Genomic DNA, 72089 nt, shown 5'->3' on the forward strand with positions numbered 1-72089 from the left:
TTAACAGTTTCTTAGTGTCCAAAGGCATTTCTCACAACTTCTCAGCACCCTACACACCGCAACAAAATGGTGTAGTAGAAAGAAGGAACCGCACACTAGTAGAAGCAGCCAGATCCATGCTTAACTTCGCCCAACTTCCTCTCTACTTCTGGGCTGAAGCAGTAGCAACCGCATGCTTTGTCCAAAACCGAAGTATCGTGTGCAAACGCCTCAATAAAACACCATATGAGGGCCTTAACAACCGCAAGCCCAATGTTCGCTTCTTTCATATTTTTGGGTGGAGATGCTTCGTGATCAACAACAGAGATCAGCTCAACAAGTTTGCACCGAAGTCCGACGAAGGCATATTCCTTGGTTACTCCACTAACAAGGTTGCTTATTGAGTGCTCATCAGGCGTACAAGGCTGATCATTGAAAGCTTCGATGTGAAATTTGATGATTCTCACATCCGCGACGCCCCTCCATCTACTGAAACCACCGCAATCATGGAAAGTGACATTACTGCCTCTTCAGGTCCCTTGAATCTAGTTGAAGTCAACTATGAGGATCTTTTCGATCCTATTGAAACGGTGAAACTATCCGAAGTTCTTGTGTCACCCGCAGCTCAACAACAACATGCTGATGTTTCTGGACCATCTCTATCTGAAGTAGCCTCTCTCAAGACTTCCACCTCTCCGGTTGAGGGGGAAAGATCTACTCCGAATCTAGCTGCAACCGTCGAGGTTCCAGTACTTGATGTTGTTCAAATTCCTGTCCGCAGAGAAGCATTACCATCAAACGTATCTTCGGATTCGGATGATGAACTCATAGAAAATATCGACACTAGAACTGATCCAAAGATTGTCACTCTCCCATCTGCAGTCCAGGGGGAACCTTCTCAGGTTCCAGAGGAACTCCTATCTGCAACCCAGGGGGAACCTCTCCCAACTGCTCAAGAGAATTCCGTTCCAATAGATCAAGATGACTCAGCAGGATGTTCTCAAGTCCAGGGGGAACTGTCATCTCCAACCGCAGATTTCTCTGACATTCAAGATATTCCCTCTACCGCAGCTGTTGATCATCTGCTGCCACGTCTTCATGTATGGACGAAAGACCACCCACCAGGTCAAATCATTGGGAACCCATCCGCAGGCATCCAGACTAGATCTTCCAAGGACCTATCTGATCACTGCCACTATGCAGCATTTATGTCCTCGGTAGAACCCAGAACGATCAAAGAAGCATTGCTTGAACCTGACTGGATAGCTGCAATGCAAGAAGAGCTTGAAGAATTTCAAAGAAATAAAGTTTGGCAGCTCGTTCCGAAGCCACGTGGTCACTCCATTGTTGGCACTAGATGGGTGTTCAAAAATAAGTTGGATGAATCTGGTGCGGTAGTCAGAAACAAGGCAAGGCTAGTTGCAAAGGGGTATAGTCAACTTGAACGCATTGACTACGATGAAACGTATGCTCCGGTAGCACGCATGGAAGCTATCCGGATCTTTCTAGCATACGCAGCCCACAAAAACGTCAAGGTACACCAAATGGACGTTAAGAGTGCCTTTCTCAATGGGGAACTAAAAGAAGAGGTTTATCTTTAGCAACCTCCAGGCTTTGAAAATGTTAAATTCCCAGACCACTGCTACAAGCTTGAAAAGGCAGTCTACGGTCTGAAGCAAGCCCCAAGAGCATAGTATGAGACTCTTTCTGAATTCCTTGTCTCATCCGGGTACAAGAGAGGAGTGATTGATCCCACACTATTCAGAAAAGCAAATGGCGACCACCTCATGATGGTACAGATATATGTGGATGATATCATCTTCGGTTCGACTGATCAAGACATGGTGGATGAATTTGCTAAGCTCATGACCAACAAGTTCAAAATGAGCATGAATAGAGAGATTAATTTCTTTCTAGGTCTTCAAGTGAAACAAGTACCGCAAGGCATATTCATTCATCAAGAAAAATACACCACTGAACTATTGAAGAAATATTTTATGGACAACTGTTCATCTGCTAAGGTCCCCATGGCCTTCGGTTATAAGATCTCTGCTGATCCCTCAGGCGAATCTGTGGATCACAAGACTTATAGAGGCATCATCGGCTCTTTGATGTACCTCACTGCAAGCAGGCCAGACATTGTCTTTGCAACTGGTGTATGTGCAAGGTATCAGGCTGACCCAAAAGTCTCACATATGACCGCAGCCAAACAGATACTACGGTACCTGAAAGGAAGCAAATCTCTTGGTCTATGGTACCCCGCAGGCAATGACTTCAGCCTGCAAGCTTTCACAGATGCGGATCATGCCGGATGCAAGCTCGATCGAAAAAGCACTTCAGGAGGATGTCAATTCTTGGGTGAAAGACTAGTCAGCTGGTCCTCAAGAAAACAAAGTTGTGTCTCTCTTTCAACTGCAGAAGCCGAGTATGTGGCCGCAGCCAGCTGTTGCTCTCAAGTCCTTTGGATGAAAACTCAACTAATGGACTACGGGTATAGAATGCTGTGGATACCGATCTATTGTGACTCTGAAAGTGCTATTGCTATTTCTCACAATCCAATTCAGCACTCCAAGACTAAGCACATTAAACTACGGTATCATTTCATCAAAGACCACATCTTAAAAGGTAATATTGAACTCATCTTTGTCCCTTCTCATGAAGAGATTGCTGATGTGTTCACAAAAGCGCTCGATTCAACAAAGCTTAACATCTTCCTGCAAATGTTAGGAATGATGAACCCAGACCCGCAATTCTTTTTGAATTGTTAGCTACCGCAGACCATCCTTGGCCTCCGTTGCGGTTCTAACTGAGAATTACATGTGATAGATGGTTTTGGTACCGCTGTCTAGGTACCGCAACCATATATCATATGTATCTCTCATGGGTCTTTATGGTCTGTTATTACTAATCTTTGTACAAGTGTTTTCCTCAGTTTCTCACTAGTCTTTCCGTGTTCATCCGCAATGACGTTTCTCAACTGCAATGAAAGTTTCATCCGCAATGACGTTTCTCAACTGCAATGAAAGTTTCATCCGCAATGACGCTTCTCAACCGCAATGAAAGTTCCATCCGCGATGACGTTTCCATTTGTAATGAAAGTTCCATCCGCGATGACGTTTCCAACTGCAATGAATTTTCTATCCATGATCATCATGATAATTTCTCAACTGTTTTATCAACTCTTGAATCTTTGTGTGCTATTTAATGATCCCTCATTAAGTTAAACATTAAAGACAAAAAAAAACATTCTCTTTAGAAACTGTCACATTCTCTTTCTGAATAATCCTTGTATCAGACCTATTTTAGGGATGATGACAAAAAGAACGTTTTTCAATAAACTCATCCATAATTTGTCCTTTCCTCTCCCCAATATGTCCCATCCGTTACAACTTCCTCTCCCATCACCCCCTCGATCACCTGACGTATTGACATGCGTCTGACTTTACATTAAATGCAAAACCCCTTTTGGAAATCTCCCAAAATCTCTTCAAACCCGTTTTAATTATGTGTGGTTGAGATTTAATCCAAAATTCATAGATTCCCCCCAAAACCCCAATCGACATTTTACCCTATCCTTACCATTTACCTAGGGTTAAACACTTTTTTACCCCCCTTTATAAACCCATCTTCTTCCCCAACAATACTTTACGTTTTCTGAATATCGATTCTTTCTCCCAAATTCCTCAAAACCTTCAAAACTTTCAAGAACTCTGTTTTCTTCTCTCAAATCTTCAACAATGGTGAAATCAGGTGTATCAAAGAAGCAATCCAAGGCTTCAGGTTCTGTAAATCCAACAGGTTCCGACTCTCCAACAATCGCTTCAAGTAATTTCAGAGCAATATTTGAAGATCATCCTTCATATAATGCTCCCATCAAGCTTATGATCAAGTTTCTCAGGAACCACCCTCTGTTCGGTCCATTCGATGCATTTACAGACGTTGTTCCAGTTTCTACTCTATTCAAATGTGCATTCTCTGCATATCGCCCAATTGAAAACCCCCAAGAAGTTCACCTCAATCTCATGAACGATTCTTTGGTCATCTTGTCCAAAGAAAAGTTCTTAAATGCCATTAATCTTCTGGTTCGCCCCTCCATCAAGATTTTCTCACCTTCAATGGCAGATGTTACATCCGCACTCTACCAGATGGGGTATCAGAAACCAATTCGAGGGAGTGGTGAGTTCAAAAAGAATCAGCTGCCTGCGGTATGGCAGTTTGTGTGTCATTTTGTCATCCGCTGCCTATCCGGCAGAACCGGAGGCATCGACAACATGGGACTGAAGCTACTGGAATTGGTATGGAGCATCTACACAGGCCACGACGTAAACTATGGACAAATCCTTTGGGACGACTTCCTCTAATACATTCCCAAAGAGCACCCAAAGGAGAACCCAACCGAGCTCACATTTGCACGGTTTTGGTCACTTTGCATCTCAGACTTACATGCGGATGCTGGAATAGACATGGGTAGTGACATCAACTTTTTCGTCACTAAGGATCTTAAAAGGTACAACCCTTCTTCTGATCAAACGATATTTGGACCGATCCGCAGACTCCCTACTCATATCCTTTCTTCTCTTGGTCTTGAGACTGCTGATGTCTCAGACCACATTGAGGCTACGGAAGGTATTGCCCCATACCCTCCTACCCCGCCTCTTCCATCCGCAGCCATTATCCCTGAGGGTACCGCAGTCCCCTCTTCCACTACACTATCCAATCTTTCTCAAAGAAGAAAGCAGTTGGCAACCAAGAAACAAAGAACACCCAAGAAGGATGCTCCTAAACAAACCGCACCCACCAAGAAACGCAAAACAAAACCTGCCCCAATCATATCTAGCAGTGATTCAGATGAGGATAGGCATCCAATCTCTATCTTCAAGAAAAGGAAAACAACCGATACCACTATCCATATGCGTGACCGGACCGATGCTGAAGCCTCTCAACAGGCTCCAGTAGTCCTTGGGGTGCCCGCACACCCATTCGACACCACCATCATTTTCCAGTCAGACTCAGTAAGTGAGTCTGATTCTCAACTACGTGGAGACTCCCCCCCAGTGCACTCCCAAGAGGACGACACTGGTTCACACCCTAAGGTCTCCAGGGCTTCCCGACTGCATTTCTTTTCACCAGAGGAGTTGCGCTCCATCCTTCTTTCTGTCACCCAAACACTACAAACACCTTCCCACCCGCAGGGCACTTCTTTCGCCCATGCCAGAACTGAGCAGAGGCCACACTTGACCACGGGTCAAGGAGACCGAGGAAGCTCAGGAAATCCTACTCTGCTTTCATCTTTTACAGGTGGTTTAGGCACGGTGAGCACAAATGTGCAAGGATCCGTGGACCCGAAGGACACTTCGGTGCGCTTTGAAGGATTTGACCATGATGCATCCAATGACTCTTGGTTACAGTACAATCCGGTAACTGAGTCAGACAAGAAGAAGTATGTTGCGTTCCAAAGGGCTTTCCAAGCCCGCAAGGAACAACAAATCAAGCAACAACAACAGAAAGAACAGGAGATCCAGTCTGTGGCTAGATATTGGGCAAATGCCATCAGCAATGCCAGTACCGTAGCCACCATTCAAAAAATTCAGAACTGGATGGATCAGATGGCTGAAACAATTTCCAAAGCTCAAGCTTCAGGTGCAGCCGCAGGTACCTCCAAAGATCCTCCTACTCCAACTCCCATTCCATCTCCCACTCCTACAGTCAATCCATCACAAGACGAAGAACCTGCAATCGAACTCAGTTCAGCTCCCACCTTCGGTCTTGATGATGAAGACATCCAAGAAGTAAACAAGCCAAGCCCTTCTGATGATGACCTCATGATGTTTGAGGAAGAGGAGTCCAGCGGTTCTCAACATTCGACTTCCAAGCCTAAAGAGAAGAAAAAGAAGAAGAATGTTGTCACCCGGAAGGAGTTCATGAGCCTTCAAGCCAAAATCGATCAGATCCTGGCTGCGGTCCAGCCTACTCAACCGCAACCTGAAGACACTCCAGGACCGCAGTCACTGATTGAAAGAATAGAGCGTCTGGAAACAAGGGAACGCATGTCTGCTGAACGAATCTCTCTCAAAGTAGAGATGGAAATCCGGTCCCTTGACAATAACCGCAAGGCTGACCACAAGGACTTCATGGCTGCAGCGGAACGCCTCATTACTGAGGTGACCGCAATCAAAACGGATCTTCAAGCGGCCATCACGGATCAAGCTTCTCAGTCTCAGAAATTGATAGATGAGACTCATACTGCTTATGAGTCCACTATCTCTGTTCTTCAAGCAACCATCAACAGACTGCAGAAATCCCTTTCCTCCAACTTCCATGGCCCTGAGATCCTCCAGCTCACCAAAGAAATCCACAAGTTGCTCTTCAGCTCCTCCACTCCAAACAACCAACATTTGGCAGAAGCTCTCAAAGCTCAGTTCCAAGAAGTCTTCAACAAGGTGGATGGACTTAAGCAATGGCTTGAGGAAACACCGGGGTTACATCCCTCAAGAGGGGGAAGTGATGAAGAACAAGAAGTCCATCACTCTGATACTTCTATTCATCAGAGTCCCCCCATCATCACTGAAAAAATTCCCACACCACCGCAACCATCTCAACATACTCCATCTCCTCACACTTCACCTTCAAAAGATACTCCCAAAAAGCCAGAGACTCCTCTGCACTTCAAGAACTTGGCTGAAAACATGTCTTCTCCAAGCACCACAGACTCCCCTGCCACCGCTCAAAGGAAGCATGATTGGAAAGCAGCCAAGCTGGCAGAGTTAATTTGGAGAGAATGCGGGTTTGACACCATGATGGATGAGTCCTTGATCAATTCTTGGATCAATCCGCACCGCAGGCTCCTAGACGAAGATTACAGACCGCACCTCACTATGCTGAACCCCCTGCTGATGGATACTAGGATATACCAATTTCTCCAAATGCCAAGTACTTCACTGTATTTGAGCAGTTTGACCAAAGCCTTCCAGATCACAAGAGACTGCCAATGGAGTTTGAGAGACTTAGTCTGTTTCATGCTAAACATGCCTCCTCCATTGAAAACATATGGTCTAACGACAGACCATCCGCAGTCAAGAACTACAAAGTCAGGAAATTTATGAAGGCTGACTACATCCAGTATACCCTCACCAGAAGGGAGCATGACTACATCCGCACCCAGGCAGACTTTCCTTGTATGAATCCGGAAGAAATCTTCCTTATTGCCAGGGTGTTCCAAAACAAGTCAGAAAAGCACCCTAAAATGCAGATAGCGCTTGAAAAAGCCAACTCTTTTCTCAGGGATACGGTCTGTGACTTTGCCAAGATAGATGCGGATATCTACCCCACCATCCTCAAGAAGTTTGATCTCCCACCTTTTGAACCTGTGCCAATGCCTTCCGAAGGCTTCCAAGAAAGATCTCTAGGCGCAACAAACTACCCTCAACTTGGAGTCATATTCAAAAGGAAGACTGACAACGTCAAATATTTCATTCCTATGACTGCCATGCACCGCCTGACCAAGAAACAACTTGACATCTGCCGGACTGCAATTGAAAGATCTAAGCATACTACCGCAGAAGTCAAGTTCGAGATCACAAGAAGAATCACATGGTTGGAAAACGTCAGGAAGTTTTGGTGGATTTTGATCAAGTTCCTCAAACTTGATAGCTGAACCGGAGTTAAAGAGGTCACTTAGGGGGAAATTGTTGAATCATAAAATTGACCCTCTTGAACTCAGCTACCGCAACCATCTCAGCTACTGCACCCATCTCAGCTACCGCAACCATCTTTCTACCGCAACCGCTTCAGCACCCGGAGTCAATCTTGTTCATCAGCAACCGCATCAGCAACCTGAGTCAGCTACCGCATTCAACTTAGCTAGATTACGTTATTTGTCTTTTATGTAATACACTCTATTATCCAGTATGCCTTGCACGGCTGCTTATAGAGTTGTAATCTAGTGTAGTTTCAAAGTCTCTATAAATAGAGACTTACTCTCTTTGTATTCACAGAGATAACAAGAAAAGGAACCGATAACTTATGAATTCTATTTGAATACACATTCTGAAGTTATCTCTGTTATCTTTCTTCACTCATATCTTCTTACTTAAATCTTATCATAATCCTGCTGATCATAATCCCTCTTCGGAGCAAGTCTTTAAGACTTAATCACTAAGCTTGATCTTCCTTATTAACTTGGAGTGAATGCATTCCTTGTTATGAATCAGCTTAAGTGTCTTCTTGATATAACAATTGCTGTCATTTCCATTCCTTTACATTTCCGCAACTAACTCTCTAACTATTTAACTATATTATTGTTGAGCTTTTAGATCCTTTAAGATTAACTATTCCGCATTATACTTGTTCTAACTTTTGTTCAAGTGTGTCTCCAAGTTTTTCTCTCAACACTTTCGTTAGTAGGTATTGTTTGGGAAGTGATATGAAGTATAGTGCTAAAGGGCAATTTATGATGCGTGTAATGCACTAAAGTCGAATTGTCTAGACTCTGTGTTCAATGTGCTTGTAGGCACAAAGGATTTAAATGGACTAGACTGGGCATAGATGGACTGTGAAAAGACTTGACAAATATTGACTTAGATAGTTCTGTTTGGTCTGACAATGCGACACTCGGGTAGATTGAGCAGTGAGATAAACATGGGAACCTGCAGGATACACTAAAGTCATGTGTATCTAGAACAGTGGCTCAACATTTCCTTGATGTACGGACTTATGTCCTTAATTCCGGTACTAATAGGGCAACTGGGGGGTTCTGATAAAGTAGGTCTGTAGGAAATTATTTTCTTGCTTTCTATCTGTCAGTCATATGTTGTTTCCTCTGCGTGATTGGAACATGTTCGACCTGGAATGCAACATATGCAACTCTATCTCTATGCATATCCTAATCTATGAAATTCTTTTTATATGTTAGTCATATGTTGTCCCCTCTGCGTGATCGGAAGATCCAACCTGGGACACATCATATGCACCGTACTATCTCTCTAATCCTCTATCTATGTTAGACATATGTTGTTCCCTCTGCGTGATTGGAATGCATCCGACCTGGGATACAACATATGCATTTCTATATCTGTCTTCTTTCTTAATGATTGAATACTCACCTAAAGTAAAGAGTTCTTTGGAAGTTCTTGATTACCGGGGTATATCGGGAAGTAGGAAACACGTTCTAGTGCATCTAAAATTGAACAATTTAAAAGGTTGTTTGTAGATCTCGCTGCTGAATTTAAGTGGACAACAATATCATTGGTCGTCGTCAGCTAAATGTATATTTAAGTATATAGGTACAACTGTCTTGTCACTTATAATCTGTCAAATTTTCCCATATCCTTTGTGTTTAAGTGGACCACAATACCAGTGATTAACCAGATCTAAACATGCAGGTGTGTGCAGATAAACGATATTGAATTGTTTGACAACTTTGATCCCAAATTAGTTTTGGAATTTAGTTATTATTTTTGTTTTGGTTCAATTTGTTCATAGTTTTCCTCTATGCACAAATTTAGGGGGAGAATTAAAAATTTTAAAAATAAACAAAAATCAGAAAATTAAAAATCCAAAAATAGTGTTATTTCTGTTTTTATTTCTTTTTCAGAAAAATCAAAAAAATCCAAAAATATTTTTTTGTTTATGTTTTATTTTTTCAGAAAATATAAAAAATCCAAAAATATTGTGTGCTAAGTTTTCTTTTAGTTTTGTTTTTATCTCAAATTTTCCTTTGTCTTGAAAAGTGAATTCAGATATAGATGAGACTCATGGAGACTGTATCGAGATTTTCTGAGCCAAAGCTTCATCCGTGATTGTCGAAGACTTCTCAGTCGAAGGAACAAGAAATGAAGATTATTCTTTCAACATTCAATCTTTCAACCCCAGAAGCAAGGTGAAGTTGTATTTGAAGATTATGTGACAGATTGCATTGAAGCATCCTCAATCAATTTGCTGCTATCTATGAACCTGTTGAAGTGATCCAGAAGATTCATTCTCTTTGATATTCTGTCTGAAGATTCTCAAGCTGAAAGCGCCATTTTTCAAGAATCTCTACATGAAGCCTCCTCACCCAACGTTCGTTCAAAGTTAAATCTTGAAGAAAAGCCCATCCGCTCAAGATGAAGTCACTCACTTAGAAGATTCATATGTTCATCTTGAAGCTGTGAAGATATCGAAGATAAACGCTGAATCCGAGCTCAAAGTGAAGATTGACAAGAAAAGTCAGCTACATTTTTAGGGGGAGTTTGTTGGGTCATAGAAAAGAAAGCTATAAACCAAGGGGGAGATTGTTGGGTCAAAAATATGGTTTATACTTTACTTTTCTAGGCTTTAATAGTTTTTGGTATTGTAAGTATTGTGTGGGTGTTTGCGGCTGTATGGGTGTTCACGGCCGTGAACCTGTTTACGGCTGTGAACGTGTGTGCGGCCGTGAACGTGTTTGCGGTTTGTGTCCCCTATATATATAGTGTGTCAGACCTGTCAGAGAAGGAGGGAGATCAAGAGAGTTCACGGCCAGAGTGTGAGGTGGGAGAGTTCTAGAGAGAGAAAGTAGAGAGAAGAAGAGTGTATGTGTGAATCTTGTGTAAGGAACATCATTCTAATCATCAATACATCATAGATTCATCTTCTTCTTCTTCTCCTTCTTCCATATTTGATCTTGCATCATCCACTTGATTGGGATTCCGCACCATCAAGTGGATCTGATTGATACATCAAGCCAAATTTGGGATTTACAAACCTCCTAACTTAATTGCCATAAATACTTGCCGATGTGCAAGAACAAACCATACGTTAATAGCAATACATACAGAACAAAGGTCTTAGGACAAACATATTCCAGGAAAAGCACAACGTACAAATATACACAATAAAGAAATATAAAGTTGTACAAGGAAAATAATTGTCCTTACCTAGACTACGTAATAAACCGGGTAAACGCTCAAACCGATACACCTTTGAAAGCCTATAAAAGCCGAGCATCGCCAAAAGAAAGCGTTAGAACTCTTCTCTCAATAAGCAATTTTGCAAAATTCACAATTGACATCTAACTTATGCATCAGAGAGCAATACTAGAGTCCATCGTTCAGTATCACATTCTAACCTAGCATATGTCTACTTTTGCAGTGTGCCTTCCTGTTTGTGCATTAGAAGACCAGACGACCAGATTACTATCAGGAATCTAAGAGGCTACATAGCAACAATACCCAAATTTTTCATTGATGGAAATAAAAATATAATGTGGTTTTGAACAGTTTGATTATAAATAGAAGGGAAACTTAAGACTCAAATGCTTTAATTGACACGTGCATTATAATTTTGTTTTTAGGTGTTGAAGACAAGTGGGTCTGGCATCTTGTTGGTATCCGTCTTTGCTCGGTTTTTTCTCTTAGTATGAATATTAGAGACACTTGCCTCAATTCGGTAGGGAGAGCTTTCAAATGAAAAAGTGGCTCCTATAATTTAACATCCTTACATAGACTTCAATTCAGAACAATATTTCTCATTATGGTATTGATGTCTCTTTCTTGCCAATATCCATTATGAAACAACAACAACAATAAGCTTAATATTTTTCTGGATTGTTATTCTATTAACAAACAATAGTGTCGGGTTTCGAGGAGGTCGGGTTTTTTCTTACAGGATGATTAGCTCTATCGATGACATATTTTCTTTTTCTGATTCCACCAGGCGTTCCATCATGTAAAAGTCCCACCTTTTCGGTCATTATTTAAACTTTCAATTGAGTCTTATAGTTAGTTAAGAATAATTTGATTTTTTTCGAATGAAGCCATCTCGCAAAGGTTTTTTAAGGATGATGTGGAAACCTTGTCTTATTATGGGTTAATAGTCGTAGAAATATAGATTCTAAAAGGGAAATTGTCAGAAAAGTCTCAATATTTTCAGAAAAGTAACACTTTAGTCCCAACATTTTTTTTAACATAAAAGTTCCGATTATTTGTAAAACCACGATAATATGTCATTTCCTGTTAAAAGAAAAAAAAATATTGTAAATTTGAGCCAAAATGGAATAATTTGGACTTTTATGTTCAACAAAAAAATCTTGGGACTAAAGTGTAACTTTTTCGAAAATATTGGGACTTTTTCGACAATTTCCCAATTCTAAAACCACATATATAAATTTTTATTGTAACCTGAACTAGGGATACCTATCATGTTAGGTTCAGGTTGGTGGGTCGCGGGTTGGCGAGTCAAAATGCATCTACCCGTATAATTATTCGTGTCGCGGGTTGACGGGTTGGAAACATCATCCCAGCTCTCAAAGCTTAGGGACCTCGAAAATGACTAGGAGGCAGGAAACATGGATCAAGTACGTTGTAGTTGCTTTATGAACCTCGAAGCTTGGCACAACAGCCTCGCCGAACAACACTCTCAAAGGCTGTATGGCGAGGTCGCTTGATTAGCTACCTTGGCCTAGCATCTTATCGACACCATTGTCACATAGCATCCCAGCTCTAAATAACATTAGTAGCATCCTCGCTTTGCATAATATATAGCATCCTCGCTCTGCATAACATCATTAGCAGCCCTACATCACATTGCCAGCAACAGCTACGTTACATCACATCGATCGGATAATAATTTTGAAAAGAAATGAGTATCAATCCAGCCAGTGTTGCATAAGCCCATCGCGGAACACCACGTCTCTCGTAGTCGAGGTTCGATCATTCCTTTTATCTCTTTAATGCATTATTGCTTTGACTGTATGTAGTCCAGTGTCATTGACCGCTTACCAATCACATCGGACCGGGAGGGGGGCTTGTTAACGTATGGTCCATTAGCATGGTCCAGACGTCAAGACTTGGCGTGCCAGCCTTGCCTAGCTCTCTTGGCGCTCGCCTAGCGCTCGCCTGGCGACCCCACGAGGCCTTACCTAGCTCCTTGCTAGTTGGGCCTGAGTTGGGCCTGCCCAAGTCCTGACCTAACTCTCCCTAGATCTAATTGTCCCCCATAAATAGAACAGAATCTCCCCCATAGAGAGGGAGCTTCCCTTGGGCCTTTCCTGGGACCAAAACCCTAGAGCCTCCATGGCTAAACCCTCACCCAACACACCAAAATTGTTCTCTCCAGCTAGAGAGAACCATCTCATCTATGCCAACCGATATAACTTGATCGTCAAATCTTTCTCCTGAGGCACAGTCCCTGGGGCAACTCTAACGATCTGTTGTGATTCTTGCTAGATATCAACTTGGGAATACACAGACGGCATCACGTCCTTATCTCCGATCCGGATCCAAGATCCCAAGACCAGAAGACCTGGTGAGATGTCGCAACATGCCTAAATCCCTCAAACTAAGGCTTTAATACCAACTTGTAACATCCCAAATTTCTAACCAAAATTTCATTTAAAATATAAAGGCATTTGTTTCAATTACAATTTCCAATATCTATTAAAATCATTTGATTCCAAACATTTATCAGAGTATAAACAAAAGAGTTATTAAGTGCGGAAATTCTCCAATGGATGCGATACAATCAAGTCACGCTTTTCCTTCAATATAAGAAAACCTGAAACAATTTAAACATAAAACTGTAAGCACAAAGCTTAATTAGTTCCCTAAGATACCACATACCATACATATCAATAGGCCCAACCCTAGGGGTGTATTTCAACCCTATGTGAACGCTATGAACCAACCATAGTCTTACAATCACTTCCAGACTACATCCCATTCGTAACCTTTCTGTCATGATCCAACCATGGTCTTCCATGCAAGTCACAAAGATAAACAAGTGTTGTGATCCAACCATAATATTTCATACAAGCATTTTAATCCAACCACAATCTTTCATACAAGTGTTGTGATCGAACCACAGTATTTCATGCAAGAGTCACAGAGACAATCTAGCAACCTACATAGTATAGTGAGAAGATTCACCTCAATCTGAAGATAAGATAACCCACGCACTCGAGCTGATGATATTGGGTCTCCTCACACATAATAAACCTTAATTATCAATTAAGGTAATAACTAATTCTCAAAGAGTCTTGGTTCACAAATAATCCTCCATTAGCAAAAGACCATTTTACCCTTCCAAGACTAAATCCCAACACAGTTGACTAAAAGTCAAAATGGTCAAAAGTCAACGGTCCGACACTACTCTCAACGTAACACATACCTACACTCGACGTAGAGCTCTAGATGAGAAATAGGAGATTTTCATGCTACGCTAAGCATAGAGAAACTTACGCTTAGCGTAGCTCCGCTGATGTCCACACTTTTATTAAGCTCTCAAAACAAAAGGCCAACCTCCCAAACTCTCATATTTGAATCTAATGGATGTCTTAATGGATAAAGTCTCTGACTTTATCCCTTTGCATGGACAAGAAGAGCACAAAACCAAACCCTAAGTCCATATTATCACCATTTAATCAAGAACTCATGTATGGGTGGATGAGAGTGACAAAGCTCTCATTTTTTATGACTCAACAACCCTAAATACATCTGGAAATGGCACTCAAATGGTCTGGAGTAGCTCATACTCATAAGGACCAAGGTTATGGGGACAAATGGCACATAAACTCATGACCAAACTAGATCTAACGTGAATGAGCACGAAGATGAAAACTTTATACCTTCTGGGGGTTGGTGATGGGATGCAAATTCTTGATCTGCAAAGCTAGGAGCTTCTAAGTGGTTCCTCAATGCTAGTCTTCCTTTAAAAATGCACACAAACACTCAAAGAGCTTATAACTCACACAAGGTGGCTAGGGTTTCGAAGTGGCTGCTTAGGAGGGTGGAGGTTTGACATAAGGAGGATCCCAAAAAGTTAGAGCCTTTAAATAGGGCTTACAACCCCTAGGTTTAGGGTTTTGGTCTGTTGCGGCTACGTTTAGCGTAGCTTAACCTATGCTCAGTTTAGGTCATTAAATCCGCGTCCATTATTCTTCACATATGCTCAACGTAAGGGCTATCATACGCTCAACGTAGGGCAAAATTCCCAATTTTCATTTCAACTTCAAACTGTCATAACTTCTTCGTTTCAAAACCGTTTCCGGTGATCTTTATATCCACGCGATGGTATTGACAAGCCCCACAATTCTATATAGTTATTTTTGACTTAAAACATAGCAAATTAAATTCACTAATTCAAGAAAGAAGACCGAAATATCACTTTTACACATTTTACCCTTTGGATCCAAAACATAATTCAGCTTAAATCACTTAACCAAGATCATCAACATCTAATAGAGTCTAAAATCTATTCCTCTGAAGCCCAAGGCCTTTACATGATCGGATTACGGTCCAAAATCCCGAAATAAAAAACATCTCAAAATAGGATGTTACACTAATGTTCTACCAAATGAAGAAAAAACACTAATGCATAACATATTATATTTAGTCTTTCATGATATGTTGTCTTGAGGTATTGATATATCCACACAAATTGTAGATGTTGGTTAATATAGTTGTAGTCGTATATGAAGAAGAAAGAAATGACCGAAGGTTAATTGATATTTAGCTAATTAATTGTTGCTTTTTAATACAACATATAAACAGTTTTAGATTTATAACGGTTAATAATTAAATAACTAGTTATGAAAATATTTTTTAGTAAATATCTATCAATTTAAATATAAAATGTTAATTTATAAATATAAACTATAAAAATATATATATTAATTAAATAGTTTTTTCGGTTTAACCAAAATCGTGAAAATTTAACTAAAACTAAACCAAATAACGTATCCTTATTCGGTTAATCAAACCGAGTTAACCGAATAACCAAATAAACCAAACATCATTTCGTTCGGTTCGGTTATTCGGTTTAGGTCTTTTATCGCACCCCTATATATACCTTCCTTCCCCCACATGTCTCTTCATCGACACGATAACCTCCACTGGTGAAACCTCTACCTCTGTCATCCTCTTCTACATATCCCCTCACCATCGTTTTGTGACAACCCTGAGAAATTCCGTCACTAGTCACCATTAGGAAATAATAGGAAAATAAATGTAATAGAAAGCATTGTAATATTCAATTTTTAAGATAATAAGAAACATATATGTTGTTACATTTATTTGCAAAAAAGTTGTGACATTTTGCGATTTGGTTAACATACTTGGATAGTACTTGTTAACGTGATCACAAGTATATAAGATTCGTAAAAATCCGACTCCGAAGGAGTGAGTTATGGATTTTACAAAAATAGAAATCAACCGCGTAATTAAAATTAATTACGTCGAAACAGTACTTAGAGATTAGTTGAGTTTTGACTAAAAGTGCAAAAAGGAGTTTCGTAGTAATCCTCGAGATATAAACTTTAGGAAAACGTTTGTCGAAAATGGGATCCATATGAGTAAGTTATTATTTTTATAAAATCATTAATTCTTACCCCCGTTGGGCTCGAAAATGAAAGTCAAAACCGGCCAAAACAATCAAAAGGAAAGTTGTAAAACCCGTTCAGATCATCACATAGCTATAGAGAGGGTCTAGATTAGAGCACACGCAAGGAAGTAATGGTTTTTGAAAAATCTTTACTTGTGCGTCAAGTACGCGCCACCGCACACCGCACACCTGACACCGGAATCGAACAGATTGCGAGTGACGTGGCTGAGTAGGGTGGGGACATGTGGCAACTTCCTGTGGAGCCACGGTGTTCGAATGCACGTCACGCATAGGAAAGGCGCCACACGTACCCCCAAAACTCGACCAGATTTAGGATATGCATTATACTTAGTTGTTACGATGCCCAAATATCCTGTTAAAATAACCATAATTAGGGTATATATATGATGATTAATATATATCAGATAATTATGAGATCAAAAATATAATTATCAAATACATATCTATATATATATATATATATATATATATATATATATATATATATATACATAAATCATTTGATGATACATACCCGGGAGAGGTATGTACATATATATATATATATATATATATATATATATATATATATATATATATATATATATATATATATATGATAAAGATAAAAGATAAAAGCCTAGGGTTAATGCATTAATGAGTTGGTTATTCATCCAAAAGCCTTGACTAAATTCGGGCATATCCCAAATACCTATAATTGTTAATCTTGCGAGAGCTAGGAAGTTATGTATAGATTTATACGGGGCCATGACAACTTGACATGCGATTGCTAGCTACAATCCCGGTAGGATACCTTCCATATAAGTTAATATTCGACGTCCGATGAAGCGTTGTGATTAGGGGTATATTTACGGTTGTAGCGTCGATTATAGGGGATCATTTTAGTACATTAAAAACTGCCTTAGAGCTTAGATTACCATTAGGGACACCTGGAATGGTAATTAAAATAAGTTAGGATCGTTACATATCCTAAAAAGATAGTAAATTAGGATTAATAAAAGATATCCTAATTAAAATATGTTAGGATCGTTACATATCCTAAAAGGATAGTAAATTCAAATTAATAAAACATATCCTAATTGAAATACGTTAGGATCGTTAGATATCCTAAAAAGATAGTAAATTAGGATTAATAAAAGAAATCCTAATTAAAATACGCTAGGATCGTTAGATATCCGAAAGCTAGGTTAATAATTAAGAAAGGTTTTCTCAAAGAAAAGTATTCTTAAAAGGAATTTAAAAATAAAAAATTGTGCACTCACCAACATTATGTTGGCTTTCAAAATACATGTATTATCAAGTAGATGAGTGTGGAAGAGTGTTCCCCAAGTATGAAGGAAGTTTGGAAGGAAGTTGTTAAAGTTTAGTATAGTAATTTTTGGAGTTTGTGTATGTCCCTAAAATAATGTAATCCTTCAAAAATCAATAATATATAAATGTTTAAAATATACCTTTGTGTTTGATTGTACCTGTTTCCAAGATCCAATTATCCCTACATCGTACTGTCTGGTGTTTCTGCCAACGGCTGGGCAGGGTGTGACAGATTGGTATCAGAGCTCAGGTTATAGCGAACTAGTAATTCCTTAGGAAATACGACTATAGCCCGGGGCGTAAAAACTCTGAATTAGTAAAACCTAATAAAAGTATTAATAATAATAACTGTATGGATAAACTACTCTTTGTGAGGTGTCTAGACTGGAAAAACTTGTTGATAGGGTTGCTGGATTTCAGAACAGCTATATGTCAAAATGGTCCTGCCCTTCGACTTTTCCTAACTGGTAGATCCTTGTAGTTTAAAAGTACACAAAGATAAGATTAAATAAAATACTCAAATCAAACATTAATCAAATAAAAAGTTGTGTAAACTCTTATAAATACACCCTCGTATCCAAAAAGATCATTCAAATCACAACTTAAGATTTTAGGTCAAAAACGAATCCTAGGTTTAGTTAGTAATGCGGCCGACCCACAACTAGACCTAGAATGTGCAACTAATTTTTATTAAGGTCCGACCGACGCACGCTCAAACCCGGATGCCGTAGTTGACAATCTAAACGCTTAAGGATTTATGGATCGATAGTTAGTATGCCTAGTTAGGAAATTAGGATGAAGTCTACGACTAGAAGATGATCAGATCAGTAGCACTAATTGACTCCCCTGAAGACTAGAGTCGTATAGAGTGATACGTCGAGGGAAGTTAAGGATTTGCGTCATAGAGTTCTTAGGATCGAGTCCGACTTACTAATCGGAGAGTTCCGTTCATAGCTCAAGGATGATGATCTAGGCAGCGATTACTCGACAAACCCTTAAGAGAAAATCACATTACATCCGGTACTATCTACTATATACCTATAATTCTATAATTATACGTATTACGATTTACTCTTATCTCTCATAAACATCTAACCCTTTTGGATGTCTTATGCAGGGCGGTCAAAGTAGGTGTGATCATCAGGAGCTCATCCATGGAGGATATATAGGATTGGTTTTCTCATCTTTCCCCGGAGAGAGATCAGGTGGTGCCGCACTCCCCAGTGACGGAGGAGGCAGAATACGATCCGTGGATGCAGAGGCCACCTACCCCCACTGATATGGAGTTTATCGAGGATGAGGATCCCTATGAGGATTAGGAGCCACTGGAAGAGGATTCGCATGACGAGCAGGAAGGAGGAGATCCAGGTGATAGCTCGCCACATCCCGACTCGTCATCCCACAGTGATGGACATCCCAAGACTCAGGAGGAGGACACTCCTAAGTCAGAGCCATCATCGGAGTCTCCAACCTCAGACCAGCCTTCCAGTGTGTACGCCTCAGGACCCCGAGTGATCTATACCCTCATAAAATATATTCCTACTCCATCCCAAAAGAGAGCAGTCTCACCCTCATCATCCTCAAATCCATCCAAGAAACCCTGCCCTACCCATAAATGGACGCCCCAAGTAGACGAGTGGATCCAAGACGATAGCATTGGCCACTACGAGATCGGAGAGTCGTATCAGGCTCTGAGACGCAACCATATCCCTAAGGATCCCAAAGATTGAGCGATTTTAGTTTAGTTCCATGTGTGGCATGACACAAGGATCGTGACTCGTTGCAGAGGGAGGTTAGGATGTTAACTGACCTCGTCATTGGTTTAGAGGAGAGGAGGGATTTTGATGATATGAGGATCCTCCACGCTTATGATCACCTATATGAGACCCATTCTCTAGTACAACATCATTAGATCGAGATTGAGAGTCTTGATCAGGTTGTGAGAGAGGCGGAGTTGAGATTATTGGTGTCAGAGATAGGAGCAACCACTCTGGAGGCAATAATTGGGTGCCTCCAGCAGCAGTTAGCTCAGATAGTGATTTGGTTGGTAGTTTAATTTAGGATGTGGTAGATAGTTCCATCCTGGGGTAGCTAGGAACTATGATATTTTTGGGTTTGAGGGAGGGAATAGCAGTGTAGCCGATATAGGAATCTGCTACTTCTTTTGTGTAGAATAGATCATATTCCTGTTCAAACCACACTTGTATACACTCATTTGGTTATGATAAATTGACATAAAAAGTTTATGAAAATCCATAAAAGTATGTATGATCTAAATGTTTATGTGTTATTTGTTTGTTTTGATTGCTTTAAATAAGTTAACGCTTCTAACTTAGCAAGATAAAATAACAACTAACCCGTAACTTAAATTTAGAATCATGCCTCGCACTAGACGTAACCCAGGAACACCTGAAAGGAATCCCGAGCCAATGAGCTCAGCCACGATTGAGGAACTGGTCGCCCAACGTGTAGTTGATGCCATAGGAAGTCTAGAAAACCCTAGGAATATAGGATCCGGAAGCAATGGAGGCGAGAGTTCTTAAGGAGACAATCGAGTTCCCACTAGAGTCTGTTCATATAAGGATTTTATGAAATATAAGCCAAAACCCTTCTATGGAAATGAGGGAGTTGTTGGGCTGACTAGGTGGATAGAGAAGATGGAATCGGTTTTTGAGATAAGTTTCTACCCAGAGGACTATAAAGACAAATTGGCCGCTTGCACCCTAGCATATGCAACCTTAAGCTGGTGGAACAGTTACACCAAGACCATGGGCGTAAATGTAGCTAACTCCATGTCTTGGTATGAGTTGAAGCAACTCATGATTAGATAATACTGTCCACACGAGGAGATGCATAAACTGGAGCAGGAGCTGTGGAATCTGATGATGCAGGAAGCTGATATTGCCATCAATACAAGTCGCTTCAATGACCTAGCCACATTGTGTCCCGGTATGGTTACCCCAGAGGAAAAGAAGATAGAGAGGTATATTTGGGGTTTGCCTCAACCTATTCAAGTCTTAGTCATGGCCTCAAAACCTACTACCTTTGATAGCACCAAGAGATTAGCCTTTAGTCTAACCCATCAAGAGGTTCGTCGAGGAACGATGGTTCAGAAGGCTGACCTTCCCAAGGCAAAGGGTAGAAAAAGGAAATTTGGTAAGGAGGCCAAATGGAAGGCTAGGCAATCATCAGAGAAGAAGCGAGAAGTGATTCGAGCATTTGCAGTTGCAGCACCCTCGGTAGGGACCACTTCAGGAGGGAGCCCTAAGTACAACGAATGTGAGTATCATCACCAGGAGCATGTTGGGTCTGTACCAACTGCGGCAAGAGAGGTCATCTTGCAAACAAGTGTAGAACCCCATCCAATAGAGATAGTCGAGCGTGCTATGAGTGCAAGGAAACTGGACACCTCAGAAGGGATTGTCTAAAATTAAGAGGTCAGGGAGGTGCTGCTAAAGGTAGGGCATTTGTTATCGGAGCAAGGGAAGTCGTCAAAGATCCGACGGTAGTGACGGGTACATTCCTAATCAATAAATTGTATGCAAATATTCTTTTTGATATCGGCGTCGATAGAAGCTATATTACTCCCAAATTTAGGAAGTTATTAGATCACCCCTCTAGTAAACTTAGGAAAGCCTATAGGGTAGAAATGGCTAACGGCCAAGTCGGTGAGAAATACTTAGGAACTATACCTTAACTCTAAATTCTCATCCCTTTCTCATCGACCTTATGCCAATGATCATTGGAACTTTCGACGTCATTATCGGCATGGAGTGGTTATCTGCTAACCACGTCGAGGTGCTTTGCTTCGAGAAGTCCCTACATCTACCCTTACCCAACGGATAATCCGTGATCATCTTCAGCGACAAGCCTAGTAGAAACCTTCGGATCATCTCGTGCATGAAGGCTAGGAAATACTTGCAGAAAAAGTACTTCGCCTTCTTAGCTCATATTGTTGATAGGAAAGACAATAAGAAGAAAAAGATGGAGGAAGTACCTCATGTGTGCGAATTCCCTGATGTATTCCATGAAGATCTAGCCGGTCTACCGCCAGTTCGTCAAGTAGAGTTTAGGATTGATCTAGTCCCAAGAGCTGCCCCAGTAGCAAAGTATCCTTATATATTGGCACCCTCGGAGATGCAAGATCCCTCCAGCCAACTACGATAAATTCTTGACAAGGGTTTCATCAGACGAAGCTTTTCGCCTTGGGGAGCACCCGTTTTATTTGTCAAGAAGGACGGATCTTTCCAAATGTGCATAGACTACAGAGAGATAAATAAGTTGACCATTAAGAATAAATATCCTCTACCCTGAATAGACGATCTCTTCGATCAATTGCAAGGATCCAGTTACTTCTCTAAGATCGACTTGAGATCAGGATATCATCAACTTTGAGTCATGGAAGAGGACATTCCAAAGATTGTGTTCAGAACACGCTATAGTCATTACGAGTTCTTGGTCATGCCTTTCGGATTGACCAATGCTCAGGTGGTCTTTATGGATCTTATGAATCGAGTATGTAAACCCTACTTTGATAAATTCGTGATTGTATTCATCGACGATATTTCGGTATACTCACGAACCAAGGAAGAGCATGGGCAACACCTTCGAGTAATCCTAGAGTTGTTAAGGAAAGAAAAGTTGTACGCCAAATTTTCTAAGTGTGAATTTTGGCTAAGAGAAGTACACTTTCTTGGGCATGTGGTGAGCAGTAAAGGAATTCATGTCGACCCTTCCAAGATAGAAGCGGTGGGAAGCGGTCAAGAATTAGGAAGCGCCCAAGACGCCAACAGAAGTACGTCAATTTCTAGGAGTGGCCAGCTACTACCGGAGATTTATAGAGAATTTCTCTCGTATAGCCAAACCCCTTACAATGTTAACCCAAAAGGAAGTAAAATTCATTTGGGAAGACAGGCATGAAGCAGCTTTCCAAAAATTCTGAAGGACATGTTGTGTAGTGCACCAATACTATCTCTTCCAGAAGGAAATGATGACTTCGTAGTATACTGCAATGCGTCACACCAAGGAATGGGATGTATATTAATGCAAAGGGAGAAGGTCATAGCCTACGTTCAAGAAAACTTAAGGTGCATGAGAACAACTACACCACCCACGACCTAGAGTTGGGAGCGATAGTTTTTTCCCTAAAGATCTGGCGTCATTACCTCTACGGAACAAAGTGTGTGGTATAAACGGATCACAAGAGTCTGCAACACATCTTCAATAAGAAGGAACTCAATATGAGGCAAAAAAGATGGTTAGAGTTGCTGAACGACTATGATTGTGAGATTCGCTACAACCCAGGAAAGGCTAATGTCGTAGTTGACACTTTGAGCCGTAAGGAACGAGTGAAACCTCGTAGAGTGAAAGCCTTTACAATGACTGTTCAGTCAAATCTAATATCCCAGATTAGAAGTACTCAGCTTGAGGATTTAATGGAAGGAAACATTAAGGAAGAAAGCCTCAGAGGTATGGAAAGACAACTCTAAGTAAAGGATGATGGAACGAGATATTTCATGAACCGAGTATGGGTTCCGAAATACGGAGGATTCAAGGAAGTAGTCTTAGATGAAGCTCATAATACTAGGTATTCCATTCATCTAGGAGCGGACAAGATGTATCTAGACCTGAAACCATTATTGGTGGCCGAACATGAATGATGAAATTGCGACCTACGTTAGCAAGTGCCTAACATGTTCGAAGGTTAAGGTAGTACATCAACGGCCCCTCGGGATTATTACAGAAACCATATATTCCCAAGTGGAAGTGGGAGCATATTGCAATGGACTTTGTCACCAAGTTACCAAAGACTACTGCAAGTTATGACACTATATGGGTAGTTGTCGATAGATTAACCAAGTCTGCCAATTTCATACAGATAAAAGAGACGGACAAGATAGAGAAGCTGACCAAAAACATACCTTAAAGAGATTGTCAGATTACATGGGGTACCCTTGTCCATTATCTCTGACAGAGATAGTAGGTTTGCCTCTTGTTTCTAATGGAGCTTGCATAAATCCCTTGGTACGCGCCTAGATATAAGTACAGCTTATCATCTGCAAACCAATGGTCAAAGCGAAAGGACCATTCAAACGTTGGAATACATGCTCAGAGCATGTGTGATAGATTTTGGGAATTCATGGGATACTCACCTACCTTTGGTTGAGTTTTCATACAACAATAGCTATCACACGAACATCAAAGCAGCACCGTTCGAAGCACTATATGGTCGGAAATGTCATTCTCCTATTTGTTGGATGAAAGTTGGCGACACCCAACTAGCCAAGAAGTTAGCAAGGGATACCTTACGAACAAGCCCATAGATCATCCACGAGACGACAGAGAAGATAGTGCAGATAAGAGAACGCATGAAGGCAGCATGTGATCGACAAAAGAGCTACGCCGATGTGAGGCGTAAACCCATAGAATTCCAAGTGGGAGACAGAGTGATGCTCAAAGTATCTCCTTGGAAAGGAGTTATAAGGTTCGGAAGGCGATGTAAACTAAACCCAAGATACATAGGACCATTCGATATCCTTTAAAGGATAGGTCCAGTTGCGTATCGACTCAGATTACCTCTAGATCTTAATAAAGTGCACGACATCTTTCACGTGTCAAATCTCAAGAAATGCCTTTCTGAAGACGATACGCTAGTCATTCCACTTGATGAAATTCAAGTTAACCCTCTGAACTTCATCGAAGAACCTGTCGAAATAATGGATAGAGAGGTCAAACGACTCAAGCATAGTCGGATTCCCATATTTAAGGTACGATGGAACTCTAATTGAGGGCCAGAGTATACATGGGAAAGAGAAGACCAAATGAACAACAAGTACCCTCACTTGTTCTAAAAGAAATCCATCGAAAAGGTAAAATTTTGGGACGAAATTTCCTAAACAAGGGGAGACTGTGACAACCCTGAGAAATTCGTCACTAGTCACCGTTAGGAAATTATAGGAAAATAAATGTAATAGAAAGCATTGTAATATTCGGTTTTTAAGATAATAAGAATCAGATATGTTGTTACATTTATTTGCTAAAAATCATCCATTAGGCTCTAAAAATTAGCGATCACAAAGTTGTGACGTTTTCCGATTCGGTTAACATACTTGGAAAGTACTTGTTAACGTGATCACAAGTATATAATATTCGTAAAAATCCAACTCCGAAGGAGAGAGTTCTGGATTTTACAAAAATACAACTCAACCGCATAGTTAAAATTAATTACGTCGAAACGGTACTTAGAGATTGGTTGAGTCTTGACTAAAAGTGCAGAAAGGAGTTTCGTAGTACTCCTCGAGATATAAACTTTAGGAAAAAGTTTGTCGGAAACGGGATCCATATGAGTAAGTTATGATTTTTATAAAATCATTAATTCTTACCCCCATTGGGCTCGAAAATGAAAGTCATAACCGGCCAAAACCATCAAAAGGAAAGTTGTAGTAACCGTTGAGATCATCACATAGATAAAGAGAGGGTCTAGATTAGAGCACGCACGAGGAAGTAATGATTTTTGAAAAATCTTTACTTGCGTGTCAAGTGTGCGCCACCGCGTGCCGCGCACCTGACACCGGATTCGAACAGATTACAAGTGATATGGCTGAGTAGGGTGGGACACGTGGCAACTTCCTGTGGAGCCACAGTGTTCGAATGCACGCCGCGCACCCCCAAAACTCGACTATAAATAGAGGGTTGTGCCACTCAGTCCAACACACCTTCAAAACACTCCTCTCTTTCTCTTTGGTTTGTGTGTTACCTCGTGGAGCGGTCCCCGGAGTTCAGAGCTTGTCTTTACCCTACATCAGCGGTTTCAAACCCTAGAGTGAGTTCACGACCCCTATTTTACTGTTTTAAAATGTTTTCAGGGGGGAATACATGCTTAACAAATGATTTTATATAAATATTTATTTTTTAAATATTAATTCATTTTATAATAAGTCTGATGCCTTAGGATAGTATAACTGTAGATAATATGCCTAGATTTAAGTTATGCTTTGTGTCTAAAGGATATAATGTCAGATAATCTAGGAGTAGGCATTACCTAGATGTTATAATTGCCAAATCCCTAGGAAACCTTAGTACCTAGAAGTTATGCTAGACAAGATTTAGGATATGCACTATACTTAGTTGTTACGCTGCCCAAATATCCTGTTAAAATAACCATAATTAGGGTATATATATGACGATGTGTATATATATATATATATATATATATATATATATATATATATATATATATATATATATATATATATATCAGATAATTATGAGATCATAAATATAATTATCAAATACATATATATATATATATATATATACGTTAAAAACTATATATATATATATATAGTTTATATATATATATATATATATATATATATATATATATCATTTGATGATATATACCCGGGAGAGGTATATACAAAGATAGTGTGATGTGTGTGTGTGTGTGTATATATATATATATATATATACATATATATATATATATATATATATATATATATATATATATATATATGGGTAATTATGATAAATATAAAATATAAAAGCTTAGGGTTAATGCGTTAGTGAGTTGGTTATTTATCTAAAAGCCTTGATTAAATTTGGCATATCCCCAATAGAAAGTTATGTATAGATCTATACGGGGTCATGACAACCCCACTTGCGATTGCTAACTACAATCCCGGTAGGATACCTTCCATATAAGTTACTATTCGACGTCCGATGAAGCATCGTGATTAGGGGTACATTTACGATCGTAGCGTCGATTATAGGGGCTCACGTTAATACATTAAAAATTGCCTTAGAGCTTAGATTACCATTAGGGATGCCTTGAATGATAATTAAAATACGTTAGGATCGTTAGATATCCTAAAAAGATAGTAAATTATGGTTAACAAAAGATATTCCGTATCTTAATTAAAATACGTTAGGATCGTTAGATATCTTAAAAAGATAATAAATTAGGATTAATAAAATATATCCTAATTGAAATACGTTATGATCGTTAGATATCATAAAAAGATAAGAAATTATGATTAATAAAATAAATCCTAATTAAAATACGCTAGGATCGTCAGATATCCGAAAGTTAGGTAAATAATTAAGAAATATTAGATTTTCTCAAAGACAAGTAATCTTAAACGGAATTCAAAAATAAAAATTCATGCACTCACCAACATTATATTGACTTTCAAAATACATCTATTCTTAGGAAGATGAGTGTGGAAGAGTGTCTCCCAAGTATGAAGGAATATTGCAAGGAAGCTATTGAAGTTTAGTATAGTAATTTTAGGAGTTTGTGTATGTTCCTACAACAATGTAATCCTTCAAAAAATCAATAATAAATAAAATTTTAAAATATACATTTGTGTTTGATTGTACCTGTTGCCGAGATCCAATTATCCCTACGCCGCATTGTCTGTTGTTTCCGCCAACGGCTGGGCTGGGTGTGACACTTTTCCGCTCCCACTGTCTCTACACTTATCACCTCTAACAAAAATGTAAAACACTTGCCATAGTATGTTCCACTCCTACTGTCCCCTCTCATCTCACCTTTGGCTAAAACATCCATGAAACACTTATACAATCTACTGCCTTTTTCCTTATAAAAAGAGCAGAATCATAAAACCCAAAAAAGTACACCCCGCTCGTTCACTGTCTTCTTCCTTACGAAAATCCCCAAAAAATATATTGCAACCCCTTGACTACAAAGCCAAATCCTCACCTCGAATGGATATGATTTCAAATACATAATTAATCGATCACATACCAAGCCCTAGATATTTGTTTTGTGTTTCAAATTCTTTCGAATATGAAAGGTGAGATGGTGGAACTCAAGGTGAGGGTGGATGGACAAGAAGGATGTGGGGTGTTAGGATGAGTCCAACTAATGTTTCATAATAATACAACAATAAAAAAAGATTTAAAATATAGCATTAAAGAAAAATTGTTATTTTAAGTTGATGTTGGACCAATACCAAAATAAAACCAAACCATAGGGACTTTGTGAGTGAAAAAAAAAATTTATATGGATGAAATCTAAAGCCTGGACCAAATCAAAGGGGCCATTTATTTAATTTACTCTAAATTTTATTTAAACAATGTAAAAAGCGAAACCCCGAGGGTTGAACGAGTAATTTACTCGAAATTGACAAAGGAACGTGTAAGAAGTTGTGAATAAACAACCCATTCAACCTCCTCTCTCCTCTCTCCCTCTGAAAATTCGGGATATTGAGAGAGGGCACCGCTTCAATCCATCTCTCACAAGATACAATAAGAGCCAATTCTCCTTCAGAAATTAACTAAGTTATGGATCAGATTGTTGGCAAGTTCGGAAGCTACTGGTTCAGTAACAAAGCCAACAAAGAACTCAATTCCGTCGGCGATGACATCAACGTAAGTCTTCATCTCTTTGTTTAATCGTTAATCCTAAAGTTAAATTTCAATTTCATGATATGATCTGTGCAAAATGTGAAGTACGTTTGAAGATATCTGTCAATTGGTCAAATTTGTTGGCTTTAGGTTAAAGTTTCGTTTCGAACATGGTGTTGCTGTTAGATGTTGACTGCGATGCATAATTGTGTATAAATATAATTATAGGTTGTGATTTCTCACGCTTAAAAGATAGATCTCTGATGATTTAAGTAGCATTTTTGGGAAAAAGGACAGACTTTATGGCGTTTGAGGAGAAATCCATAGCAATTCTGTCTTTTGAGAGAAAATTAGATCTTGAAATTAAAATTCCCAAGACTTTTTCTATTAAGTCGATCTTTATACATTAAATCATATATACCTTCTTGCCCCATTAAGCCTATTAAATAAAAAAGAAACAAAACCTAAGATGGACAATGAGTAGCAAATTTGCCAATTTTTAATCAAATCAACTGTTATTTCATCAATTTATGTTAGGTAATCTATTTAAAATTAGAAAAATATTATGTTTTGATATGATTGTGGGAGTAAAAGTATGTAATTGAAAAAAGTGTGAAAGTATAATAACTAATAAGTTAGTATCTCTTTCACAATTGCACCAAAATTAGAAAAAAAAAAATGGTTAACTACAAGTTTATTATCTTTTTTTAACCTGTTTTTATTGTTTACATTTATTTACTTTGTATCAGAAATTGGTATTTTTTTTGGCTGTAAATGTAAATACTTGATTGTTGCTTCTCTTTCTGGTTTTAGAGCTTGCAAAGCAGTATTTCAGGGGGAGCTACCTGGTTCGTCAACAAAATGAAAGGTTTGTATCTTGACATAAAAGACGTAAATGCCCTCGTCATAACAAATAGCCTTTAAAATGAATGTCCAGAATACCCTTTAAAGGAATCTTATATACCATATTAAACTCTCTTAAACTCTCTATTAAGCTTTTTTTTTCATCAAGTTAAATAAGTGATCTTTGGAAAAATGTTGTTTCTTTTTTTGACCGATTGAGTAAACGGCTGATTTTACCATTTTGACAGTAAATGACTATTTTACCCTTCTGGCAGTAAGTTAATCTAAAATGGCCATTTTACCCTTTTATAACCAGGAATTACCATTTTACTCTTCTAACATTAGACGACTAAAATTGCCATTTTACCCTTTTATAACCAGGGATTACCATTTTACCCTTCTAACATTAAATGACCATTTTACCCTTCTAACATTAAATGACCATTTTACCGTTCCGACAGTAATGACCATTTTACCATTCTGACATCATATGACCATTTTACACTTCCAACACTAAATGGACCATTCTCCCTTTTGACAGTGAATGACCATTTTACCCTTCTGACAATTGATGACCATTTTGCCCTTACATTTAATAACTGTTTAGTAAATGACCAATTTATCCTTTTGAAAGTAAATAACCATTTTGCCCTTCTGTAAGTAAATGACCGTTCTAACCATCCGAACAATAAACAATCATTTACCATTCTCACTCTAAATGACCATTCTACCCTTCACTAACATCAAACAACCACTTTCAGGAAAAATGCAAAAACCACTAACCGACCTCCTCAAAGAACACGACCTACCCGTAGGCATCTTCCCACGCGACGCCACAAACTACGAGTTCGACGAACAAACCAAAAAACTAACCGTCTTCATCCCCGCCATCTGTGAAGTCGGATACCGTGACTCATCCGTGTTGCGGTTCTCAACAACCGTGACCGGTTACCTTGAGAAAGGAAAGTTTACAGACATCGAAGGACTCAAAACAAAAGTCATGATTTGGGTCAAAGTCACTTGCATTGCTTCCGAAGGATCCAAACTCCATTTCACAGCCGGGTTGAAGAAGACTAGAACTCGATCTGGTTATGAGGTTCATCGTGATGGGATTACGGTTGAGAAGTTTTGAGATGTGTTTTGGTTGGTTTTGAGTTATGGAAAATGTGGGTGGATGATGTGTATGTGTATATGGTTTTGAATTTGTTGTGGATTTATTTAAGTTTTTGGTTGTTTGGTTTTTGTTTTATGGTGGATAGAGAATAATTTATAAAGAAAATATTGTGTTTCATTAGATTATGTAGATAAGTCATTTTAGAGCAACTTTATTATATATTATGTGAGAGATGTAAAATCAAGTAGACACTCCGAATGTGGTTTTATGGTGGATGGGTTTTAATAGATCCCACGTCCTTTTAAATCTGAATCGAAGGAAGTATTGATTCCGTCCAACATTAGTAACATATTTTCCAACTGCTCAGTTTCAACATCTCCCATGATTTTCCTTCGTCAATTCCACACCTATAGGCTCCTGACGATTAGCAATACAACGTTCTTTGTCCACTTTCAATGCATAAAGACCATATGTAATGTAAAGGTCATTTGTGATTAGCTTGTAACTCTTTTATTTAGTAATTGTTCAAATTTGAGAGGGTACTAGTGATATTTTATAATGTCATTCTATAAAGTAAAGGGTGGAAATTGCCAACATACGAAAGTATAGGAACCAAATAAGTCGATATAAGAAAGTTTTGCGGCCAAAAATAAGTTCGTGGCTAAAATATGAAACCACAAAAGTATACTATTCCCCGATTGGTTTTAATAGATACTATAATTATGTTTTTTTGAAAAAAAAAAAAAAATGAATAACTTTCAATTTCAAAATCAAATTTATTGCATCAGAGTTCAAAGACGTGTACTCTTCAAGTACAAAATTAATTTCGTACCAATAAAAGTTGTATGACCTACTTTAACATTTTGTAAACATCTTTTACATATATACAGTTATCTCCTACATTCTTTTGAATATATATTGTATTTGTTTTAAGGTTAATGAGTTATTTGTAAAAAAAAATGATTTTTTTTACCAATTTAACTAGGTAATATTTCATATTGCCACCAAAAAGTTACTAGTATATACATCAATACATGATTAATTGATAAGAGATCTATTTTATTACATAAAACTGACAAATAATAATAATTATTATTATTCTAATAATTGAAAGAGTAAATTACAACTTTCTTCATGTCAAACGTTATGGTTTTGGTCTTGATTATTGATTTGTTGCACAAATGGTCCTTAAATCTTTGCTTATTGTATGTTAGGTCCGTGAATCATTAAGGTCCCGTTTGATAGTTGCTGACTGAGAAAGTGCTGGCTGAGAAAAGTCTATCCGAATAAGAAATCCTGACTGAGAAAGATCTATATGCTAAATGACTATTTTCGGTTATCTTCTCCATTTTTATCTCCTTTCATCTACAACAAATAGTTAAAGTGATAGTTGTTTGCATCTTTTTCAGGTTTTCATCGGTACATGCTAGAGGTTGTTAATATGAGTCAGTCGTTTTTTTTTAGAGGCATATGACTGTCGACATCTATCTTTTCTACTTCATACCAATAAAATTCCGAGAGTTTGCTCTTATTGTTGTTTCATCTTCAACAAATAGTTAAACCAAACAAATAAACATTCGTCTTCATATAAAAATTACATTACATCTAATAACATATTTCAATCGATTTAATATATTTATAAAATTAGTGGTGTGAAAGCATACAAATTTAGGTTTGATTCCTTACGAATATGACATGGAGCTGATCTTTCCATACCTTCCACCAGATTACAGATAAGGCGTGAGGCCACCACACGCCAGTACCTACACTTTAATCTCAACCGTCCACGTGTCTCTCCTTTCAACGGCTCATAAAAACCCGTATCCTATTTGTTCTCTCGTGAACCCTTGGCTCCTCCTTTTAAATTTCAACCTTCAGCTTCAGTCTCTCACCTCATCAAAAACACACACATTTTCACCTTTTGATTCGTCAACAATGTCGATGAATACAGCCATTTCATCATCATCTAGGGTTCTGTTGAAGAAACCAGATATAGATCTGGATTCGGTGCCCAAAAACACGATTGGCTCTGTGAAAATTCCGTGTTTTTCATCGTCGCCATCCTCTGTTTTGAGCTTGATGTCGAAGGTAAGAAGAGGAGCCGTTCATTGTGCTTCGATGGTGGAGGAAAAGAGTCCGGTGTTGAGTAGTGGGGTGCTGTTTCAGCCGTTTGAAGAAGTGAAGAAGGAGGAGCTCTTAGTCCCGATATCTCCTCAGACCTCACTTGCACGTCAAAATTATTTCGATGATTGTGAAGCTGCCATCAACGAGCAAATCAAGTAAGTTTTATAATTATATTCGTTAATTTGTGTTTTTTTCTCGTTGTTCTTCGCTGTCTGGTTGTATAATCGTGTCGTTTGGTCCACATCTGCTTATATCTATGATTCTGTGCGTAAAGTGAAATTCTTCATACCTTTTGTGACGATTGTTATTGAATGTTATGCTTCATTGGTGACTACAAGTCATACACATTTAATGTTTGAGGAAAAATCGAATAACTGAATGAAAATGATGATTAATTAACTAGGATCAATGTTACAAAGGTATTAATGGTCAAATACTTGATCTAAGTTATGTTTCTGATGAGGATCTACAGATATTATGGATGAAAGGATGAAAGGAGCATGATAATGTTTATAATCATTTAATTTTCATGACATTAAATCATAAATGGTAGGTAGTGCTTATTATTTCCATCAAAATCCAACCAAATGGAAAAGAAAATGATTCCCTATAACGAATCAAAAGATTTAAAACACAAAACTTGCATAGTTTTTGTTGTTACAGAAGCAATCAACAATCATCTATACAAATCACAAAGAACCTAAACTCATGGCAAATCCAAGCTTATTGTTCTTGATTTACTTCAACTATTATTTGAACTTCTTCTATCCACTTCTAGTTGACTAACTCTTTACTTCTTAATGCTGCAGTGTTGAATACAATGTCTCCTACGTCTACCATGCTCTGTATGCATACTTTGATCGAGACAATGTAGCCATGAAAGGATTTGCCAAGTACATAAACTCAAATCCCCATTAATCTTTTCATACAAATCTTTACACACTTATAAACTTTGATTCATTTCTCTCTAGATTCTTCAAGGAATCAAGTGATGAAGAAAGAGAACACGCAGAAAAGCTAATGAAATATCAGGTTATTCTCACACACACACACATTTTCATGTCATCTTTTTCACATTTTTCTTAAAATCTTTTTTACATGTGTAGAATATGCGTGGTGGAAGAGTAAAGTTGCATACCATAGTTGGGCCACCTTCAGAGTTTGAGCATGAAGAAAAGGGAGACGCTTTATATGGTAATTAATTAACCAAATATTAAACTCAATTAATTAATTAACACTTGTTAAACATATATTTAATCCATATATTTTGATTTTATTCTTTTGATCTTGATTAGCAATGGAGTTAGCATTGTCCTTGGAGAAACTAGTCAATGAAAAACTTCTTTCTTTGCATTCGGTATGTTATTCATTATTCAAGAGTCTTTTTCTTTATTATTAAATGCAAAAAAAAATAACAATATAATTTCATTGATTTGTTTATTCTTATTTTTAATCTTTGAAATAAAAGGTGGCCGATACAAACAATGATCCACAACTGGCAGATTTTATTGAGAGTGAATTTCTAGCAGAACAGGTGAAGATTTTCATAAATATTTATTTATTTATTTATTTATATTTGAAAATTGTGTTAATTAGAATTGTTTTGTGATATAGGTTGAAGCAATAAAGAAGATTTCAGACTATGTGTCTCAATTGAGAAGAGTTGGAAAAGGCCATGGTAATATTAATATATACTTAATTGTATTAATTTGGTATTTGAATGTAAAATTATGGCTTTTAATTAATGTTATGAAATTTAATTTAATTGAATATGCAGGGGTGTGGCATTTCAATCAGATGCTTCTTGAGGAGGGTGTTTGATTGTACCTTTAGCATAATAAGTTGTACTTGGTGATTGTTTTGTGTGGTTTTATAGTTAATATTTGTGGTTGTAGTACTTATGGCAGTTTTTAATATATAAGTTAGAAACGTTAAATAAATTATTGACCTTCATATTAAGTTTTATATTTATGATTAATTAATATCATTTTAATATATAAGAACATAATATTATAATGAATAATTATTATGTTTAAAATAAACCAATTCATATTTTATAAAGTAAAATGTAATTAATATTAAATGGTGTAGGACATAAAGTGGGTTTGGAGATGTTTTTAGAGTGTATGCAATTTGGGGAACTGAGTTGGAATCATATGAAAGGTGTGTTTGGAATGAGCTTTGAATTTAAGTTTTTAGGTTTTTTTTTAAAAGAAAAAAACAACAAAAAGTCGAAATAAAGGTAAAGCTTTGTTTGAGCTCTGGATAGTTGGTGGCACCAAACAAAAGTAAATCACATATATATTCCATGCGTGAAGAAAAAATGAATAACTGAAGATTGTATAAATTGTCAAGTAGTTAGTTTGAATTATGTTTTTTATGAAGATTTGCATGTATTATGGTCTATGGATGAAAGGAGTAAAGATAATTGTTATTACTGAATCGTTCTTTCATTTCTTCTTATTGTATTGGAAAATTTTATCTAATTATAACAATATATTCAAATCAATTTCTAGTTTTGCAATTAAAAACTATACTATACTTCAATAGATTTCTAAAAGGCAATTATTTTTTACAACTTACACACTCACCTACTACTATACTCATAAATCTACTTTTCATCATAAGCAGCAGAAGGGCTCCTATAACAAGATCTTAATTTATAACAGTATCTTTGCATTTGTTTGTCTTGCAATGTGAATTTGTGGTTCTTTAATTCATATGTTGGTTTCGGTTACTCCATATAACCCAAAATGTTGAATAACTCCATCAAAAATGTTTCTTTGAACATCACTAAACCCCGATTGATGCACCCAACAAAGCCAATCGCAAAATAACCCACTAGAAGCCTCATGAAAGCCCTACACTATTCCATATGGAAGAGGATGAGAGAACATAAAAAGATGTTCATTTGATTCAAGATGAGAATCACAAATAGGACACACACGAGTGTCCAAATCGACACCTTTTTCATATAATTTAAGGGAAAATATTAATTTAGCCCTATAAATTTTTCTCGTTTATTTTTAAAAATTCACTTAATTATTATTTTTTGTACTCCACTTAGTAGATGTTTACCTGTTAGGATGTTAAGTTAGTCCCTTTACTCACTATAATAAATTTGTGTTGCTATGTTTTAACCGGTTGATGATGTGGACACTATAAGTCATTTATGCAAATGAAGAATGGCGCCCCACAAGAAGGACTGGTCACCGCGACAAAAATTTAGATTCTTCACGTACATTTTCTGCAACACCCTATGGATGCATTGTGATATTGCACACATGCTTCATCCTCTGAAATCCTTTAATCGATTTCTATATCCTCCGTCGTTTCCACCACCATCGTTTGCCACCTCTTTCTCTACGCCCACAGTTTTGATGGCTCGATCTTTTTACACTAGTCTTCCAAAATCAACCATGATTTTCACATGTTCAGCCTCCCCTTCATGCACCCTCATATCTCTCTCTCTCTCTCTCTCTCTCTCTCTCTCTCTAGCCACCAAACACCTCCTCTATCACCCCCAACTCGCCGGTACCTCACCCTCATCCATCGTAGCCAATTACGTCAAGACCAACTTTGAATCCCTTCATCTCCAAACCCACATCACCAACTATTATGTGTTGGTCACTGACATCTACTTTTTAAAACTTCGACCTAGATCAGGTATTTTTACCTCTGAAACCCTTAAATTCTTCAATTTTGAACCTAATTTCAAACAATCTGTTGGATAAAATGTTTGATGTGTTGGAGACTAGAACGTAGGGTTATGGTGGAGAACTGGATTCCTTATGGATCGTGTAAGTTTACTTTTCGAACTGATATTTCCACTCTATGTCTGAGTTACAGAAAATTCAGTCTATGATAATCCAAAAGGACACTTGTGTATCTAAGCACATAAACACAAGCCAAATCGTCAGAGAGTTTTGAGTTTGTTTACGAATAAGAAGAGTTGGGAAGGAGGTTCTATCTACAGCTCAAAAGAGGAGTTGTATATATGCATGACAGATTAGGGTTTAATCTTCTAAATTAGTTAGGGAAATCTCGAAGTTAGAGGCTTAATCAATGGTTTCTAAAACTAACAAGATTTGTCAATCTTACCATAATAGAATTCGATCTTATGTATGCATGCACTCCGCATTCACCGAACATTTAATATAGAGTACACACAATAAACTTCTTAGCTCACATGTCAGTTCCAATTATATAAAATGTCATGTGACACTAAAATCACCAACATGATTTGGGGATGCAAACCAAGACGAGTGTTTCGAATTTGAGCTCTGATCCTCAAGTTTTAACTACTCATTTTTTTCAATAGGTCGGAAATGGATTTAGGACGTCGACATTTCCAATGGAGCTCCACCGACTTTATTTCAAAAAAAAATGTTCATAGGAGAAATTTGAGTGATATAAACACCATTGTCGACGGCGATGGTGGAGTTGTTGGTCTAGGAAGAAATCTGAGTGATGTGGAATTATACACGTGGGTAAGGAAAACGTGGACTTTTGAAAGTCAAATGACACAACAAAAAGATAACCGGTTTACTCTTTCATATTCGTCAAAGTGGTCTTTTAAATCTGATAGCACCTACATTGTTCCCACATAAAACAAGAAAATTAGTTAAAGGACATAATAAAACATATCAAAATACTCTTACCCAATAGTGACATAATCCTTTAATTTAACTCTAGTAATCCTCCAAACCAAAATATTAAGTTTGATGAGAACCAATCTAATTCCAAGTCATATCTCCCCATGCCACTACCAGCCTTTCAACATCAATAAATTTCCTAATCGAGGCCACTATGTGAGAACCCGGCACACACCAACTCTCGTTTGCATGTATCCTCTTATTCAGTCAAAATACAATGATCAAGGAAGATCTTTACTGTTGGGTCATGACGGTTATTTGAATTCATAAAACAAAACATAGCAACAAAAACAATTAAATGAGAACAATCAAAATCTAACCTTGGATCTGTGTTTATCACATTACTACAACAATTCCAAGCTACAAGTGATATTTGTGTGTTTAACTTTACAATCTTTTATTTGTATTCCTAGAGAAGTGGCTAGAGGTGCATCATGAAACGCCTTTGGCTAACATTAACCAAATGTTTTCATCGTATACATCAATAGCTATTTTTTTTTTAAAGCACTGACTAATCACAATAAAGGGTTTTTAGAGATTTTTCATGAACTTTTTCACCCTAAAAAGATAATGAAAATCAAAAAGGATATTAAAGAAGTTTCTTCGGTCTCAAAAGTTTTTTGTTCCAATTGAGACATAAAAAAGGTTAGTTTTATGCAACAAAAGATTCAAAAAGCATAAAAGTCTTTTTGTAATCAAATTAACCCAACAAGCAAAACCCAAACATCCAAATTTGTGTACCAAAATCAAAACATAACCACCTCTAAAATCCAACAACTACCACATAAGTCTCAACAAAACCAACCACCAACAACACAAAAATCAAGCAACTTGGGCAGCTTGGGCAGCCTGCCTCTTCCTAGCCTCCTCAATAATAGTCAGCTTAATCCCCTTGCCCTTGGGCAGCGACACCCACGGCTTTGTCCCCTTTCCAAGAGTAAACACATTCCCCAAACGGGTCGCAAACTCATGACCCGTGGAATCCTGGATATGAACAGTCTCAAAACTTCCCTTATGTTTTTCCCTGTTCTTCAAAATTCCAACTCGCCCTGTGTTCCTGCCACCTGTCACCATGACAACATTGCCAACATCAAATTTGATGAAATCCACAATCTTGTTGGTGTCCAAGTCAAGCTTGATTGTGTCATTGGCTTTGATGAGTGGGTCCGGGTAGCGAATTGTTCGCCCATCATATGTGTTGATGTATGGAATGCCTTTTGACCCAAATTGAACTGATCTAACCTTGCACAATTTGAACTACAACAAAAAAAAATGTTTAATTAATTATTTTAAAGTGTTTGAAAATATGATTGTATTATATTATTATATATTAATTTGAACTAACCTTTGATTCCTCATCTCTGACTGAGTGGAGTCTGAATCTACCCTTGGTGTCATATAGAAGACGGAAGTTTTCATTGGTCTTGGGAATTGAGACGACATCTGATGAGAAAACAAAGAGTGAAATTGATGAATTGTTGAAGCTACTAGAGGGTAATATGGACATTTTGTGTAACTTTGATGAGTATATATACTTACCCATGAAACCAGCAGGGTAAGTCTTGTCAGTTCTGACCTTGTTGTCAACAAGAACATGGCGTTGCATGAGAATGGATTGGACCTCACGATATGTCAAAGCATACTTCAACCTGTTCCTCAGGATGAGGATCAAGGGGAGACATTCCCTTGATTTGTGAGGTCCTGATGATGGCTTAGGAGCCTGAGTTGCAGAAAATCAAAATAATATGTTATCAATCAAGAGAGAAAAGAAGACAGAAAAGAATGAAATATAAGAAGTGGTCTTGAATGGACTTACAAAAGCGCCACCAAGTTTATCAAGCATCCAATGCTTTGGGGCATTGAGCCTCTTCATGTGTTTCTTCAATCCTCGAGCCTTCAATAGAGAAAAAAACACAATTAAACATGATACGATTGAAAAATAGCACTATGAATATCGTTTTGCTACATAAATAAACAAAATCACGAACATATTGCGAAAATTATAGCCTCATTTCGACTGATGCGGGCTTTACAAAACAAATGAACCAGCAATATATATGTTGGAAAGTGCATTTGTGTATTTATACTGCTAATTTAAACGAGATCGAAACTACAGACACTGGATTCGACTGATTCCTTTAAAATCCTAAGTAGATATCGAGTTATTTGAGGTGTTTCAGGGTAAACAGTTCAATGGATAAAAACAGTAAAACGTGAGTGATGTAGCGTGATGACCATCGCAAAAATTTTAATGGAGAGAAACGTAGAAGAAAAACTGATATCAAATAAATCGAACATCGCGAGCAGCTATCAAACTTCTATGAATTACTAATGGATAAAATTTCAATAAGATGGAAAGAAATTGCACCATGGCTGCGGCGTGTGGTGTAGGAGATAGGAATCTCCGGTATAGATGTACGGCGAAACTGCGGCGGTCCTCTGCACTTACTGCGCCACTCTCTCCTTCAACTCTGCCGGTAAACCCTAGTTGATCGGCTTATATCACTTGTAAACCTATTTGGTTTACTGGGCTTGTAAATGGGTCGGGCCGTTTTAGAAACCCAAATATTACCAAAGCACGGGCCGGATAAAAAAATCCAACACGATTTATTCGAAACACCAATTTTTTTAGGCAAGAACTAACTATGTGATCCGGTAGAAAAGGTTTAAGATAGTTTTTGAACGACTAAACTGTATAAATGTTCCCTGTGGTTTGCTCAAAATTGTCATTTTGGTCCAAAAAAATTTTGACTAGCACCACAAGTCCAAAGTTTTCATTTTGTTGCGATTTTAGTCCAATTTGATTTAGAAATATTTAAAATGACAGGATTTACCCTTTGTACTTTCTTTTTCTATTTTTTTATTTATTTAAATGTTTTTTCAGTTTAAAAGAAAAATAAAAACTAATCTCTCTCTCTCTCTCTCTCTCTCTCTCTTTCTCTCAAAACATCCCTCCCTCTCGTTCGTATCTCACCAGCCAATAGCACCGTTTCCCGACCTCCTCCATCTTCCTCCTTATTCAAACCAAGAACCACCACCGCCTGCTACCTTTCCTCTCCATTCATCGTCGAGTACAAACACCACCAAGGGTGGTGTTCCTGTGGTGACCACCGAGAGGCACGGTCACCTGACCATCCATCGTGAAGAAAAACCCCAAAGTGATTGGGTCGACATACTATTTGGATCTCGAACCTCCAGAGAATCGACGAGCACCACTGGTGGCATATCGACAACTTCAAATCCAAGCTTCGGTGATTCCGGTAATGGAGGAGCATTCACCGTCAATCTACAAAAATTGATTTTAGGTTTAGGGTTCACATCAGATTTAGCGATTGTTCTGGAGGAGCATTCGCTGAATGTGGAGGAGCATTCGTTGAATGTGGCTTGATGTCGATTTTTGGATTTCTCGGTAGAGGCGAAGGCGGTGGTCGACGAATTACAGTTTCCTACCCTCCAGATTTAGCGATTGTTGTGGAATTCGTCTTGATTGTTACGATGGAGAGATCCGTTTTTTGTGAGATCATCCCTACATCTACAAAAATCGATTTTAGGTTTAGGGTTCACATCAGAAATTGATTCAGATTAAGTGATGGTTGTGGAATCCATGCCCTCCCTCTTTCATCTAGTTGATTTGCTCCTGTATATCTCTCTGATCTTTGTTGAACCAGTTCATTTGATGTATTTTCTGATAGATGATTCAATCTGGTTAATGTTTCAAGATTGATTTTGATTTTAGGTCACGACAGGGGGAGGGCGGAGTGGTCTGAGAACTACGGTGGCAGTCGGTGGTGCTCGTTCTGACGACTCATGCTGCTTCTGTTTATTTCTTCCGACGAGGTCGACGCGTGAGCGATGAGGGGAGGAAGGAGTAAGGGTCGAGGATGTTTGGAGCTGTTGTACTTGACTGGAACGAAAATAGAGAGAGAGAGAGAGAGAGATAGATAGATAGATTATTTTTTATTTTTCTTTTAATCAGAAAAAACATTTAAATAAATAAATAAAAATAGAAAAAGAAAGTAAAAAGGGTAAATCCGTCATTTTAAATATTTCTAAATCAAATTGGACTAAAATCGCAACAAAATGAAAACTTTGGACCTGTGGTGCTAGTCAAAACTTTTTTAGACCAAAGTGGCAATTTTGAGCAAACCACAGGGACCATTTGTGCAGTTTAGTCTTTTTGAATCAAATTTTGAAATAATACCCCCTTTTTTAATATATACAGAAGTGGTTTCATAAAATCTAAAGTTTAGTCTTTAAGTTTAAAAAACCACATAGATGGTCGCTGTGGTTTCAAAAATTTTAACAAATGATCATTTTAGCTAACACCGTCATCTTTTGATTGTTAATAGAAAGGCATTTCCGTCATCTCACAAAACAATGACCATTTATGAAGTTTTTGTTATTTAAAAAAAAGTTAAAAGAAATTATAATTATTTAATACATAAATGGTCTCTCTCTCTCTCTCTCTCTCTCTCTCTCTCACAGATATGAAATCATCGCATAGAAAAACAATGTTTGACTGAAAGGGCAACCACCCTTAGATCGAGAACATGGAAATAATTGTTTAAAACGTATGATACTGTCTTTGTAGATAGACTCTATAACTCATCCATGGATTATATTGCTACTTACGTCCAGTCATTTTTGCTACTTACGGACCCTACTAGAAGTTCTTAAAGAAGATCGTCATCTCAGAACTCCTCAATGCTAAAACGCTCAATTCCCTCTATCCAGTCAGAAACGAAGAAATCAATCGTTTTTTAAGATTTTTATCAGAGAAAGCCAGAGTTGGGAAGTCGGTAGAACTTGAAGGGGAGCTTATAAAGATGGTGAACAGTATTATATCACGAATGCTTATGAGCAAGAGGTGTTCAGACGAAGATGACGATGCAGGAAACATAAAAAACATAGTTACCGACATAGGCGAACTCATGTTTACATTTAACCTTTCAGATCATATATGGTTCCTTAATAATATATAGATGTACAAGGAATTGGAAAAAGGTCAAAGGAAATTTGTGGAAGATTTGATGAGATGATAGAAAATATCATGGAGAAGCGTGAAGAGGCAAGAAAGCAAAATTACAAGAAGGCAGAAGTCAGGGACTTGCTTGACCTTTACTCGACATCTCATAAGATGATAGCATGGAGATAAAGTTGAGCATAGACAACATTAAAGCCTTCATTATGGTAATTAACATCAGCAGATCATATTTCAACCTTTGTTATATCTATATTTGCATCTACTAACATATATGTGTTTAATTTCAGGATATAATTAGTGCAGGAACACACTTCTGCCATTACTACCGAGTGGGCTTTAGCAGAACTCGTAAACCATCCCCACATAATAAAAAAAGTTGTTGAAGAAATCAAGAAAGATATGGGACAAGATAGAATATTAGGAGAATCAAACATACCAAACCTTCCTTATCTTCAAGCAATCGTGAAGGAATCACTACATCTTCACCTCACAGCTCCAGTGATTCAAAGAATCTCAACAGAAGATTCCACCATAAGAGGTTACCATATTCCGGCAAATATACATCCACGGCGACCCAAAATGCCCAATTTTCCCATACCGAGGCTGCAGTTGAAGATGATGACGTCCGACGAGTCGTAACAGCCATCTATTAGTGGTGGTGTTGCTGTTTCACAGAGAGAGAGAGAGAGAGGGAGAGAGAGAGATGGCACCCTTTATATATTAAATAATTATAATTTCCTTTATCTTTTTTTTAAATAGAAAAAACTTCATAAATGGTCCTTGTTTTATGAAATGACGGAGCCAGTAATTAGACCCCAAATTACCACACAGTTATTTGAGATTATGTTGTGATATGTTAGAACAGCATGTTGGTGATAGGCTAGGGATCTTCAGAAATCCGCATGATAGAATTGCCTGATTATATGATGCCTTATCTATTGTAGAATGCCTTATTGATTGTTGTATGACTCTTTCGTGTGTGATCTAACTATTGAGTGAATGCGCTAAGTCACATACTGCATGAGTTAAATGGCCTTAGGTTAAGGGATTTGGTCTTGTTGCACAGCTCTTGTATGAGTCCAACCTGTAACGCCCGGTTCCCGGTACGTATTTTTAAATTTAAAGATTTTATGTTTTTACACTGGGACTCGGCGAGTTGGAGGCCCAACTCGTCCAGTAGACAAGACTTTGGACGCGGGTTTTAAGTAACCTACTCGACGAGTCGAGAGCCCGACTCGGCGAGTAGGACTGTCTGGATGAAACCCTAATATTTAGGGTTTGCACCCTATTTAAACAACTTATCTTGTCTCAACCCAACCTCCATCGTCCCTCCCAACTCAGAGAAACCCTAAATCGAAAACCTAACCTCGTTTGAGTGTTCCTGAGCCATTTTTATGTGTTTGTGGTGATTGTGAAGCTTGAGAAGGAATAAGGAGCTTGGAAGTTCGAGTGGAAGTTAGTAGATCCAAAGGTTGTGCCCCATTTCTAGCTCACTTGAGGTATAAAGCTGAAACCTTGACCATCTAACTATTAGATCTCTAGTTAGGGCTCATTTATACCCTTTTCTAAGCTTTGTAAGGCCATATTCGGGATTGGGTGTGTATCATGGTTCATGGAGTTACACTTCGGATCTGGAACCATTGAGGGTTCCCATGGCATAAAGGTGCCAACTTTATGGCCATGGGAAGCCCATGCATCTTATAAACCCCATTTTATCTTTTTTGAGCCAAAAACCCCATGCATGGACATCAAGTTCGTAGCTTTACATAAATGGACCCTAGGAGGTCAGATCTATGATTTGGATGCATTAAGACCCACTGAAATCGACTGCATAGTTTTGGACAAAGAGGGACTCGGCGAGTCGGGTCACAGTTTCCCTCAAACGTCTTCTGGAAATGGTCTTTGGTTGAGTTGAAGGAAAACTCATCCTGTTGTCATTTGTTATGGACTTGAAGATCGAAGGACTCGACGAGTTCAAGGCAATGTCCCAACCACATGAAGACGGACTCGACGAGTTCAAGGAGAACTCGGCGAGTCATAGACTAAACACCTTCATGCGGATGAAGATGAACTCGACAAGTTCAAGGATGAACTCGGCGAGTCAGTTGAAGAAGGTCCCGATATTTTGTTGAAGGCGAACTCGTTGAGCTCTTGATAGACTCGACAAGTAGGGACGGGGTTGTAGCGTTTTGTGGATGTGGGGACTCAACGAGTTGATGGACCAACTCGGCGAGTCTAGTCAACAAGATGTTGACTTTGACCAAAGTTGACTTTGACCAGGGTTTTGACCTTGACTTTGACTTGGACTTGAGTTGACCCTTGTAAGGGTTATGAGTATGAAATGGTATTTTAGAATGGTTGTTGTGTAGGGATTGAGAGGAGTTGATCCCGACAGCGAGGACAGTTCAGACACTTCACGACATTGAGGTGAGTTACCTTCCAGTAGAAGTGGGTCTACGACCACAATGCCGACCCACTAGTAGGAGTTGGTTGATAGATGATTGTCTTTGTGATAATTATCTAGGTTTACTACTACCCGATATGTTTTATGCAATTAGCATGTTGTGATATATGTGATAGTGGTAGTAGGGGGATTAGTCCCGATTACCGGTTGAAAGATACCGAAGGGGTCGTCAGAACCCATGCATGTCTAGCGGTATGTATGATATGTTGTTATGTGGTAGTGGTAGGGGTGAAATAGTCCCAGTTACTGGTTGAAAGATACCGAAGGGGAGGTTAGCTCCCAATTACCGTTTGAAAGATACCGAAGGGGAGGTTAGCTCCCGGTTACCGGTTGAAAGATACCGAAAGGGAGGTTAGTTCCCGGTTACCGGTTGAAAGATACCGAAGGGGAGGTTAGTGTTGGGTTTTATACAAACAATCCTATGTGTGCATGCAACCCTAGAGTTGGATCTATGTTTTCACTATTAGTTATACAACTTTATGAACACAAAAGAACCCTAGCATGCATCTACTATTTTCGAAATTGACATAGGAGAATAGAATACATACCTTTTGTTGGTATGTAGTAATAACAACTAGTTCCTTGAATTTCCTTAGCTCTTGAAAGCAAGTACCACAAGTGTAGTACCTCTAATGGCTCACAAACACACTTTGAGTGAGAGGATGAATATGAGAGAGAGGAGGAAAGGTACTAAGCTCCAAAATTCGGCCCTAGTAGGGTTTTCCCAAGGGGTGGTCGAATTCTAGTACCTTAGGGTGCTATTTATACTTGAGGCTAGCTAGGGTTTCAAGGTGGAAACCCTAATCCCTTAGCTTAGGGCCTAAGCAAGTTCATGGACTCCTTTCCTTAAGCCCTTGGACGAAAACTCCTAGATCCTTCTAGGATTTTCGTTCAAGCCTTAATAAAGGTGATCCAATAGCCCAAAGTCTCAACTATCAAATAATTACAAAACAGCCCATGTACTTTTAATTAATTCCTTTAATCCCAAAATTAATTCCTAATTAATTTCTGATTAAATACTAATTAATAATACGATTCCAAATTCATATATTATTCATATAATATAATAAATAAATCATATTTATGCCCTAATCAACCTCTCTCCTCAACTGTCATCCTATCTAGTCACCCGTGTGAAGGCAACCCAAAAGGACCATGCTCACAATCGGGTCAAGTACATACCAAAATAGTTATGGACTTAGACACTAATCCAACAGTTAGTTCCCGGTTACCGGTTGAAAGATACCGAAGGGGAGCCCAGCTCCCAGTTATGCAAGACAGATACCGGTTGAAAGATACCAAGGGACAGACATTATGTGGTATGTGGTATGATGGGGGAACTCATTAAGCTTTGTGCTTACGGTTTTCAGTTTTGGTTTCAGGTACCTCTTCGTCGAAGGGGAAGGAGCCGGCACGGTAGCAGCGTGTAACGACCCAAATATCAAGGGTAAAAATTTCATTTTTAATATAGCCAAAACTTAGATATCATTTATTCCCAACATTCCAAAACACCGTTAGTTAAAATATTTATCAGAGTTTATCCCAAAATCATTTATTGCGGAAAACATGGGTGTGCGCATTGCGATCAATCCGAGTCCTTCTTTTCCAAATCAATGATACCTGAAACCAATAAACAAAACTGTAAGCACGAAGCTTAGTGAGTTGCCCAGAGCATACCCCACACAGTCCACATAATCACATAATCCATATTAGCTATAAAAGCTACATAAACCATATAAATCACATATCCATATAAATCACATAGCCATGCATATCAATATATACGGATGTCGTGGGCTCGTCCCCAGGGTCTTACTTCAGGATGCCATGGGCTCCCCACATGGTCTTACACCTAAGTGCCATGGGCTCTCCCATGGTCTTTGATAGGAAAGTTATGGGCCCTCCACATGGTCTTACATCCAGGTGCCATGGGCTCTCCCATGGTCTTCCATGCAAATATCACAAGACAATTAGCATACCACATATACATGCATACCAAACATATCAGTAGTGAATCTACAATAAACACTACAACATAGTAGAAAAGCCATGGGCTCTCCTCATGGTCTTACATCCAGGTGTCATGGGCTCTCCCATGGTCTTCCATACAAGCATAACACATATACTACTAACATACTTCCTAGCACGTAACCAGCTAACATGCCACATAATACAACTTCAACTAGTGTACTACATATCATAAAATGTGCCGGCCTTGGTGCCTTAGACCCATTGGTATGGTGAGGAGACTCACCTGGCACTGCTGAAGTCCCGCAGACTCAATCCTACACTGTCAAAGTCCCGCAGACTCAACCCCAGCTGCTGGATGACAGATTCCCGAACTGTCAACACCAAATAACACCCAATTAATAATTGGGTTCCACTACATAACCATAAGTACATACTTTGGATAATTACTACATTACCCCAAGCTTGGCTTATTCAAGCCCAAGGCCCAATCCTTAGGCCCAAGGTCAACTAGGAATCAAAGCCAGACACATGGTCCAATTTTCCAAATTGGGCCCAAGCCTATACATGATCTTATTTCAAGGCCTAAAATCATATAACCATTAAGGCCCAAACTACGGCCCATCTATGGCCCAATTTTCCAAATTGGGCCCAACTCCCATACGGGCCTTACCTCAAAGCCCATTAATTATTCTAGTCCATTTGCTTGATCTTGGATGGCCCCTTAATAACCCAATCATCGAGGCCCAATAAAAAGGCCCAACTTAAGGCCCAAGTGAAATTAGGGTTTCACATAAAATGATGATTAGGGTTAAGTTTCCAACTTAACCCATTAAGGACTTAATCCATTAAGTCCAATATTGCTTAGATTAATCTTTGCCAATGATTATTATTTAATATTTCAAACTATTAAATAATCCCCGTGTGCGTGTCCCGATTAATTCTCAAAATTAGGGTTTTATTGGCATTAGGGTTTTCCAAACCCTAATTAGGGTTTCCAACCCAAATACTAGCCCATTTATCAATTTGTTGGGCTTTTAGGTCAATTAGGGCTTTATTGGGACCATTAGGGCTTACAAGGCCCATTAGGGTTTCAAGCACCCCAAACGAATCAAACTCAACGAGGTAAGTGCACCGCCACCCGACACGGCGGCCGGTGGCGGCAGCCACCACCCTACGGTGGTGGTTTTAGCGTTTATTTTCATTATTCTAATCACCGGTTACAAAGTTACAATGCAAAATACCAAATTCACACACTCACACACGCACTAAAATACATATACACGGCGACACATGGTGGCAGCCACCACCTCACAGTGGTGGTGGTGGCTTTCCGGCCAAATAAACTCCACACACAACACATACTCGTATAACGATACACCCTACGAAGATTAGCACAATACAACAGCATACCCACCCATTGTAAACCACGAACTCAGCCACACCGGTGGCTGGCGACGACCGGAAACACCACAGAAGGTGGTCACTCGAGGCTTAAGGTGGCGTCGGTCACAGTTAAGCGTAACATCGTTGGGACGAAGAAGAGATAGGAGCAAAGGGAGACCGGAACAGCACCGACAACAGCCATGGGCGGCTGAGAACGACAACAGAAAGAAGAAGAAGAAAGAAGCGCAGTTGGAGTAGCACCGGTGACAGTTTCTTATTCAACGGAAGCGAGCAACGACGGTAGCAGCTCCGGTATTCGACTTCGATGGTTGTAGGAGCAGCGACGGTTGGGTTTGGCGGTCACAACAACTTCTAACGGCGGTTCACGACCCATCTTCGCTCCGCGTTCCGCCGCTGGCCTCCGGTGGACTTCCCGGATGTACGCTGCATTCCCGACAATGGTGGTGTTGCTACGATGGCGAGATATCGATGACGGAGGCGGCTTCCATGGTGGCGACGTCAAGAAGTGAAGAAGAAGGAGGTGGCGGCTGTTAGAAGAGGGAGGCATAAGGGTGGTGCGGCTGAGTGTTCTAGGGTTAGGGTTAACAGGACTATATACCCGCCTCCCATATAATTTCCTTCCATAATGACAAGATCGGTCCTTCCCTTCTCTTTTTCTTTCAAACTAAGTCCACAATTTAACCTGACTTCAGAAATTTCTTTCAACTCCAATCCCAAAATTTACCCAACAACCCCTAGCTTTCAAAATCCTTTCTTACCAAGTCCAATACTTGCCAAACACCCCCTGTCTTCTACATATCTTTACAAAATAAATCCCAGAAATACACTTTAGCCCCCGAATAATCCAAATTATAACGTTTGGCTCCCCAAAACCAACACTCCGCTTAATAATATGAATTTAGGACGACTATTCGTTCATCAATTTTTTATCTATTTATTTATTTAATAATCAGGATGTTACAACTCTCCCCCACTTAAATTAGATTTCGTCCTCAAAATTATTCCTTACCATCCCTTACACGCCCGACAACTTGGGCGACATGGTCACAATCCTGGGAACACCCTAGCTTTCCCAGGGTAACCGTGACCAACCTTTGCAAGGTTTTAGAACCCGGAGATGAATGTATTTCCTGCAACAAGATCACATCTATTCCGTCCAAACTTGCAACCTAAAACACAAATACCATCACTGCCCAAACGTTGAAACTGCCCGAACACTGAACTTCCTGAAGCAGTATGTTGCCACATGGCTGCTTTCCAAAATCTAATGAGACCTCCATGGTCTCTATTTGTTCAACAATCATCTGAAATACCGGTTTTCGGCCTGGCTGCGGAGCCAAAGGACTTCCACTTAGTCGCCTCACACGACTTCTGTTCGAAATCCTTCTCTGGAACTAGTTGTCACTAGTTATCATGACACTGAGGGTCGAATAAATTTCTGATCTAATTGATCGGGTCCATGCGTCAAATCCTGATGTCGTCAAATCCAAGTCTAAAAGTGATTGCTACCTGACCAATGATAGCCTGATGTCCCGAATAACCTTACGCAGTCCATTGCTCCCCTGGTCTCATAAACTGTAGGGGTGATCCTACAGTCTTATCACTGGGTCGATCAGGTCTAATCCATCTGTGTAATTCTGAAATCCGGTCCGTGGATTCCCATATTCTCACCGCTGCACCCGAACTGGTGGGTACTACTGTCCCTTCAGTGATCTAATAACGCTCTCATGCTATCTACCAACCTAGTGAGTACTACGGCTGCACTCATAGTCTTACGACACTCTAGCACCATCTGCCAACTTTGTGAATGCTACGGCTCCCCGTAGTCTTACAACACTTTCCACACTACCTGGCTACTAGTGAATGCTACGGCTCCCCCGTAGTCTTACAACACTTTCCACACTACCGTAGTCCAATACCTTACCCCTAATCTATCGATTCGGAACACATACAAAGCCGAGCACGCACTTGACCGAACACCCGAACTGAACTTAATTCATGACCGAAGCCTCAACCTGCTTCCCTAAATTCTGCTATCAAACCCCCAAGAAGACGCGATTCACACGCTGTGGAGGTTTACCGAACTCCAAACTCACACAACCCTCAAACCCAATAGCCACTTGGGCCGCCATTTTCCTCGATGAGTACGAGAAATTCATCCCAGTCTCAACCCTGCCCCTGTCCTGAATACTTGCGCGATTCTCCCCCACTTAGATTCGACTAAGTCTTCGCAATACATGAGATTTGAAGGATTACCAATCCTTCTTACTCTTAAATAACCAACTGTTGACAACCTGAGCTTACCCGCTGCTAGTGTTCTATTACTGATCCAAACCCCAAAGACCACACAACTCCTAAAGATCAGACGAACACTTCCCGAATCCTAGCGAAACTAATAATCCCAGACACCTTGAAATGATGCCCCACCTATATCTTGAAGTCCAAATAACTGATGCCCAGAACAAAGCCTCAACAGTAAACCACTTTCCCTGGCGCTTCCAAAAGCCGACTCAAGCATAATGTTGAGTTACCAATCTTGACCGTAGATCTAGATAACATTGCACGCTCCAAACCAGCAAAGAGGGGAAACGACCTTCAATAACCACCCCGTAACTCACGGTATGCAAATGACATATGATCATGTTTAAAGGTACAATCCAATCACAAGCAGGGAAACAAACCCAGAGATACACTTACTAAACCTTGAAACGAAAAACTCCCTTGTACAGTTTCCCACAAGAACTGCACTGAATCCGACCCTGATGGCCTCTCACAAGCTGACTCGAACTCTCGAGTTCCTTCCCGGGACCCTCCAATGTATGTGCCTGATCTAATCCCCTCTTCCCACTGTGTTCCAAATCGATCCCTCGTTCTTGGCTCTAGAAACCATAACATTCAGGGTCTTTCACCCTGGCACACTCACCAGCTCAATCATCCACTGCTGAACTGCAGCGGTTGAAGCAACCTCTTCCCTAAAACGAGCTACAAACTACTCCCAAGACATAGTCTCTAATCCCGAAAGTGCAATAGATCGCACAAAAAATCCTTGCCGCCTGATACAAGAGAACCACGACGAACCCGAAATCCTGGCAGTCCTCCTGCTAACTGGCTCACCACCGGAGTTGGGGACCAACCCTGGTCCTTCCCCTTGCGTGCTCATCCTCATCTTGAAAAGCAGTCATCCCTACTATCAGTGCAAAACCCAAAATTCTCCTTCCCATAAGCTTCTTAGATTCTCCAAGACTCTCACTGATTCGAGTATGGATCCTGTGCTTTCAGTAGTACGGGCCCATACTACCTTCCACACCTATCCATACTTTCCTCAGCAATCCTCTCGAATCCTCCAAGTCACCTACTTCACTGGTGCACCAAGTATCCACTAAACCACAACACGATATATACCGAAGCAACTCCTAGGCTCCCCCTACGTTCCCAACCTCACCCTACCATCAGCTGCTGAAGAACTCCCCATGATGCCAACCATCCACCTCCTGGATATCGTCATATCCACTTAGTGGTTAACTCCCATCACTTAAGAGTTCCACAAAGCACAAAGCAAGTAGCATTCGTGCAGTAGCACTCCGATCCAAAGAACTATCATATAACATTCCGCCCGCATGTCGCGACTCGCGCTGTCCACATCCATCTATCCTCACTGTCGGCTGCCTTATGCATGCAAATTATACACATAACAGGATCTAGTAGACTGTCGAATAATAGACTCTACCGTAGGACCACAACCAAACAAGGAATAGGAAATAAGGCCAAATCAATTATTCTAAGGCTATAAGATCCTAACCGTATACAATTTTAAAAGCATACACATAGCAGTTACAAATACCAATCATCATTCTCATTCCAGCATGGCATCCAATATTCTCGCGGCTACACGCATCACATATCAGGCCAACCTATTGCTGAGTACTCAGCACTAGCATGCAAGTCTACCAGCTCATACAACATACACAGGCATCTCCCTTAGCCCTAACTAGCATGTGATTCACAGATTCATAATCAAATCAGAACATACAACATATGTGGGTATTCTCGGAAACTTACTTGAGCTCGGCTGATTGCACGCATCACACACTTTGTTCTTTACAAGATTCATTTATCTTTTCAAAATCTTTTCAAACTCCTTTTTATAAAATGATTTTATTTTTGAATTTTTTTTTTGTATCAAGTCCTTAGTTTGAGTTCAGACACACCCGGGAGTGTGCCCGAATCCCTCAAACCAAGGCTCTGATACCAACTTGTAACAACCCAAAAATCAAGGGTAAAAATTTCATTTTTAATATAGCCAAAACTTAGATATCATTTATTCCCAACATTCCAAAACACCGTTAGTTAAAACATTTATCAGAGTTTATCCCAAAATCATTTATTGCGGAAAACATGGGTGTGCACATTGCGATTAATCCGAGCCCTTCTTTTCCAAATCAATGATACTTGAAACCAATAAACAAAACTGTAAGCACGAAGCTTAGTGAGTTCCCCAGAGCATACCCCACACAGTCCACATAATCACATAATCCATATTAGCTATAAAAGCTACATAAACCATATAAATCACATATCCATATCAATCACATAGCCATGCATATCAACATATACGGATGTCGTGGGCTCGTCCCCAGGGTCTTACTCCAGGATGCCATGGGCTCCCAACATGGTCTTACATCCAGGTGCCATGGGCTCTCCTATGGTCTTCCATGCAAATATCACAAGACAATTAGCATACCATATATACATGCATACCAAACATATCAGTAGTGAATCTACAATAAACACTACAACATAGTAGGAAAGCCATGGGCTCTCCTCATGGTCTTACATCTAGGTGTCATGGGCTCTCCCATGGTCTTCCATACAAGCATAACACATATACTACTAACATACTTCCTAGCACGTAACCAGCTAACATGCCACATAATACAACTTCAACTAGTGTACTACATATCATAAAATGTGCCGGCCTTGGTGCCTTAGACCCATTGGTATGGTGAGGAGACTCACCTGGCACTGCTGAAGTCCCGCAGACTCAATCCCACACTGCCGAAGTCCCGCAGACTCAACCCCAGCTGCTGGATGACAGATTCCCGAACTGTCAACACCAAATAACACCCAATTAATAATTGGGTTCCACTACATAACCATAAGTACATACCTTGGATAATTACTACATTACCCCAAGCTTGGCTTATTCAAGCCCAAGGCCCAATCCTTAGGCCCAAGGTCAACTAGGAATCAAAGCCCGACACATGGCCCAATTTTCCAAATTGGGCCCAAGCCTATACATGATATTATTCCAAGGCCTAAAATCATATAACCATTAAGGCCCAAACTATGGCCCATCTATGGCCCAAGTTTCCAAATTGGGCCCAACTCCCATACGGGCCTTACCTCAAAGCCCATTAATTATTCTAGTCCATTTTCTTGATCTTGGATGGCCCCTTAATAACCCACTCATCGAGGCCTAATAAAAAGGCCCAACTTAAGGCCCAAGTGAAATTAGGGTTTCACATAAAATGATGATTAGTGTTAAGTTTCCAACTTAACCCATTAAGGACTTAATCCACTAAGGACTTAATCCATTAAGTCCAATATTGCTTAGATTAATCTTTGCCAATGATTATTATTTAATATTTCAAACTATTAAATAATCCCCGTGTGTGTGTCCCGATTAATTCTCAAAATTAGGGTTTTATTGGCATTAGGGTTTTCCAAACCCTAATTAGGGTTTCCAACCCAAATACTAGCCCATTTATCAATTTGTTGGGCTTTTAGGTCAATTAGGGCTTTATTGGGACCATTAGGGCTTACAAGGCCCATTAGGGTTTCAAGCACCCCAAACGAATCAAACTCAACGAGGTAAGTGCACCGCCACCCGACACGGCGGCCGATGGCAGCAGCCACCACCCTACGGTGGTGGTTTTAGCGTTTATTTTCATTATTCTAATCACCGGTTACAAAGTTACAATGCAAAATACCAAATTCACACACTCACACACGCACTAAAATACATATACACGACGACACATGGTGGCAGCCACCACCTCACAGTGGTGGTGGTGGCTTTCCGGCCAAATAAACTCCACACACAACACATACTCGTACAACGATACACCCTACGAAGATTAGCACAATACAACAGCATACCCAATCATTGTAAACCACGAACTCAGCCACACCGGTGGCTGGCGACGACCGGAAACACCACAGAAGGTGGTCACTCGAGGCTTAAGGTGGCGTCGGTCACAGTTAAGCGTAGCATCGTTGGGACGGAGAAGAGATAAGAGCAAAGGGAGACCGGAACAGCACCGGCAATAGCCATGGGCGGCTGAGAACGACAACAGAAAGAATAAGAAGAAAGAAGAGAGGTTGGCGTAGCACCGGTGACAGTTTCTTATTCAACGGAAGCGAGCAACGGCGGCAGCAGCTCCGGTATTCGACTTTGATGGTTGTAGGAGCGGCGACGGCTGGGTTTGGCGGTCACAACAACTTCTAACGGCGGTTCACGACCCACCTTTGCTTCGCGTTCCGCCGCTAGCCTCCGGTGGACTTCCCGGATGTACTCTTCATTCCCGACAATGGTGGTGTTGCTACGATGGTGAGATATCGGTGACGGAGGCGGCTTCCATGGTGGCGACGACAAGAAGTGAAGAAGAAGGAGGTGGTGGCTGTTAGAAGAGGGAGGCATAAGGGTGGTGCGGCTGAGTGTTCTAGGGTTAGGGTTAACAGGACTATATACCCGCCTCCCATATAACTTCCTTCCATAATGACAAGATCGGTCCTTCCCTTCTCTTTTTCTTTCAAACAAAGCCAAAATTTACCCTTTCTACCCTGACTTCAGAAATTTCTTTCAACTCCTATCCCAAAATTTACCCAACAGCCCCTAGCTTTCAAAATCCTTTCTTACCAAGTCCAATACTTACCAAACACCCCCTGTCTTCTACATATCTTTACAAAATAAATCCCAGAAATACACTTTAGCCCCCGAATAATCCAAATTATAACGTTTGGCTTCCCAAAACCAACACTCCGCTTAATAATATGAATTTAGGACGACTATCCGTTCATCAATTTTTTATCTATTTATTTATTTAATAACCAGGATGTTACACAACGCATCGCAAACCCATGATTTCAGCATTTGGGATCCATGGGATTTGTACTCTGACATTATTACTACTCTCTGTTATGGTTTTTGAGACATGTGAATATGTTTTGATGAATTGAAATGATGATGATGTTGTTTTTCAGTAAATGGTTTTATAAGTTACTTAATTAAAAACAAAATTTTTGGTCTTGAAAATTGGGATGTTACAAGTTGGTATCAGAGCCCTGGTTTGAGGGATTCGGACACACCTCCGGGGGTGTCTGAACTCAAATCGAGGGTATGAAATATTTTACAAGAAATAATTTTCTAAAACTTAAAATAAAAAGTTTCGAGAAAGAACAAGGTGTGTGATGCGTGCGACCGGCCGAGCTCAAGTAAGTTTTCCCCAAGATACCCATACATGTTACGATATGATGTGATATGATTATGAGAACTACATGCTAGATTAGGGCTAAGGATCTAGGAATGATGCCTTATATGCTTGTTGCCCTTGTATGAGAACTGCAAGCTAGATTAGGGCTAATGATCTAGGAAGATGCCTTATGTGCCTATTGAATTATATGCTAGAGCTGATTAATCAGTAATATGATGACCGTAATAGGATATGCTTAGTATGGTTGCTCAATGCTCGAATGCTGCTTGATTTTTGCTTTTAGGAGTTCTAGTTATCTTTAGCTAACTAGTAAACGAATACGATAAGTTACATACTGTGAGGACGAAATAATTTCAGAAGGTTAGGTCTAGCCCTATTGCGCAACTCTTGTTTGAGTCCAACTGTTGTAGGGTAGGACCTCTCATTCGAAGAATTATCTGGTCTTAGTAATATGTAATGGTATTCACAAGCTAGTTAGGTAAAGAAGGCAGGAGTTCCTTATGCAGCTGATGACGGAGAGTAGGTCGAAGAGTTACCCTAGGGTAAGCCTAGGATGAGATTAGTGCAGCAAGCAGTAGTAGTGAAGGGGACTTGGTGAAGTAAAGGCAATCCTTGAGGAAAGTACGGATAGATGTGGAAGGTATTATGGGTCCGTACTACTGAAAGCAGAGGATCCGTACTCGAGTCAAGGAGGGCTGAGATGGAACCAGGGAACTTGTAGTGTGTGAGATCCCTCGTGGTTATGTATGACCCTGAAAATTATATGTTTTGTTTTAGAATGGTGATAATTACGCGACATGGAGGAGGAGGAGGAGGAGGTTCAGGCTCAGTATCAGGTTCAAGATCTGGTGTCGAGCCAGTTGATAAGGGACTACGTGAGTTCATTGCTTCTGAGATCACCAGAGGCATCCTTGAGTCGACCCTGGTGATTTTCGGGTCGATCAAGGAAGGGATTATTGAGCTGATGGAGGATCGCCTCAGGGCGTTCAGGAGCGACTGGGCGGCTATCCAGTCAGGGGTGCGCACACTGTCCTTTAAGGACTTCAAGGGGAGTGGTGCACCGGATTTCCATGGGGCAAAGGACCCCATCGTGGCCAGGAGATGGATCGCAGACATCGAGTCTACACAATTGACGAGCTTTTGCCCTGAGGGGCCGAAGGTTCGATATGCTGCAGGTTGTTTGAGGGACAGGGCTAGGGATTGGTGGGAGTCAGTTGGTGATTCCTTGGGAGCCTCAGCCGTTGAGGCTATGACCTGGTCAGACTTTGTGACCAGGTTCAGGGCTGAGTTTGCACCGGCTGTGGAGATTCAACAGTTGTCCACGGGAGTTTCTCGACATGAGACAGACTACAGAGACAGTGGCGGATATTACCGCCAAGTTCCGGGAGAGGGCCTTGTTGGTGCCTCAGTATACGGGGAATGAGGAGATGCAGAAGACCCGCTATCATGATATGTTGAGGGCTGAATGGAGTCAGCTACCCGGCATGCCCGACCCTGGATTCCATGATTGCTAGGGCGAGGAAGAGGGAGATAGACTTGGAGCACATCAGGAAGAGGAAGGCAGAAGAGACACAGGTTACTGGGGCTTCGAGGAAGAAGCCTACGGGATTCGACTCTAGGTCGAAGGGCCAGCAGGGCCGGGGCCGCTGTAGGAAATGCGGTACGTCACATGAGGGAGTTTGCCGCACTTTGTCGGGATCAGGCTACTATAAGTGCGGGAAGACTGGGAACTTTGGTAGGGATTGTACTGCCCCTGCCCCACCTTTCAAACATCAGACCTGATTTACTTTCATTGCAATTAGAAGGAGCATAAAAAGGTCAACTGCCCGATATTGACATCAACAGCTGATAGTTTATTTTATTTACTTATTTTTATAGTTTATTTTAGCATGTTTCATTCATAATTTAGATAATTTCCATACACATTTCCCTTTTTTTTTTGTTATTTTATGGCCTATTTCGGGTACTTTCTAGTTTCGTGAGCTTTATTGCAGATTGCATGGAGATTAGTGGAGCGGGAATGTTTGGGACGTATGGAAAGCGATTGGAATAAGAGGACGTCTACGATTTTGGGCTTGATGGGTAGTGGAGATGATTCATGGAGCGAGATTGATGATTATTTGAAGGCTTGGAGAGAAATAAACTTTAAATTTGCAAGATGCGAGAGTATATTCAAGCGTGCGTAGATTATTAATCGGGCGAGTTTACGAACTATGGATCATTTGGAGAAGCCAAATTGGGCTTAAATTGAAGAAAACTTGAAGAAAAATGGGCTAGGAGCTGATTGGACTCGAACTGGGCCAAGTGGGCTAAGCTATGGAGGTTCAAACCTCAACGAGGCCACATTCAGGAACCACCCACGCAACCCACCCGCGCAAGGCCCTGCAGGGGTAATTTCGGAAATCCATTTGGAAGGCTATTTGAGGAAGGTTGGTGCCCATATTGTAGAGACTCTTGGACATCCAATTTTGGAGCATTCTCTCTGGAGTTTTGAAGACTTTTGAAGGCCAAAAACACCTCAAGAACATCATCTTTTCACCTCTTGATTCTTGTAAAATGTTGGGTACAATCTTTTCTAACTTTGTTTTCTTAAGTTTAGTCATGCTTGGATAAACTAATTTTGGTTGACTTTTGTTGAATCCTTTGAACTTTTGTTGAATGTTGAAGACTTCATGAACTTGTTCTTGAATCTTTATGAGAATGTTTTGTGTTTTAACATCTTATAACTACTTGTATGTTTTTATTCACGAGTTTAAATGTGTTTGTGGTGATTAGTTGGCTAATTTCTTGATTAAGTAAAGGATCCTCAAATTAGCAAGCATCAAATGATTTTTGTGTTGTTTTTGCTTCACACAATCATAAAAACATTTTTCCAACATGGTAGTGAAATCATTTGACTCCTCTTGGATTTGGTGACTTTTTGGTTCTTAATGCTAGTTGACTTTCACTAATTACATGCTTAATGGAAATTGTGACTTTGACTAAGGAAATTGTTATAAGCTTCTCTAACCATTTTAACAACTAAGAAAGGTCTAGGTAATCTCAAGCTTCTTGGATTACTATAGCTAAATTAAGGATTTAAAACAAGTATTGCACCATTGGATTCTAAGGATATGTTCATCAAAAGTCAAAGTGAGGAAACTTTAAGTCAACCATCCTTCCCTTATTGATTTTACATCAAACTCTTATTTTTGTTGAAATTGTCTATTTAAATCTTAGTTTAATTCTAGTTTATTTCAAGTATTTCAAAAGACCAAACCCCCCATTTTTAATTTATTGTCATTTTACAAGTATTTTTACAAAGAGATTTTTCATAGAGTTATAAAATTGAACCAATCTCCGTGGATACGATCCCTTTACCACTATACACTATTTTAGTGTGTAATATTTAGGGTATTTATTTTGTTGGCCTCGACAACCACCAAATTTTGGCGCCGTTGTCGGGGATTGGTTTGTATTTAATCAATTTGTTTCTCTATGCATAGATCTCATCATACAGGTACTCTAATCTACAATCCCGAAATTGAAAAAAAAACAAAAAAAAAATGGATTGGAAATGAACACTCCTTGCATTGAAGATCAACTTTCTGAGCTAGCTCAGTTAGTTATGATGATTGAAAGTGACCAAAGTGTGCAACCTATGCCTCTTCTTTGCGATTTTTGCGCCCAAAATGGTCATCATTCCGACATGTGTCCATATTTACAAGGAGAATAGGAAGAAGTGCAAGAGAAGGGAAGCTACTACTGGTCAAACCAATGGACTTATGATCAACCTCAACATGATCAGTGGTGGGACAACAATCAAGCTTGGGGAAATAGCCAATACCAACCAACCTCATAGTTCCAACAACCTTATCCATACCCTCCTCAACAAACTGAAAGGTCAAGCATGTCCTTAGAGGACATTGTGAAAAGCATTGCCACTTCTACCCAAATTTTCCAGGAAACAACCCAAGCTAGTCTCAAAAACTTAGAGCAACAAATAACACAAATTGCTCAATCAATGAGTATAATGGAAGCTCAATACAAATTACCATCCGAAGAGATCCCATCGCATAGCGCATGTTCCATTCCTTTGACAGATGATAAAAGTTTTGATGACCCGAGAGTGTTATATGAAGAAGAGGAAGAAGAAGGAGAAGTGGAATATGATGTCAATGAGGAACAAGAAATTGAGAAAGTTGTCAATGAAACTATAGAGGAAGTGTTGGGGATTAATGAAAGAGAGGTTAAGCCACCCACTACCATTGAGAAACTAACTCCAGTTGTAGAACAACCACAAGAGCCGGAAAAGATAAATCTGTCGGACCCTTCAAAGGATACATATCCCGAGAAAGAAGACACCCAAACGGTCACCTACCCAACCACCATGGAAAAAAGGGAAGAGTTGGTTACCTTACTGAATAAGTACAAGAAATAATATGGTTGGATGATTTCTATTATCAAAGGTCTAAGTCCGGTATGGTTCTCCCGTAAAAAAAAGTCAAATATAAGAAAAGAGTCCCAATGGAGGTGTGGAAATTACAAAATATCGACACGGGGAAAATTTGCAAGGTTACTGGACATAGATTGAAGCCATTCAATGAAGGTTTTGATTCAAATGTCCAATATGTCGTCCATTTGGACGCCCCAAAGTGTTAAAGTGAAGTTTGGAGGCGTCTCGCCAAAGACGTTAAAGAATGGCGTTTTTTGAAAGCATTGTGTTTTCGTGTTTTTAAATTAGAATAAAGAAGTTTGAAGATGTTTTTGGGATCCTCAAGGAGTTTTATTTGAAGGAATTAAGTGTTTCCATATGTTCGGGGCCTTCCAATCCAAGAAAATGCGAAGAAACGAAGAAAAAGAAGCAAAAATGAAGATCAGGATCAGATGGTTGCGCGACCCGCGTGCTGTTGTGCGGGTGGTCTGCGCGGCCGGACTCAAGCATGCAACATTGGTAGGGTTGTTCACTATTCGGATAAAACCGAATTATCCAATTGGACAAATTGGATCGGACTACTTGGTTCGGATATTCGGATTTTTGGATTGGTTTTCAACAAAACCGAATTATTATTTTGGATTGGTTTTGGTTTATAAAATAAAACCGAATAGTCCAAAAAAACCGAATAAACATTTATTATTTATCTATTTATAATATATATCTATAGTTATTTATTAATTTTGTAATTTATTTTTTCAAATAGGTACAAAACGTTTCACCCGATAAAAAAAAAACATTAATATGCATTTTCTCTCGAAAGTTTTGTATTTATAAAATATTTAACTATAATATATCTTCTTATTAGTTGTTTATAAATTTCAAATCACAACTAAATTATTTGCTTTTGCTTCTTGTGTAAAGTTGGGTAATATTATAATTATATGTCGTTTTAAAATGTTTCGGTTTTTGAAAACCGAATTATAAAAACCAATCCAACCGAATTGTAATTGGATTGGATCGGATCGGATTTGAATTTAGTTTGGACAATTCGGATCCATGTTTTGAAAACCAAAATCAATTTGGATTTACTTGATTGGATCGGATCAAACTGATCCATCCAAACGAACACCCCTAGACATTGGCCCAAGACTTAACTGCAAGGTCTGCGCGACCTGCGTGCTACTCTGCGCGACCCGCGCACCGAGCTGGGCCATTTTTGACGATTTTTTACCATCTTTGACCAGATCTTTAAGGGGGTTGACTTGTTGACTTCCGTTGACCATATGACTTATGAATGCAACCTTCTCCTTCATTTATCCCTTATGTTCTTCAATTTCATCCCTCCCACTCCATTCCTCTCAAGAACATAACCTTCCAATACCCACCTCGCCGAAAAAATCAAGATTGTCGGAGTTCTACCGGTCGGAATTTCAGGAAACCACCTCCACAGACATTTCTGTCATTCGATCCTCCGATTTAGGTCATTTTTGCCCTTAACTTAAGCATTGAGGACAATGCTTGTTCTTAATCTTGGGGTGGGGCATTTCCCTTTCCTTTTACTCTTTCATGCATTTTTAGGTAGGTTGCATATCATATTAGTTTAAGTTAATTTGCATTCATTTTTATTTTTTTTATAAAATTTAAAAAATATTTTATTTTCTTCTTTTCCACTTTCTATTTTTGCATAACATTTAGCTTAGGGCATTAGCATTCATGCATTTTGTTGTCTGTTTATTCTCACCCCCTTGGATGTCATGGAACAGGTTCATAGTTATTGTATCATTATTGGTCCAGGATCTTATTGATATCTTACCCATCGAACCGGGACCATTAGGTTGCAGTTTGGGACTTCATAATTGGGATCAACTGCTGGAGCTTAAAGGGGTAAGTGATCATGGCCAGGTAGTTTTCATGAAGAATAATGCATGCAATACTAACAACTGTAGGATATACTATAGCAATGGATGTTTTTAGCCTTGCGGTCCATACCGCCGAGAGGATCATACTTGATCATGTTTGAACCGTTAGGATGAAGCACTGGTACTTGTCCCCGAGTAGAATCCATATCCGGTCTCTTTACATCACCATATTTTTTTTTACGATTTTCTTAGGATTTTAGAGTCTTTTAGTCCACATTTGGACATTTTCATTATATTTGGAAAATCTCAAGTTTGAAAAAGAGCCTACATCTATATGCTCCACACATGGTCATTTTCAATATTTAGACCATTCGGATTATTATTATCTTTCGGTTCCACTTACATACTTTTGGGAACCAAATTTTAAGTCAAAAGTTTTATTGATAAAAATCTCGATATGTTAGTGCACTACCTTCAAATATGTGTTATATTAATAAAAAAAACTCAAGCAAATTCCAAGAGGCGTCTATCCTAGATCGGTGACCGGTTCAATTATTGAACAATTTTTTTTCCTATATTTTGGTCAACCGGCGTTTGATTGCTCATTTATTTAGGAATGTTTTGTTGTATATAAATCGAGTTGTTTCTTTTCGCAAATTGGTGATGTTAGAGAGACTGTCGAGTCGGATACTACGGGAGATTTGGGCCAACACTAAGTAAACTGATTCCTACAACGGTGCCCGAGCGATGAAACCCAATCACGCTTGAGAGTGACCGACAAACGTGAGATCACACAACTTTCGTGATAAGAGTGTACACTTAAAAAGAAGAGCTCCATACGAGCCCGTCCATTTGCTTTCTCCCTACTACATATGTTCTTCATTGTGTTCATGTTTCATTAGGGCTACGACTGACCATCCCTCCTTACTTACCTAGAGGAGTTATCCTAGATGTGGTTTTTGGTTCCATTGTCATCGGATGAAAAATTCGTGAGATAATAGCAAGATCAATTCTGACCATGTTGACTAGTGGTGATCAGGTTCCACGGTTCTATCCATTCTTTTTATTTTTCTTAGGATAGTTCATCTTGAGTTCATTTTAGTCTTGTCTTACTTGAGGACAAGTAAGGTTTAAGCTTGGGGTGATTTGATAGACTATTTTATTTACTTATTTTTATAGTTTATTTTAGCATGTTTCATTCATAATTTAGATAATTTCCATGCATATTTTCCTTTTTTGTTATTTTATGTCCTATTTCGGGTACTTTCTAGTTTCGTGAGCTTTATTGCTGATTGCATGGAGATTAGTGGAGCGGGAATGTTCGGGGCGTATGTAAAGTGATTGGAATAAGAGGACATTGAGGATTTTAGGCTTGATGGGCAGTGGAGATGATGCATGGAGCGAGCTTGATGATTATTTGAAGGCTTGGAGAGAAATAAACTTTAAATTTGCAAGATGCGGGAGTATATTCAAGCGTGCGTAGATTATTAATCGGGCGAGTTTACGAGCTATGGATCATTTGAAGAAGCCAAATTGGACTTAAATTGAAGAAAACTTGAAGAAAAACGGGCTAGGAGCTGATTGGACTCGAACTGGGCCAAGCGGGCTAAGCTATGGAGGCCCAAACCTCAACGAGGCCACATTCAGGAACCACCCACACAACCCACCCGTGCAACAGCACGCGGGTCGCGCAAGGCCCTGCAGGGATAATTTCGAAAATCCATTTGGAAGGTTATTTGAGGAAGGTTGGTGACCATCTTTTAGAGACTTTTGGACATACGATTTTGGAGCATTCTCTCTAGAGTTTTGAAGACTTTTGAAGGCCAAAAACACCTCAAGAACATCATCTTTTCACCTCTTGATTCTTGTAAAATGTTGGGTATAATCTTTTCTAACTTCATTTTCTTAAGTTTAGCCATGCTTGGCTAAACTAATTTTGGTTGACTTTTGTTGAATCCTTTGAACTTTTGTTGAATGTTGAAGACTCCATGAACTTGTTCTTGAATCTTTATGAGAATGTTTTGTGTTTTAACATCTTATCACTACTTGTATGTTTTTATTCATGAGTTTAAATGTGTTTGTGGTGATTAGTTGGCTAATTTCTTGATTAAGTAAAGGATCCTCAAATTAGCAAGCAACAAATGATTTTTGTGTTGTTTTTGCTTCACATAATCATAAAAACATTTTCTCCAACATGGTAGTGAAAACATTTGACTCCTCTTGGATTTGGTGACTTTTTGGTTCTTAATGCTAGTTGACTTTCACTAATTACATGCTTAATGGAAATTGTGACTTTGACTAAGAAAATTGTTATGAGCTTCTCTAACCATTTTAACAACTAAGAAATGTCTAGGTAATCTCAAGATTCTTGGATTACTATAGCCAAATTAAGGATTTAAAACAAGTATTGCACCATTGGATTCTAAGGATATGTTCATCAAAAGTCAAAGTGAGGAAACTTTAAGTCAACCATCCTTCCCTTATTGATTTTAAATCAAACTCTTATTTTTGTTGAAATTGTCTATTTAAATCTTAGTTTAATTCTAGTTTATTTCAAGTATTTCAAAAGACCAAACCCCCCCATTTTTAATTTATTGTCATTTTACAAGTATTTTTACAAATAGATTTTTCATAGAGTTATAAAATTGAACCAATCTCCGTGGATTCGATCCCTTTACCACTATACACTATTTTAGTGTGTAATATTTAGGGTTATTAATTTTGTTGGCCTCGACAACCACCAGCAGCGCCAGTGATGGCACCAGCTCCAGCGACCCTGTGGATTACTGATGGTCGGCAGGGCAAGACATAGGCTCCAGTGGTGAGGAGCCGAGCCTTCCAGTTGACTACCGAGGAGGCACGCGCCGCACCCGATGTGGTGACGGGTATGATTTCTTCTCCATAGCTTTTATTATATGTTGTTTATGATATTTATGTGCTATGATATGTGTTTTGTTTAGGATCGTTCCATGTGAACGACATTCCCGTTCAGGTGTTGTTCGATTCAGGTGCTACCCGATCATTTGTCTCTCTTGCACTTAGCAAGAAGTTCCCTGAGTCTTCGGGCATGTTGGATTGCCAGCTAGAGGTCGAGATTGCTGACGACCGATCAGTTCGAGCATCAGAGGTTTTCAGAGATTGTGTGTTGAGGTTGTTCGAGGAGTGATATTTGGTAGACTTGGTTCATGTACCATTGCGTGGGAACAAGGTCATCATCGGTATAGATTGGTTGAGCCCTAATAGGGTTGTGATTAACTGCGCGCAGCAGTTGGTACGTGTCAGGACCCCAAGCGGGGGAGAGCTGGTGATTCAGGGCGAGAGGTAACAACGTGGACCAGCTTTATGCTCAGCAGCGAGGGCTAGGCGCTACCTTCAACAGGGTTGCGTCGGATATGTCGCCTACGTCATGGATACCCGGGAGGAGGGTAAAGCGACTGTGAGTGATGTGTCGGTGATGCGAGAGTTCTCGGATGTGTTTCCAGAGGAGTTGCCTGGGATACCTCCGGAGAGACAGGTGGAGTTTAGGATCGACCTGGTTCCTGGTGCGGCTCCGATAGCCAAGGCATCGTATCGGTTGGCTCCTCCCGAGATGCATGAGTTGTCTACACAGCTGAAGGATCTGTTAGACAAGGGATTCATCAGACCGAGAAGTTCACCCCGGGGAGCCCCGATTCTGTTCGTGAAGAAGAAGGATGAGTCGCATCGGATGTGTATAGATTACCGAGAGCTGAACAAGGTAACAATGAAGAACCGTTACCCACTCCCGAGGATTGATGATCTCTTTGACCAGTTAAAGGGGGCATCTTGGTTTTCCAATATAAATTTACGTTCAGGTTACCATCAGATGAGGGTCAGAGACGAGGATGTACAGAAGACTGTGTTCCAGACCCGTTATGGCCACTATGAGTTCGTGGTGATTCCCTTCGGGCTCACCAATGCTCCTTCCGCGTTCATGGACCTCATGAATCGCGTATGCAGACCGATGTTGGATCAGTCTGTGATAGTTTTCATCGATGACATCTTGGTTTACTCTAAGACACAGGAGCAACACGAGGAATACTTGCGAGAGGTGTTGGATACCTTGAGGATGGAGAGCTTGTACGCCAAGTTCTCCAAGTGTGAGTTCTGGTTGCGTGAGCTGCAGTTTCTTGGGCACCTTGTCAACCAGAATGATATTTTGGTTGACCCAGCCAAAGTAGAAGCCGTGATGAGATGGGAGGTTCCGAAGTCTCCATCTGAGGTTTGGAGTTTCCTGGGATTGGCGGGATATTGCCGGAGATTTGTTCAGGATTTCTTCAAGATAGTCGTACCCCTGACCCGACTGACGAAGAAAGCCGTTGTTTTTCGTTGGGGGCCTGAGCAGCAGGCAACGTTTGAGACATTGAGACAGAGACTATGCGAGGCGCCGATCCTCGCCCTGCTAGAGGGCGTGGAGGATTTTGTGGTATATTGTGATGCGTCCATCTCAGGGTTGGGAGTGGTATTGATGCAGAGAGGGCATGTTATCGCTTACGCTTCGAGGCAGCTGAAGCCTCACGAGGCGAACTACCCGACGCACGATTTGGAGTTGGGGGCGGTTGTCTTCACCCTCAAGATTTGGTGACACTACCTCGATGGGGTCCGTTGTACCATTTACATGGATCACAAGAGTCTGAGGTACCTCATGGACCAGCCGAATCTGAACATGAGGCAGCGTCGGTGGCTAGATGTGGTGAAGGATTACGATTGTGAGATCCTCTACCACCCGGGGAAGGCCAATGTGGTAGCCGATGCTCTTAGCCGCAAGGCTACCCCGATCAGAGACGTTTGCTTGCGGATGATAGTGGTGACTCCACTTTTGGAGCAGATCCGAGAGGCCCAGCAGGAGGCTATGGAGGATGAACATCAGAAGAGCGAGCGTATTGTGGGATAGGTTTCCTCCTTCGACTACGATATTTGTGGGTTGTTGACACTATATCGTAGGGTATGGGTTCCCTATCATGGGGGTGTGCGCCAGGTTCTGATGGAGGAGGCGCACAAATCCAGGTTTTCTATTCATCCCGGGGCGACGAAGATGTATAGAGATCTTTGCTCTGATTACTAGTGGCCCTGCATGAAGCGGGATGTAGCATGATACGTAGAGCGGTGCTTGACGTGCAGGAAGGTCAAGGCCGAGCACCAGAGGCCACACGGTAATATGAAACCGCTAGATATTCCCATGTGGAAATGGGAAGATATTACCATGGATTTCATCACCAAGCTTCCCAGGACTATGCGGGGAGTGGATTCGATTTGGGTCATCGTGGATCGGTTGACCAAGACTGCACATCTCATACCGATCCAGGAGAGCATTTCGGCCAAGAAGCTGGCTGATATCTACATCCGAGAGGTTGTAGCTTGACACGGAGTGCCAGTCTCCGTGATTTTCTGACAGAGATGTACGGTTCACTTCAAGATTCTGGAAGAAATTCCACGACGAGTTGGGTACTCGTCTGTACTTTAGCACCGCTTTTCACCCACAGACGGATGGCCAGAGCGAGCGGACCATCCATACTTTGGACGATATGCTGCGGGGATGTGTCTTAGACTTCGGTGGTAGCTGGGATACCTATCTTCCATTAGCTAAGTTCTCCTACAACAGCAACTACCACGCGATGTTCGATCGTCCTTCCTTCGGGATGTTATACGGGAGGAAGTGCAGGACCCCGATTTGCTGGGGTGAGGTTGGGCAGAGAGTCATGGGGAGTACCGAAGTGGTACTCAAGACTACGGAGAGGATCCAGCAGGTCAGGAGCAGGCTTCAGACTGCTTAGAGTCGGCAGAAAAGTTATGTCGACAAGCGTCGTTCGGACCTGGAGTTCCAGGTCGGGGATATGGTCCTCCTGAAGGTGTCACCTTGGAAAGGTGTCATCCGGTTCAGGAAGCGGGGCAAGTTGGGCCCATGTACATCGGTCCTTTCAGGGTTGCAGCCCGGGTAGGCAAGGTGGCGTATAGGCTGGATCTGCCAGCCGAGCTTAGCCAGATTCATAGTACCTTTCACGTCTCCCAGCTGCGGAAGTGTCTGGTAGACGACTTTGCAGTGGTACCTTTGGAGGATATTCAGGTGGATGACCGCCTGAACTACATTGAGCGACCAGTAGCTATCCTCGACAGGAAGTCGAAGGATCTGAGGAATAAGAGGGTCGAGCTGGTGAAGGTGCAATGGCAGCACCGTAAGGGCTTAGAATGGATGTGGGAGCCGAAGGACGAGATGCAGGAGCACTACGCCGAGCTTTTTGCAGATGCAGCAGCATACGTGGAGGACGAAGTCTAAAATAAGTGGGGGAGATTGTAACGCCTGGTTCCCGGTACGTATTTTTAAATTTAAAGATTTTATGTTTTTACACTGGGACTCGGCGAGTTGGAGGCCCAACTCGTCGAGTAGACAAGACTTTGGACGCGGTTTTTAAGTAACCTACTCGACGAGTCGAGAGCCCGACTTGGCGAGTAGGACTGTTTGGATGAAACCCTAATATTTAGGGTTTGCACCATATTTAAACAACTTATCTTGTCTCAACCCAGCCTCCATCGTCCCTCCCAACTCAGAGAAACCCTAAATCGAAACCCTAACCTCGTTTGAGTGTTCCTGAGCCATTTTTGTGTGTTTGTGGTGATTATGAAGCTTGAGAAGGAAGAAGGAGCTTGAAAGTTCAAGTGGAAGCTAGTAGATCCAGAAGTTGTGCCCCATTTCCAACTAACTTGAGGTATAAAGCTGAAACCTTGACCATCTAACTATTAGATCTCTAGTTAGGGCTCATTTCTACCCTTTTCTAAGCTTTGTAAGGCCATATTCGGGATTGGGTGTGTATCATGGAGTTACACTTCGGATCTGGAACCATTGAGGGTTCCCATGGCATAAAGGTGCCAACTTTTTGGCTATGGGAAGCCCATGCATCTTATAAACCCCATTTTATAGCCTTTTGAGCCAAAAACCCCATGCATGGACATCAAGTTCATAGCTTTACGTATAAAATGGACCCTAGGAGGTCAGATCTATGATTTCGATGCATTAAGACCCACTGAAATCGACTGCATAGTTTTGGACAAAGAGAGGACTCGGCAAGTCGTTCATGGGACTCGGCGAGTTGGGTCACAGTTTCCCTCAAACGTCTTCTGGAAATGGTCTTTGGTTGAGTTGAAGGAAAACTCATCCTGTTGGGATTTGTTATGGACTTGAAGATCGAAGGACTCGATGAGTGAAAGGATGAACTCGGCGAGTTCAAGGCAATGTCCCAACCACATGAAGACGGACTCGGTGAGTTCAAGGAGAACTCGGTGAGTCATAGACTAAACACCTTCATGCAGATGAAGATGAACTCGACGATTTCAAGGATGAACTCGGTAAGTCAGTTGAAGAAGGTCCCGATATTTTGTTGAAGGCGAACTCGTTGAGCTCTTGCTAGACTCGACGAGTAGGGACAGGGTTGTAACGTTTCGTGGACGTGGGGACTCGACGAGTTGATGGACCAACTTGGCGAGTCTGGTCAACAATATGTTGACTTTAACCAAAGTTGACTTTGACCAGGGTTTTGACCTTGACTTTGACTTGGACTTGAGTTGACCCTTGTAAGGGTTATGAGTATGAAATGGTAATTTAGAAAGGTTGTTGTGTAGGGATTGAGAGGAGTTGATCTCGGCAGCGAGGATAGTTCAGACACTTCACGACATTGAGGTGAGTGACCTTCCAGTTTAAGTGGGTCTACGGCCACAATGCCGGCCCACTAGTAGGAGTTGGTTGATAGATGATTGTCTTTGTGATAATTATCTAGGTTTGCTACTACCTGATATGTTTTATGCGATTAGCATGTTGTGATATATGTGGTAGTGGTAGTAGGGGGATTAGTCCCGGTTACGGGTTGAAAGATACCGAAGGGGTCGTCAGAACCCATGCATGTCTGGCAGTATGTTTATGATATGTTGTTATGTGGTAGTGGTTGGGGTGAAATAGTCCCCAGTTACCGGTTGAAAGATATCTAAGGGGAGGTTAGCTCCCGGTTACCGGTTGAAAGATACCGAAGGGGAGGTTAGCTCCCGGTTACCGGCTGAAAGATACCGAAGGGGAGGTTATTTCCCGGTTACCGGTTGAAAGATACCGAAGGGGAGGTTAGTTCCCGGTTACCGGTTGAAAGATACCGAAGGGGAGCCCAGCTCCCAGTTATGCCAAACAGATACCGGTTGAAAGATACCGAGGGACAGGCATTATGTGGTATGTGGTATGATGGGGAAACTCACTAAGCTTTGTGCTTACGGTTTTCAGTTTTGGTTTCAGGTACCTCTTCGTCGAAGGGGAAGGAGCCGGCACGGTAGCAGCGCATCGCACACACATGATTTCCACATTTGGGATCCATGGGATTTGTACTCTACATTATTACTACTCTCTGTTATGGTTTTTGAGACATGTGAATATGGTTTAATGAATTGAAATGATGATGATGTTGTTTTTCAATAAATGATTTTATAAGTTACTTAATTAAAAACAAAATTTTTGGTCTTGAAAATTGGGATGTTACACAACCGTTGCATGATTGAATCTTTTAGCCTAAGATTGTTTAAGGTGTGTAGTATGTGATAGTGTTCATGCGACAGTTATCTGGCACAAATAGAGGGTCGTGGAGCAGTTGGTGGTAGGATGAGTTATGTGGGGTCAGCCGGCTAGTCACGATATGTTTAGCCTTCCTCTAGGGAGTGACGATGGAGTGCATGAGTATGCTAGTATGTATCCGGGATGCTGGGAGTTAGAGATCGAAACTTCATATAGGAATATGTCTGATTTTATTATGTTTTAGTGCCAGTCGAATCCACTGCTCGAATGTTGCTTGCTTTGTGCTTTGTGGGACTCTTGAGTGATGTGAATTAGCTGTTAAGTAAATATGTAATGTCACATGTAAACAAGCTTGAATAATCTCCGAGTGATGGGTTTGACCCTGTTGTGTAGCTCTTGTCTGAGTCCAACCGTTGTTGGGATGAGTATTTTACTTGAAGGATTATCTGAGCTTAATTACATGTGATTGTGTTCACGAAGTAGCTAACTGACATCATGAGCAGTTCTTCAGCAGCTGATGGCAGGGGAGATGGGGGATCCTAGGAGAGCCTAAGAAGTATTTTAGTGCAGTTGTTTCACTGTTGAGCGGGTATTAGGAGTATTATCATGAGTAGGTCTTAGAGGACCCGAGATGATCCGAGAGGAAAGTATGGATAGGTGTGGAAGGTAGTATTGGGCCCGTACTACTGGAAGCACAAGATCCATACTCGAATCAAGGAAATATTACCAGATTCCAAAAGACCGGTCAAGAGAGATTAGCATGGTTTGATACCATGATCCGTGGCAGTAGATCCATATTTGTCGATCTTGGTCGTGGTTGCTCGGGCATGAGGTTTGGTATGGAAATGGTTCGGCCCCAACAACGATATTCGTTCGGATTGATTGGTGCAGGCATAGATGAGCTTGTTGGCTTTGAGGTCTCAAGGGTTCTGCTCAAGACTATGCAATTGAGTCGCGGGGCTCAAGGATGGATCGACCGTTATGATCGATTTGGGGGTTGCAGTTGAAAGTAGAATGGTTGATTGATATGTCGCTATCTATGGTTGAGACTTTGCCTTTTCAGTTTCCGAGTTCATGGAAGATATGAGTAGGCTTGTGACCTTCAAGTTCGAGAGGTAAGCCCAACTTGGGGTCTGTTGGTTGATGTGTTTGGAGATAGGATGTCAACGTGGTAGTGCGCATACGGGTTGATGTGTTATGGATGCTTTGTGATGTGATTAAGAGTCCGTGTTCTTGGGTTATAGCAAGACGGGCACCAGACTGGCGAATGGAAGTGCAGGCAAGGAGTGTATGTTTTGGGATTATAAGTCGGTATTGGGTTATACTCTTGTAATGGACCCTTAGTGGTAAGTGGTCATGGTTGGGAAATTCTGGAGGATCATCTTGTATGTATTATTCATTTCCAGGGTCAGGGGATGCTTGTGCCTGGTTGAGGAGGGTGAGTTATTGGTTGGTTTCACCACCCGTGGGTGGTAGTTCGAACCCTAAGTAGGGGAGAACTGAGTATTATGCTTGGAGGATCTTCGATCTGTTCGGGTTAGTGGTATTGAGAAATGGTTTTTAGGGATCCGTGGTGCAAGTATATGGAATCTTGGTTCAGGGTTTGGTCAAGGAAAGGGTATATATTAGGTAATGATCGTATGCATGTGTGGAGAAGACACATGGGTTGTCACTCATCAGGAAAGGAGTGATCAAGGAGCTCATTGCAAATATTGATTCCTATTAGGGGTGCCAATGAGTAGATAAGAACCGATGGGATTAATCCGGTCGAGTATCGGTGACGGAGGGAAAAACTGTCAGCTGGGTGTAAGGATTTCTAGTTATAGTCTACTTTGGGGCAGGGATCAATCAAGGAATCAGTTTCAGAATTTGGTGCGTTCGACCACGCAAGGGTTTTGGTTCATTCGATTTAATGTCATATGTTCCGATTATTGGTCGCATCGTTTGGGCATTCAACAAAGGTTCTCTGAAGGTTTTGAGTGTGGCAATTGGAGTTCTATGGATGTGTCAACCTATCACCAAATTTAGTATGTTTTATGTTCCTTGGGTCTCTGGGTATGGTTACCCTTAGTAATGGTATGGAATTTTAGTTCATAGCCGGCTTAGGTTGGGTGGCAGTCAGGACCATATTAGAAGTCTTCTCGAGTTGGTTGCATATTGGTCGAACCTGTTCAGTCTCAA

The 72089-nt window shown here is 40.2% G+C and overlaps 3 protein-coding genes and 1 pseudogene across 3 annotated transcripts; 3 read left to right on the top strand and 1 right to left on the bottom strand.

Annotated features, from left to right (window-relative positions):
* Positions 1-27812: 27812 nt before the first annotated feature.
* LOC145132819 (uncharacterized protein At5g01610-like) lies at positions 27813-30154 on the top strand. The gene is made up of 3 exons (XM_079067748.1): positions 27813-28044; positions 28834-28888; positions 29625-30154. The coding sequence occupies exons 1-3, from the start codon at positions 27958-27960 to the stop codon at positions 29993-29995; spliced, it is 513 nt and encodes a 170-aa protein (XP_078923874.1). The 5' UTR covers positions 27813-27957; the 3' UTR covers positions 29996-30154.
* A 1698-nt stretch (positions 30155-31852) lies between these two features.
* On the top strand, positions 31853-34041 carry LOC145131422 (ferritin, chloroplastic-like). Its single transcript, XM_079066106.1, has 8 exons — positions 31853-32256; positions 32911-32994; positions 33073-33133; positions 33208-33295; positions 33397-33458; positions 33570-33635; positions 33716-33779; positions 33879-34041. The coding sequence occupies exons 1-8, from the start codon at positions 31913-31915 to the stop codon at positions 33920-33922; spliced, it is 813 nt and encodes a 270-aa protein (XP_078922232.1). The 5' UTR covers positions 31853-31912; the 3' UTR covers positions 33923-34041.
* A 3382-nt stretch (positions 34042-37423) lies between these two features.
* LOC145132099 (small ribosomal subunit protein eS4-like) lies at positions 37424-39228 on the bottom strand. The gene is made up of 5 exons (XM_079066748.1): positions 39125-39228; positions 38573-38650; positions 38296-38476; positions 38102-38199; positions 37424-38013 (listed from the first exon to the last, which is right to left on the bottom strand). Exons 1-5 carry the CDS (start codon positions 39125-39127, stop codon positions 37579-37581), a joined length of 795 nt encoding a protein of 264 aa, XP_078922874.1. The 5' UTR covers positions 39128-39228; the 3' UTR covers positions 37424-37578.
* A 2100-nt stretch (positions 39229-41328) lies between these two features.
* On the top strand, positions 41329-42379 carry LOC145131114 (cytochrome P450 93A2-like; annotated as a pseudogene).
* The last annotated feature ends 29710 nt before the right edge of the window (positions 42380-72089 follow it).

Source organism: Lactuca virosa, chromosome 8 (genome assembly GCF_052849685.1).
Source record: "Lactuca virosa cultivar CGN04683 chromosome 8, Lactuca_virosa_CGN04683_v6, whole genome shotgun sequence".
NCBI classification, from domain to species: Eukaryota; Viridiplantae; Streptophyta; class Magnoliopsida; order Asterales; family Asteraceae; genus Lactuca; species Lactuca virosa.

Bases quoted from the DNA above. Each gene is read 5' to 3' on its own strand.
- LOC145131422 (XM_079066106.1), top strand. From the start codon at position 31,913: ATGTCGATGAATACAGCCATTTCATCATCATCTAGGGTTCTGTTGAAG. The intron at 33,636-33,715 runs GTGAAGATTTTC...TTTGTGATATAG, and splicing joins GTGAATTTCTAGCAGAACAG to GTTGAAGCAATAAAGAAGAT. The intron at 33,780-33,878 runs GTAATATTAATA...TTGAATATGCAG, and splicing joins AAGAGTTGGAAAAGGCCATG to GGGTGTGGCATTTCAATCAG.
- LOC145132819 (XM_079067748.1), top strand. From the start codon at position 27,958: ATGGATCAGATTGTTGGCAAGTTCGGAAGCTACTGGTTCAGTAACAAA. The intron at 28,045-28,833 runs GTAAGTCTTCAT...TTCTGGTTTTAG, and splicing joins CCGTCGGCGATGACATCAAC to AGCTTGCAAAGCAGTATTTC. The intron at 28,889-29,624 runs GTTTGTATCTTG...AACCACTTTCAG, and splicing joins GTTCGTCAACAAAATGAAAG to GAAAAATGCAAAAACCACTA.
- LOC145132099 (XM_079066748.1), bottom strand. The intron at 38,200-38,295 runs GTAAGTATATAT...TTTTCTCATCAG, and splicing joins TTACCCTGCTGGTTTCATGG to ATGTCGTCTCAATTCCCAAG. The intron at 38,014-38,101 runs GTTAGTTCAAAT...TTTTTGTTGTAG, and splicing joins TCAGAGATGAGGAATCAAAG to TTCAAATTGTGCAAGGTTAG.